Raw genomic sequence first — 72,089 nt, 5'->3', positions numbered from 1 at the left:
GAAGGTGGTCAATCTTCCGTTAAGAACATGCTCAAGGTTGAGCGTTTGAACTTTAATGGGGAGTGGATATCCTCATTGTTCAAGTGGATAATGCTCAAGGATGGGCATTTGTCTACATTGGGGGAGAATGTAGGGTTAAGGTTAATGAAGGGTATGGGACCTTCATTATCGTGTTGGTCACAACGAGTGAAGTTGTGAACAACGATGAGCAACTCTTCAGGGGGAGAGTTTTCAACAATGGGGCATTTGTTGAAGAGTGCCCAAAATTGAGGCACGGGTTGATTTGTGCTCAAAGATGGTTTGATGTGTGCCAATAGGGAGAAAATGAAAAGGAGTAAGTTAAACTTTCATTACCTAGAGGGAGTTTGCCCTCTTAGGGGGAGAATGAAGGGCTTAACTTATGTATTCATTACCTAGTGGCATGAAGAAGGTTTAGGCTATGGTATTAGCCTAACTTACATGTGGTATTGTAAGTGATAGTGTTGGTATTGTCAAACATCAAAAAGGGGGAGATTGTTGGTGCAACATCCATCAGGTCAAGGTTGACCTGGTTGACCAAGCTTGAGTCTTGGTTTGGGTTTCGATGTTTGACAATGCAAGGTTGATTGAAGAAGAGTCAAGTAGGTCAAGGATGACCGGATACTTGACTGGGAAGTCCTAGTGAGTGAAGCTAGGCAGGAGGAAAATCCTGGTGAGTGAAGCCAGGTGAGAGACCTAGTGAGTGAAGCTAGGCAATTGGGAAAGTCCTGGTGAGTGAAGCCAAGGTTGATTGAAGAAGAGTCAAGTAGGTCAAGGATGACCGGATACTTGACTGGGAAGTCCTAGTGAGTGAAGCTAGGCAGGAGGAAAATTCTGGTGAGTGAAGCCAGGTGAGAGACCTAGTGAGTGAAGCTAGGCAATTGGGAAAGTCCTGGTGAGTGAAGCCAGGTGAAAGACCTAGTGAGTGAAGCTAGGCAATTGGGAAAGTCCTGGTGAGTGAAGCCAGGCAAGAGAAATCCAAATGGGTCAAGGTTGACCAGACATTTGGTGAGAATCCAAGTAGGTCAAAGGGATTGACCGGATACTTGGCACGAGAAAGAAAAGTCCAAGTAGGTCAGAGGGACTGACCAGATACTTAGCAAGAAGAGAAAAATCCAAGTGGGTCAAAGGGATTGACCAGACACTTGGTGAGAGAGTCCTAGCCGGTCAAGGGTGACCGGATGCTAGGTCTTATGTACCAACAAGTCATGGTTGACTAGATGTTGGTTTAGGGGGCTTTAGACTTGGTTTTGGACAAAAACCAAGGTTTGGATTGATCCGTGGATTGATCCAGCAGGTTTGGATTGATCCGTGGATTGATCCAGCAGGTTTGGATTGATCCATGGATTGATCCAGCAGGTTTGGATTGATCCGTGGATCGATCCAGCAGATCTGGATCGATCAGTGGATCGATCCAGAAGATCCGGATCGATCCGCCGATCGATCCGGTGAGTCCCCGCGAACAGAACCCCTCTGGATCGATCCGTGGATCGATCCAGAGGTCCCAATCGATCAGTGGATCGATTGGGACGCTGCTGCTTCGCGCGATAAGCGCTGGATCGATCCATGGATCCCCAGAGGCGCTCTGGATCGATCCGTGGATCGATCCAAAGCCTCCCCGATCGATTGAGAGCAATCCAATCGATTGGGATTCGACCGTTGGCGTCATTTATAGCTGTTGGCGTGCGATTCCTTCAGCATCTCTTCACCGATTCAACTCAGATCTTCACCAGCTCCTCCACAGCTCTCTCCAAGCTCGAGATCACCAGTTCTTGAAGGATCTTGGAAGTTCTCCAAGTCAAGAGGCGGATCTATTGCCAGAGGAAGAAGTTAGGGTTAAGGTTTTTATTGCACATCTTGTAAGCTTTTGCTTATCTTGTATTTCCCTTTCTTCTTCTTGTATTGAGAGGGTTGTAGGGCTTCTCCGCCTTTGGTAGTTACCATAAAGGAGTGTTATTCATAGTGGAGGGTGTGTGTGTTGGTGTGGATCCTTGGATTAGTCACCTCTTGTGAGGTGGATACCAAGTAAACCAACCGTGTTAGCGTTGTGTGATTGTTTCTTTGTATTTCCGCTGCACATCTTTGAAGGAACAAGCACCGCCGAGCACCGAGCGAACGCGACGAGCTATTCACCCCCCCTCTAGCTACTTTTGGTCCTAACATTGTTAACAACCCCACAATGAAGATCTCATATGTTTCATTGTTGCCAAAGCTCCCCCTTGAGCTCTATTTCGCTTCACACTGCTCATCCTAGAGCATGCATCAACTTCACAATGAAACTCTCATTCATTGTATTCAATGCTCCCCCTTGAGCAGTAATCGTTTTCTCAATGCTCATCCAAGAGTATTTTTCACTTTACCAATGAAGGTCTGATCCCCTTCATTAACCCAATGCTCCCCCTTGAGCAACAATCTTCTTCTCAATGCTCATCCAAGAGCATTTTTCACTTTATCAATGAAGGTCCGATCCCCTTCATTAACCCAATGCTCCCCCTTGAGCGGTAATCTACTCCACAATGCTCATCCAAGAACATTTATTATCCCAACAACGAAGATATCAATCTTCCATTGCTCCCCAATACTCGACCCTGAGTATTATCCATCATGAAGGTTTAGCCCCCTTGAAAATCAAAACTTGAAGTTTTGAGGTTCCAAAATTTAGAATTAAAACTAAACCCCATCCTAAACTTCACCTTGATTTATCTTAACCAATCCATACTTATTTTCATCAAGAAAAACTTCCCCTAAATGTCTACAAATGTATTCCAAGGGGTTAGGAAAGGTTTTATAGACTAAGGTTGGTTTAAAATGTTGAAAACAACCTTTTTCAGTCAAAACCTGCACTTCAATCGATCAATGGATCGATTGAAGCAGTGTGGATTGATCGGTGGATCGATCCACTACGTTTCTGTTTGCGTAAAATGCCTTCTCAATCGATCGTCCGATCAATTGAGGCAGCTCAATCGATCAGGTGATCGATTGAATGCCTGATATGTCTGAAAGTTGACTTCAGCCAACTTCAAAAATTTTCCAAAAAATCTACAAAATTCCAAAAATCATGAAATTTCATGTAGATATTACTTAGGTTATATATTATCAAGGAAAAATATTTTTCTATGAAAATACTTCTTATTTTTAAGGATTGACATAATTTTGAAAACTTGTAAAAACTTTAGTGTTTTCTTCAAGTTTGTGTCTACCTATTCAATGATGTTCACTATCAAAAGATAGTCTTCACCAAAGTTTTCCAAAAGTATTTTTAAATCATTTTCAAAATCAATATCTAACCATATTCCTTGGGCTCAATGCACATGACTTGTACATTAGCTTTCCCAATAATTGAAAAACACATAACTATGTGTTTTGATTAACTTAAAATTCAACAAGATGCACTAAATCAACATCTTGAGTTTTGTTCACCATCCTAACATCTCATTTGTATCTAACGTGTATTAAAACATATACAAGTCAGCTTATAGTTCTTTGTGAGATGTATATTTGGTCTTGCCCTAAACTAAGGGATCATGCATATCTATCTGGGCATTATGAGATTTATGATCATCCACCTAGGTTGTCACTTGGTATACTCCCACTTGTCGGAATATTTACCATTTATAATAGATGTCATTTGTCCTTAATAGCAAGGGAATTAAAATAATGCATGATGTTACATAGTATATATCAAAATAAGCAATTTTCAAAAGAAAAACATGCTATAGCTACATGATGTATGTATGACATGACATGATATTTTTGTGTTTTTCATAATAAAAATGAATGCTAAATATAATGTCATGTCATATGATGGGCAAACAATCATGGAAAGTTAGCATAAATAAAATTTACCTAGATTACTTATCTAAGTATTCTTAACCCTAGCTAAATCAAAATTTAACCCTAGATTGCTCATGATTTCCCATGAAAATGCCAAAATCCAATTTTGACATTTCTTTTCCCTTTCTAAATTTGTGTCATTTTAAATTAAACAAATTCCTCAAAGTATGGCACATTTTACTCTTTTAAAGAGTAAATGAAATCAAATTAAGGCTTACATTCGCCTTTAACCTTCTAAGAAAAATGTCAAAATCCCAACTTGGCATTTCTTATCCTTTTCTAAATGTGTCAATTTAAATTAAGTTCAAATCCTCAAGGTTTGACACATTTTACTCTTCCACAGAGTAAACATCTTACATTATGACCTAGATTTTCCTTTAATTACCCTAAGAAAATACCAAACCCCCAATTTGGTATTTCTTATGTTTTTCCAATTGTGCCAATTTAATTCAAACATAATTCCTTAAGATTTGGCACATGTTACCCTTTCCAAGAGCGACAATTTAGATTAAGGTTTACATTTCCCTTAATTCCATAAGAAAATACCGAATTCCAAATTTGGCATTACTTTTGCTTCTCTCAAGTGTGTCAATTTAAATTATATTCAACTCCTCAAATTTTGACATATTTTACTCTTTCAAAGTGTAACACTAATAATCATTTTTCATTTTCAAAGGTTAGTGAAACCTTAAAAATGCTCTCAAGTGTCAACTTTACCAAGGTTGGGTTAACTACCTTTCCAATTAAAGTTGACACTCTCTAAACCCATCTAAGGTGTAGAGAATATGCTCCTAGAAATCCAAAACCTATTGATACTCCTTGGATGCTCTAGGTACTCATTAGGGATGACTTCCCTAGTCACCTTCCTAAGGACCTTTCTAGGCTTCTTAGAAGCCTTGGTCACTTCTACTAGGTTAACTCTAGGGATTGCTTCCCTTGTAACATTTTTTGTGACTTTATTAGGCCTTTTTGGAGCTTTAGTCACCTTTACTAGATCAACTTTAGGGATGGCTTCCCTTGTGACTTTCTTTGTGACTTTGTTAGACTTCTTAGAAGTCTTAGTCACATTAGTCTTGCCAAAAGAATCTTTAGGGATTCCTTCCCTAGTATCCTTGACTTGACCTTTACACCTAGGGTTGGTCTCATAGCTATATGGAACCCTATGAAAAGAAGTCACATCCTTCTTGATTTTAGATTTGTATCCCAAACCTTTATAGTCATTGGATGACTCTTATCTAGTTTTTCCTAGATTATGCTCATTTTGACCCCTAAGCATGTTTTCCATTCTTGCTAAGGTCCTTTCTAAACTATCAAATTTTGTCCTCAAGACTTGATTTCACTCCATAAATCCCTAGATTTTGGGTTTTCATTGAATCCTTAAGTATTTCTATTTTTAGGCATATATCTAAAGTCCTTAGAATTATTGCCTAAATTACTATCTACCTTCCTAAACTTAGGTATGGTAAATCTAGCATGAGGAGGAATATATTTATCCTTAAATCCATCATGTCTCCTAATTTCATGATAAATAGCATTAAGATGATAAGAATTATTTCTAGCATGTTTTTTTATCATGTGTCAAAGGAATAGATTCATTAAATAATACCTTGGTTTTTACCTTGGAAGTTCCCCCTAGACTTATGCTTCCTCCTTTGACTTTGGTTATTTTCTTCCCCTTTGGACATTGACTCCGATAATGTCCTTTTTGATTGCAGAGAAGCACACAATGTGCTCCTTGCTCTTCTTTGTTTTGGGGATTGTCTCTTTGGGCTTCTCCTTGCCCTTAAGTACTACTTGGCCCTTCTTCTTGGCCAACTTTGGACACTTGCTCTTATAGTGTCCATGTTCCCTACACTCAAAGCAAATGATATGATTTTTGTTATTTTCAATTGAAGTTTCTATACCTTTGCTTGTACGGATGATGCTTGATTCTCCATTTAATGTAGCTTGAATTGTGGAAGTTGCATCATCTTCTTCTTTTTCTCCTTTTGAGGATGTGGGTACTTCCACCTCTTCAACCCTTGAGGATATGGATGTTTTCACCTCTTCCTCTCTTGAAGATGTGGTTGATCTCTCCTCATCTTCCTTCTCCTCTTTCTTTTCTTCCTCGAATGTTGTCCTCGTGTCAACATCTGATTGGTCCTTCTCTTCTTGGACCAATGAGCCCTCCTCCTTAGGCTCATCTACTCCTTGGAATTGTGATGGATCTTCATGATAGGCGATGATCTTTTTCCAAAGATCACATGCACTTGTGTATTCACCTACACTCAAAAGGATATTAGAAGGTAATAAATTTAACAATATTTTTGTTACCTCCTTATCCGCCTCCGCTTGCTCCTTTTGTTCCTCGGTCCAATGTCGAGGTCGGAGGTGCTTCCCCTTTTTATCTTTTGGAGGCTCAAATGGATCTTCCAAAGCAACCCATTGATTCCAATCCATTTGGAACCAAGTTTCCAACCTCGTCCTCCAATAATTAAAGTCTTCTTTGTCATACAGAGGTGGAATTCGGATATCCCATCCGAGCGGTTCTTCAAGCTCCATCTTCTTCTTCCTCTAGCTTCTTGCTCTCTTGGCGGTTAGTCCGTAGAAGAGCGACTTCGCTCTGATACCAATTGTTGGGACCGATGTACCCGCTAGAGGGGGGTGAATAGTGTTTCATCGCGCTTGCGTCGGTTTGCTTCGTCTTGTTGTTGTTTGTTTCTTGTGATGATGTGCAACGGAAAATACAAGAAACGACACACACAACGCTAATACGTAGATTTACTTAGTATCTATCTCAAGAAGAGGTGACTAGTCCAAGGATCCACACACTCACACACCCTCCACTATGAAAACCCTCCTTTACGGTAACTACCGAAGGTGGAGAAGCCTTACAAGCTCACAATACAACAATAAGTAAGAAGAAAGCCAAATACAAATAACTCTTACAAGATTTTATACAATAAAACTCTAGCTTCTTCTTCTTTTTGTCGTAACTCGCCTCTTGACTTGGACATGCCTCCAAGAATCTTCAAGACTGGCGGGGAGAGCTGTGGAGAAGCTATGGAAATCACCCTTGCAAGCTCGTGTAGAAAATGAATGAAGTTCTACTGAAGAAATCGCACGCCAATGTCTTTATCTGCGCCAACGGTCGAATCCCAATCGATTGGGGAGGTTTTGGATCGATCGACCGATCGATCCAGAGCACCTCTGTGCTCTCTGGAAATCCCCTGAATCGATTGCCCAATCGATTCACTGTATTTCGTGTGATTTCCAGAGATATCGCACGAAAATCCAACCTCCCAATCGATCGGTCGATCGATTGAGAGGCTTTCTGTGTGATCGGCAAAGGCTCCTAATCGATCCATGGATCGATTGGGAGAACCCTTTGTCGCGGGTGCTCTCCCAATCGATCGATTGAGCATGAGCCAATCGATCGGTTGATCGATCCAGCTCCTGTGGACTTGCCTAATCAAGTCCAAAGCCCCCTAAAATCAACATCCGGTCAATCCATGACCTGTTGGTACATCATGCCTAGCATCCGGCCATACCCGACCAACCTCGAACTAGCCTTCTAGCTTCCTCCATTAGCCTTACATCCCTCAGATATCTCTCATCCTTCACGCCTTGCCTTCAGGGGGTCTTATCTTAGTTGTAGGATTATACTACCACATTCGATTAATTTCGAACTAGTCTTCTATAGTACTTTCTCGATTCTACACGATGACCTTATTATGTGTGTGATGTAAATATAGTATTGAATGTTCTTGTTAATATGATGTGATGATGTCAGTGTTAATGTTGGCAGGGTTTAGAATGTCAATTGTATTATGTAACCTCCTTCTTAAAATGTATTAATATATTCGAGAAAAATAATTATTTATAATATTATTTCTTTGGAAACTAGCCATGTATTGAATGTTGGCAGTGTCAATTGTATTTTATTTTTTTTTAAAAAAAAATCGTAGATGACCCATCTTGATCCTCAATTGCGGGTATAGGGGAAGACATACACATTGAATTTTGACCTGAAGAGCTTATATGGTAACAATTCATACTTTAACCACCGTACTATTCGTGCCTGTATGCGAAATCGTTGACGACAACATACAAGCTAAGTTGGCCGCACCCGGGAGCAAGGTCGCCCATCACTGGCGGCCACACGGAACTTGCTGTGGCGGACAATCGCACGGGGCCGATCGTTGCCGGTTCAAAAAATTATCATCTAAATTGCTACCATTTCACACATATATAACTTACAATACTTTTATATTTCTTTTTTACATTACTAATATATTTAATTAGATTTTTTATCTAAGGATCACAGTTAGAAAAAAAAATCCAATTAAATATATGGATAAAGTAAAAAAAAATCATAAGTTAGCTACGAAATTGAGATAATTTATATTATAATTTTTCCAAATGAATTCACTAGATGAAAGATATCCGAAAAAAATTAGAGGATCAAGACCAGAGAATCCGAGCTAGTTTATGGCCAAACAAGGTAACTATGTGCGGGACCGCCCATAACTCATAGCTATACAAGGCCTGAAAGCCACTCACGACTCACAGCCACACGCTAGAAGCGCTCGTTGCTCATGGCCACGCGAGGCGGCTATGCATATGGCCGCCCATGACGAGACTGCCTAGTGCATCCGCGAACTGCCTCTCAGTGGATAAAAAGGCGATAACGCTCGTCCCCAGCGTCCCCGTGGACTTTGCCCAAGGCGATCACGAGGGGGGTTAATCACAGTAGCCGAAGGAGTTAAGGGCACAGTGGGCTGAGGGACACGGGGATAAGGGATTTACGCTCTTGCTGCCGCCGCGATTCAAATTCACGTTCTCATTGGACAAACTTCTACGCCCCAACCACTTCGGATAATCTCGTGGGGCGCGAACTGTCTCTCAGGATCACAAGTGACATTGAGAGAGATTTGATTGTAGTATAAGGTAATTATGCACAGATGTCCTTCACAATCGGTTAATTTATAGCTAATTGATTAGGGGTTTGGAGAAATTTTTTTCTAAGGATGTATTTGTAAAAAATTAATTTCTATTATATTATAATAAATCTATCATCCTCTAACTAACTAATTAAACTCTTTTATCCGAAAGATTTGAGTACCAGAGAAAAAAAAGTCCCATCTGATTAGGGATGGCAACGGAGCGGGGCGGGGACGGGTTTGCCATTCCCATTTCCATCCCCGCCCCGTTCTCATTTTTTCTGGTTCGAGGATTCTCCGAACCCGAACCCACAGGTTCGAGGATTCCCTATTTCCGCTCCATTTCTAAATTTAATTTATATTATTATTATTATTATTTAATAATAATTATTAATAATAATATTAATATTAATATCAATATCAATTTCAATAATATTATTATAGGAAGAAAAAGAAAAAACTGGGTTCGATTTTCCGAACCTGTTGTTGGAGATGCCCTTTTGGAAAAAATATATATTATTTATAAGCTTTCTTGTAGAGTGTATATAATTGTGTATATATTTGTAAAATAAAAATGGAGGAGAAATACAAGAGAGGCTTACATTTCAACATAAGTACATAACCATTAATTCAATGGAATTGTGTTTTATGAGATGCGCAGCATTTGCAATCCTCTAATGTTTAACAGGCAACGGATCATGAAATTTCACAGAAACATTTTTAGCTACACTACATGAGATTCGGGGCAGGTTTGGGGATGGGGATAGTATTCTCATACCTGCCCTAAACTCACTCCATCTCTGAAAAATTGAAGATCCCCAACCCCATTTCGGGTTTTTCCCGCGGGGCCCCAAACCCACGAGGAAAATTGTCATCTCTACGTTTGATTTAATTTCGACACACAGATAATTTTTTTTAATAATAATCCATGGATAAATTTTTAAATTTATTTGTCTATTATTTTATAATAAATAAGCATAAATAGTTCATCATTTTTCACTAAATAAACATTGATTTTTTTTTAAAAAAAAATTGTTTTCATCTTTCCAATGAACAGGATCAATCGTATAATTTAATTTATCTAAATTGCAAATGCACGATGCCTGCATTCTGGATTTAAAGAAAGATGTCAAAGTTAGAATGAAGAACAATAACTACCTTCATTACAAGCTTGACCGAGATAAAAGACTGCTCGGTTAGAAAGATCGTTAAGTTAAGCCTGAATAAGCTCTATGTTTTATTCATTTTCAGAGTATGTTAGGTCACTTTTGAGAGACGGTTAAGAAGATGATTTCATTTTTTTACCACCAGTGATCGAGATAAAAGACAGGAGAATATATATATATAATATAGAGATAAGTAAAGTTCCACATGATAAGTTTCTGATTGGGTTAGAATAAAGTCAGGATGTGGTAGGTTCAAGACTCCCAACATGCCAACCTCTGGACTTCCTGAGTCATCGACTCGTTGAACTCTCGACTTCCCAACCTCCTGGCATGTGAAGAGGTACAACAGTTACTGAAGGGTCGACGGCAGTAACACCAACACTCTTTAAAGACATAGTGGTTACAATGATACCCTTTATAAGGTGCATGATCTTGACATTGTCTAGGTCGTTCTCTGGTATGTAAGATGAGGGCCAGGGGAGGGGACAAATCTATGAGGCATCATAATTCATTCTATATATAGTCTATGTTCTTTCATCTATTTTAGTGTATTAATTTTTTTGTCATTTCTTTTCTACTATTTTGGAGCTCCACAATGATTTAAACATCGGAAAGATCTCATCGATATTCTTGTTTGAAATCAATGAAGATATACGGCTAATGAGGTGGCCTACACACTGACTACAAGAATACCTTGAACTAAGAAACACCAAAGCTTGGGGCTAACCTGCCACTTCATAGAACGAAAAGAGAGAAGAAGACGTCAGTAGACGGGTCGGGAAGGGGTCCCCAGCGTAGTCACTTCGATATTCAAGTTAGTTTGAGGCTAAATCTAAGTCGTTGAAAATGGTAACAATGAACAGTTAAAAACGTTGCCTAAGTTACCTAAGCATGGAGAAAGGAATAGTATTTCTGTCCTTGACACATGTAAAGAGGTGTTTTATCATGAGTATCATCTTTAATTTAACCTATCTTACCACCATACTTAAACGATACCTGGCCATCTCCTCGTAGGGATGGTAGGGTTGTCTCAAGTATGAGTTGTATAGATACGTATCAGGGATTTTCGAACAAGCTCCCGCGGGACATTTAATGAGACAGTTAGTTGATGGGCCAAATGGCTTAACGAACCTTTAGTTGATATCTTTTAGTAGTGGACACATGTCGCTTAAGAGAAGACCTTGTGGGCCCGCAAATGAGGAATTTAGGCTTAGCTGGGCCTCCAGTGATGTCCCTTCAGCGGAATCAACCTTGTTAGAGTCTGATCGGACTTGTACTCTGCTATATCCAATCGACTTCTAAAAGCTGAGCCTTTGTGAGGTCTTCGTGGGGAGTTAGTGTTGGACCGTTGGGCCGGCTAGAAGGGGGGGGTTGAATAGCCATGAATTAAACACAACCCTTTCTCGAACAATTAAGCTAACACTTGAAAAATAGATTAAGCAGAAAATAAAGCATAAAAACGAGGCACCGGATTTGACTTGGTTACAACCGCGGAGGTTGTTAATCCAAGGAAGATGATTGCACTAAGAACTCCTTCAGGCGAAGAAGCCTCGTTTACAGCAGTGTAGGCACAAAAAGAAAGAAGCTAATCAAAGCAGTGGAAGCACACAAGTGTTGTTACAATTTCTGAACTGATGAAAAGCTTCTGGACCAAGGCTATATTTATAGCCTTGGTCGGGGCGCCTTGAAGGGTTCCGGGCGCCCTGGGGGGATAAAACTTTATCCCCCAACGTTTAGATCGCGTAAATCGCGATCTTGGTCAAAATCAGGGTCCGGGCGCCCGGAAGCATTCCGGGCGCCCCGGACAGCTCCGGGCGCCTGGATTGGTTCCGGGCGCTCAGAGCAAAAAGTCAACTATAGTTGACTTTTTGTCCGGGACCACTTCTCCGTTAAGTCCCCGTCTCGGTCCGGGTCTTCTGCTCCGGATCCGCTTGATTTGGGTGATCTCTGATATCCGAAATAGGGCTCACCCGAACTCATCTTCCGATCTTCTCGAGCGTGCTTCCCTCCGGCTTCTCGTCCCTCGGAATTGCCGCGTGTCCCTTCTCGTCCACCAGCGTACTCATCCGCAGACTTCGTCCCTCGATCGCACCCCGTGCCGACCTTCGCGTTAGCTGCGTCTCTTGCTCCCCGAGCAATCTTCCGCTCCGGCTTTCGTACCTCGGAACCATCGCGCGCACTTCCTTCTCGTCCGCCGGTGTACTCTTCCGCAGCGCCTCGTCCCTCGGACACACCGTGTGCCGTCCTTCTCGCTAGCTGCGTCTTCCGCTCGAGTACCTGTGCTCCTAAGCTCCTGCACACTTAGACACAAGGTTAGAAACAAACATGACCTAACTTAACTTGTTGATCACACCAAAACAACCTTGGGGTTCCAACAATCTCCCCCTTTTTGGTGTGATCAACCCAAGTTAAGTTAGGGCTAAAAATAGACATTAAATAGCATTAAGTAAATTAACTTAATTTTTAATTTAAGTGCAAAAAGATAGAGAGAAGATAAAACTCAAATTAAATCTATCTACCTCCCCCTAGACTTATACTTTCCCTTCTCCCCCTTTGATCACAAAAATATGGGGTTCCAAGAAAAACAATCTAAGGGTTAAATACTTAGAAAAAGTATAAAAAAAATTTCTAAGTTTTTAAGAAATTTAGAAAATTTTTCTAAGTAATTTAAGCTGAGATTTCTTGTTTAGAAAGATTCTTAACTTTAAAAAAATAATTTTTGAGAATATAAAAAATTCTAAGTAAATTTCTAATTTGAAATAAAATGTTTTGAATAACCTTTTTCAAGCATTAATTAATTCTTGTATTAATGCTTCATTAGTAAGTTAATTAAACATTTATTTTAATATTTTGATTTCCAGGTCGTGGCGAGGCACTAGGCCTTCTTGGTTATTGGAGCAACAACCACTTCCTTAGACAAAGCCTCATAAAGAAATTATTTGTTTAATTCTCTCACTTAAAGCACTAATTTTAATTTTAAAATTAATTTAAGCATGATTTAGGAACCCAATATAGGTTCCAACCTACTGGATTAACTAAAAGGTTTTTAGGGACATGTTTTCTTGAGATGTTCCTGATTTGTCCTGGGTGATATTTAAAGTACCAATTTAAATTATTAAATCTTCTAAAATTGGTTTTAGATGAACATGCATAGTTCTTTAAGTTATCTATTTGAATTTTCAAAATTTGATTTTCTAATTCCAATTTTTCATTTTTTCAATTTTAATTTATCTAATTCTTCTAAGGGACAAGACTTAGCTAGAATTACTTTTAAATTTTTATTTTCACTTTCTAATTTGCAGCAGTCTTTTGTTAACAGTTTAACGAACTTAAACATTTTATCGGGAGGAAGAGATCGTACCTGACTTACCTTGTCGATCTCGTTGTCCGTTTCTCCCCCTGAGCTGCTGCTTTCTTCCGACGTGTCTCCCCCTTCATCGATGCTCTCGATGCTCATTTCGGAAGAGCTTGAATCGCAGTCGTCATCTTGATGGCTCGCCATTAGTGCGAGTCCGGAGAATGCTTCGACTTCGGATTCGGACGACGTATCGTCCCACGTCGCTTTCAGGGCCTTTCGTTTCTGGATAGGCTTCTTTCCCTTCTCCTTGTCTTTGTTCTTCAGCTTGGGGCAGTTGTCCTTGACGTGCCCTTCTTCGTCGCAGTGGTAGCAGCGGATCATCCTTTTCTTCTTCCACTGCGGATGATTAGCAGATCTAGATTTACAAAGTTTCTTGAATCTTCTTACCATCATTACCATTTCCTCGTCGTCGAGAGAGGATTCCGACTCAGGTTCGTCTCTCGAAGCTTTGAGGGCGACGTTGTTCTTGGGCTCCTTCATTCCTGCACATCTTGACTCATGGACTTCAAATGTTGAAAAAAATTCTTCTAATGAAATTTTTTCTAAGTCCTTAGAAATGTAAAAAGCATCTACTAGTGATGCCCATTTTGAATTTCTCGGAAATGAATTTAACGCGTACCTGAGCGAATCTCGGTTACTTACCTCTTCTCCGAGATTCGTGAGTCCGGTGATTATTTCTTTAATTCTGGAGTGCAGATGTGCGACTGTCTCGTCTTCCCCAAGTCGCAGGTTTGTGAGCTGATTCCGAAGCAGATCTCTTCTGGCGAGCTTGGCTTCGGACGTCCCTTCGTGCAGCTCGAGGAACTTTTCCCAAAGTTCCTTTGCCGAGTTGTATTTACCGATCCTGTTGACTTCTTGAGGCGGAAGTACGCTTAGCAGATGGTACTCTGCTTTGCCGTTCGCCACGAAGTCAGCCTGCTCCTTTTTTGTCCATTTATCTATTTCCTTGTCCTCTGGAGCTTCAAAGCCAAATTTCATCGTTAAAAATAGTTCAATATCGGTTGTAAGAAATACCTGCATCAGTTTTTTCCATGTGGTGAAATCCACTTCGTATTTCGGCGGGTGGATGCTTGGTCCGGCCATTTCGTTGCTTCGTTCGGCGGTTAGTCCTCCTGAAGCACCTCGGCTCTGATACCACTTGTTGGACCGTTGGGCCGGCTAGAAGGGGGGGTTGAATAGCCCTGAATTAAACACAACCCTTTCTCGAATAATTAAGCTAACACTTGAAAAATAGATTAAGCAGAAAATAAATCATAAAAACGAGGCGCCGGATTTGACTTGGTTACAACCGGGGAGGTTGTTAATCCAAGGAAGATGATTGCACTAAGAACTCCTTCAGGCGGAAAAGCCTCGTTTACAGCAGTGTAGGCACAAAAAGAAAGAAGCTAATCAAAGCAGTGGAAGCACACAAGTGTTGTTACAATTTCTGAACTGATGAAAAGCTTCTGGACCAAAACTATATTTATAGCCTTGGTCGGGGCGCCTTGAAGGGTTCCGGGCGCCCTGGGGGGGATAAAACTTTATCCCCCAACGTTTAGATCGCGTAAATCGTGACCTTGGTCAAAATCAGGGTCCGGGCGCCCCGGAGCAAAAAGTCAACTACAGTTGACTTTTTGTCCGGGACCACTTCTCCGTTAAGTCCCCGTCTCGGTCCGGGTCTTCTGCTCCGGATCCGCTTGATTTGGGTGATCTCTGATATCCGAAATAGGGCTCACCCGAGCTCATCTTCCGATCTTCTCGAGCGTGCTTCCCTCCGGCTTCTCGTCTCTTGGAATTGCCGCGTGTCCCTTCTCGTCCACTAGCATACTCATCCGCAGACTTCGTCCCTCGATCGCACCCCGTGCCGACCTTCGCGTTAGCTGCGTCTCTTGCTCCCCGAGCAATCTTCCGCTCCGGCTTTCGTACCTCGGAACCATCACGCGCACTTCCTTCTCGTCCGTCGGTGTACTCTTCCGCAGCGCCTCGTCCCTCGGACACACCGTGTGCCGTGCTTCTCGCTAGCTGCGTCTTCCGCTCGAGTACCTGTGCTCCTAAGCTCCTGCACACTTAGACACAAGGTTAGAAACAAACAGGACCTAACTTAACTTGTTGATCACACCAAAACAACCTTGGGGTTCCAACAGTTAGGACTTCTAGCGGACCTAAAGCAGTGCAAGATAAATTTGTTAGAGCAACGGGGTCAACAAGAGGGGGTGAATTACCTGTACAAAACAAAGCTAAACCCTTCTCGATCTTTTAACTCGGATTAGTAGCACACTTATAAAAAGAAAATTGAACAATTAATAAAATAAAAGAGACTAAAAAATTACTTGGTTACAACCTAGGTGGTTGCTAATCCAAGATAAAAGAAAACAGTAAAAAGATTTCCTTCGTGTAGGTGGAGAAACCTGTTACACTCGTTGAATGCTCAAAAATGTGGTGGGAAATGAATACAAGCGTTGTTATTAATTTCCTAGGTCCAGAGGTCTTTTTATAGCCCATGAAAAATGTTATTCGCAGTTTGCAAGGAGCTAGCCTTCAAAGAGGTCCAAGGCGCCTTCCATCAGATAGAGTTTATCCACCGAGGATAAGACTTTATTCTCGGCTAACGGCTAGTGAAGGCGCCTTCCATAGGCTGGAAGGCGCCTTTGCATTGTTCATCGAAGCGCCTTCCAAGACATGGAAGGTGATGTGCATAGATTATATACACTTATTTAGCATAATTTGACACACATTTACATATTTTACGCATGCTTTAGCTATGCACTTTCATACTCTTTGTCTTACTTTTAGCATAATTACTCTTCTTTGTTCGAAGATATGCTCTTGTATATTTTCTGTTTACAGGAGTCAAATCTGGAGAGGAAATGATGTTCATGGTCGATCCAGTCAACAAGTGAAGGAAGACAACACTGGCCATATGAGCCACACGACCATGCCAAAGAAGCAAGGAGGAAAATGACTTTGTCCATGTGGTGCAGACAACCCGTGTAGCTTCACTAGAGGAGAAGCATGGCATGGTCGTGTGGATCCACACGGTCGTGTCACCCAGCAGCGTATCTAGAACATGGTCGTGTAGATCTACACGGCTGTCCAACACTTCCACAGAGAAAGCAAGTCTAGGTCGTGTGTGCCACATGACCGTGCAAGATTTCTAGAAGCCAAGATTGGCTAGGTCATATGAGCCACACGGTCGTGTAAGCCATCTAGAGACAAAGCAGGGCACGACCATGTGAAGGCCACACGACCGTGTGACCCTCGCCGAGAGCAGAATGGGTGAGGTCGTGTGAAGGCCACACGATCATGGCACAGGTCGTGTGGTGCCCGTACCTTGCTCTATATAAGGGGGTCTCTTCCTCTTTCAAAAGGGAGGAGGCTCTCCCTTTGGGGAGATCCAATTTGGGGATGTTCTTCACCTTCTCTGGCCTTGATCCGACAAACCAAGACCATCTCCATGTCGACTACAGAAGCTAAGGATTAGTTCCGAAGATCACTCATCATCTCTAGATAAGCATTTCTTTTCTCTCTTCTCGATTGGGGTTGAAATGTTTATAATCTCCTTGTTTTCGGATATCTATCTTTGTACTATGGAGTAGATTCATTGTTCTAGGATTAAGGGAGTATTTGTGGTGTGATTTGATGTAAGATCTCATGGATATGTCAATTTCCTATCTAGATGATGTTGGTATATTTTGTATCTATTTGATCTTATGTGGATTCTTGTGTTTAGACCTAATTATCATGTTTTATTGAATGTTTGTGATGCTTGTGGATCTCGTAGAGGGATACCCTAGATTGTGTTATCGAGGGGCGTTAGTGACAGCCTGCCCTGCTAACGGATGTCTAGGGGTCATCTTGAAAGGTGAAGCTAGTCTCTACAAGGAGGTGAGATAGTTGAATGCGTTTAGTTCCTACACTTTTATGTGGATTGAGTGGTGATGTGTTTCTGTATTGTATGATCGAGGGACATTGGTGATAGGCTGTCCTGCTAACGGACTTCATAGGGATCATAATTATCTGATCGCTAAAGGTGTAGATCAAAGTTCCTTGTCGGTTGTCTTCTGCAAGAGAAAATCGGCAACTTCCTACAAATGTATGTCAATTGAGGATATGAATTAGAGAACCATGCTACATCAATGAATATCAAAATGAAACAAAATTCCTAGAATACTCACAAAACTAAATACTACATTTACTTTCCTATTTCTATTTTCTAGTTGCTTACTTAGTACATTCGCTACCTTGTTAATTGTTTAGCTAATTCTATGTGAGACGTCTCTTGTACTTATAACCAGTCCTTGTGAGATCGATAATCTTTTATTACCAATGACAAAACCATGCACTTGCGGTTGAGTAACAAGTTTTTAGCGCTATTGCGGGGGACTGCGTCTATAACATTAGAAATAATCATTTGAGTTAGACTAAACTTTTCTTTTCTTTTCTATTACATAGTTGTAACTAGTCTTAGAAATTCTATTTTCGCAATCTTACCTTGCATTTCTTATTACTTTTTCTATATTTTTCCTTATTGCAATTCAAATTGTGCATTTTATATTTTCAGTATTTCAGTGAGAAAATTTTGTGAAAAAAATACTTGTGATCTTGTCCTTTGTATGCGAAGATCTAACTTTGCAGGTGATTTGTTACCTTTTGATCCGGAAATTGATAGAACCTTTCATAGAAGAAAAACCACGCAAACACATCTAGAAGAACAAGAACACTTAAATATGGCAAACAAACCACTGAAAGATTATGCAGCACCGTATGCAAGAGGACTTCGTTCTAGCATCACAAGGTCATCTGTTGAAGCCAATAATTTTGAAATCAAGCCTGCGATAATCACTATGGTATAAAAAAATCAGTTTGGAGGCGGACTACACGAAGATCCTAATCAACATCTTGAAGTTTTCTATGAAATCTGTGGTACAATGAAAATGAATGGTTTTCCAGCAAAAGCAGTGTGATTATTATTATTTGGATTTTCTTTGAGAGACGAAGCCAAACAGTGGTTAAATTCTTTGCTTGCAAATAGTATATCCACTTGGGAACAATGTGAGTAACAATTTCTGGACAAATTCTATCCTCCAGGCAAAACTACTCATATAAGAAATTTGATAGCAAGCTTCAGACAGTCATACTCTAAATCATTATTTAAAGCATGTGATAGATACAACAATATGCTCAGACAATGTCCACATCATGGACTGGAAAAATAGCTAGTTCTATATACATTTTATAATGGCATCAACTATCATACAAAAGTGTCTCTAGATTCTGCAACTGAAGGGACACTTATAAACAAAAGCCTAGATGAAGCTGAGAACATTATTGAAAGTGTAGCACAAAATCATCATTAATGGGCAATAGAATGAAGTAGAGGTTATTCATATACAAACTCAATTAAAGCATCAGGAAAATTCGATGTAGATGCAATTACTTTGATGTCTGCAAAACTGGATGCTCTTACTAAAAAACTAAAAAATATGGGAACAAATTCTAGCACGGTCAATGTCATAGTGTGTATTTGTGAAATATGTGGAAGCACAGATCATGCTCAAGATTCATGCCCATTGGGAGTCATCTCTGCACAAATTAATCAACTTGAGCAATGTGATGCTATCATGAGTTACAATCAGAGACAGAACAATCCATACTCCAACATAAACAACCCTGGTTGGAAGAATCATCTAGGGGTGTAAATGAGTCAAGCCACTCGTGAGCTATTCGAAGCTCGATTCGATAAAAGCTCGTTTGAGCTCGTTTAATGAGGCTCGTTAGGATAAACAAACCAAGCTCAAGCTTCATAATATTCGGCTTGTTAGCTCGTGAACATGTTTGTTAAGCTCATGAATAAACTTTTAAATAAAAATAATAATAGTTTTAATATTGAATTTATAGATTTTACACTCTACTTATGAAAAACATAGACAAATATATTAAATTTATTTATTAGAATAAAATTATAAATTTTAACAAAAATATTATAATTTTTTAAAAATATATAATTTAGTTTTTAATGAATATTTAAATTTATATTTATTAAGCTCGTTTAGGCTCGATAAAAGCTCGAATAAGCTCGCGAGCTATTAATATATTCGTTAAATAAAGCTCGAGTTCGACTCGATTATAAACGAGTCAAACTCAAACATCCAAGAGTTCGGCTCGGCTCGGCTCGATTACACCCCTAGAATCATCCAAACTTCTCTTATCGTAATAATCAAGAACAAAGACCCTTCTCGGGGGCTAGACCAAGCTATCAGCTTGGGCAATAAAACTTTCAACAACAACAACCTTCTCAAGGCTATCAATTTTCTAAATTAGAGAAAATGCTTGAAGAAGTCATTTCTGGTCAAAACGAATTGAAGCAAGAAATCAAGCTATTAAATCAGAGAATGGATAATTCAGAGAAACACTAGAAAATGCAAGATAGCCAAATTGCCCAGATAGCTTCTTCATCTTTAAGAGCATCAGGTCAATTTCCTAGAAAACTTGATGTCAATCTAATGGAACACTGCAACAGAATTGAGCTTAGGAGCTGATGGACCTTGGGAGATCCTCAAAAGACTGTTCCAAAAGAGATGAAAATTCAAAAAGAGTTCTTTCCTCCAACACCTGAACCAGTTCAAATTCAAGATGATGAGGAGAATACCAAGAAAATTGAAGAGACTCTTCCACTTTACCCTCAAAGCCAAGCAATCTTTTTTCCTCAAAGATTAGTCATGTTGAAAAAGGATGAAGAATTTGAAGAGAGTTCTAGTGGACTTAGAGCGGTGCTGGATGAATTAACTATTCGATAGATCTTAGCCACTCGGGTACTAGGAGGATCTGACCCGTGTAACATCCGATCGGCTCTGAGGAGTTGTGTCCTCCTGAAATATCCGATTCAAAACATCCAATTGGCCAATGCTATACAAGGAAACCTCTCGTGTGCTCATTAGAACATTGGGGAATGCTTGGTCACATGCATTGGGGTTTCGTGATCTTTGCTAATGTCTGATTAGCTTTATCCAATCGAACTTCAGGACATCATGTCGATCGGCCTTCGGGAGTTAGCTTGAGACCAAAATGTTTAAGTTGACCCTTCCAGACTTTGACACTCTTGTCAACTAGCTCATTTGAATTTGATACCCACTCGAGGGTCTTACGTTATTCGTCATATCAACCTATAACTCTCGATAGGGCATATGATAACATATTATTTTCTCTAGGAATCGATCCATAACGACGAAAATACTCATCCAAAACTTATTCGAAGGAGTTGACTCGGTGAAACAAGTTTAGTGGGAATTGACTCTGAAATTGGATTCTTTGATCCACTTTTTATAGACCAGAGGATGGTTCATAATGCAATTACGGTCTAATCGTGACCGCAATTGATTGCTATCTCTCTCTAAGTTCATCTTTCCATCCAAGTTATAGTTTGGGTCAAGGTAAGTGACCGAAGGCCATCGCTTTACGCGGCGCTCTACAATCTGACCACCTACCCACCACCGATAGCTTCCGACCATTAATCCTAATTCATACTATAACTTAGATAGAAAAGTAAACCTGAAAAGATCACAACTAATTTAGATAGAAAAGTAAACCTGAAAAGATCACAACTAATTATAGTTAAATTGTGACCATAAATAGATAGTTATTGTATCTTGGATCATCTCAAAAATAGTGAATAGGAAACAAAATAAATTCACAGATGGTATAATTAATGACTTTTTATATAATAATGGTAATTAATCACGCAATACTTTAATCATTTATTTAATTACGATGAGTACAAACTAAGTCCCCATCAATCAGAAGAAGAATGAGCGTTTAGTCCTTGAAGAAACCTTGCCACAGCAGCCTTGCTCGGCTCCACCACGTCACTCTTCAAGGCCTCGGCCACGGCTGCGTCAGGCACCCCGGCCAGCTTGGCCGCCACGGCCGCCGTCGCGTCCATCCGCAGCAACGGCCATCCCAGCGACGCCAGTTGCTCGATCTTCTTAACCTGCTTCTCCATCAGTTCCCGTGTGTTCGCCTTCATGGCCGCAAGGGCCGCCTCAAACGCCTCCTCTGTTCGCCCATCTTCCCCGGTGAAGTAGGCCCGAAACTCCGACACCCCGATGGCCTTCCCCAGCCCGGGATGCTGATTCTTGGAACCTTCTTCGGTCGCGAAGTAACGATCCAGCTCCTCCACCATGCCCCTCTCCACCATCCCATCGATTCTCCGATCAAGGCTCTCTGTTAGCACCTCTGCATCCACATGCATCCAAATGAAGCAGCCGTCGTACCGCAGCTCATCCAATCGATGCTCGAGCGACGCGTAGTGTTCGGGATCGCACAGACCCGTGAGCAACGCGAAGACGAACGAGTTCGACCCTCCGACGACGATGGGGATGCTGCCGCGGGCGGCGATGTCGCTGATTGTCTGGCTCGCCAAGGCTTGAAAGTCAGAGGCAGACATCTCGCCGGCGGCGGGATCGAACGCGTCGAACAAATGGTGCGGCACGCCGCGACTCTCCTCCCTGGAGATTTTGTTCGTGACGATGTCGAGGCCGCGGTAGACTTGAATCTTGTCGGAATTTATGACTTCGCCGGAAAATGCGGCGGACAATTCTATAGACAGATTGGACTTGCCCGTGCCGGTGGCGCCCATGATTACGACTATTTTTTCCTTTTCTTCACCGTGCGTTTCATCCTCGTCGCCATGGCTCGACATTTTCTTCTTCTTCTTTCTCTCTTCACTTTTTAATTTTAATTTTATTTCTTGTCTTTATATATTAATTCATTGTAACATAAGATTTCTATTTTTTAAAAAAACAAAACTGCGAGTAAAACAATTTTGCGTTAGTAGACTGCTATATATGATATCCACAACAGTTTTCCACCAATTTTTTTTCCAATTTTAGTAAGCAGTTTGTGCTCAGATAAATTAAAAAAAAAATGACATCTACTACTTTGTAAGTGAACTTGTAATATAATTTTTTCAATTTTATTTTGGGTGTTTAGAAGCTAACTCTAATGGTCAATTGATTGTTTTGAAGATGATATTAAGACTAATGTTTCTAAAAAATAATTACTTAGATTTACTAATGCAATTAATACTTTGATAATAATAATAACATCCCAATCTTATCCCACTAAATACTTTATATATGACATCTGATTATTCAGTAGACTAATAATTTTAAGATACAAAAATTTACCATGATCCGGTGATGAGAGCTCACCCCTCACAGGGTCGTTGCCACGGTAAAAATTAAAGCCTAGGCAGTCAATACCCCTGTATCACTGACCGGTCGAACAACCCAGTTGTCTGACTGGGGAAGGATAGTCGGGCCAATATCAACCCGATGTTACCACAGCTCGGTCGCATACCGAGCTTCCGACGCTCAGAAAACCATGTGTCGGAGAGGCACACACCAAGCAACCAGCACACGCCGAGCGACCAGCTCGCTTGGCCAACCGATGACACGGGAGTGCAACCGAGCGGTCACACTCAGATGTATCTCGATACAACAACGAAGCTCGGACAGTAGAATGTTGGCCAACCGACCACCCCATTTGGCCTAAGGGCCAGACACCCAGACGGCTGAGGGTTGGCCGAGCGACCATCCCACTCAGCCCACTAACAGACAAAAGGAGGATCAGCCGATGTCTTTGTAGGAACTCGTGCCACCGACAAACGGCATGGTTGGCGGCATGGTCGAGCAGAGGATCATATGACGGAAGCTTCCACTGTCATGTCAGAGATATGCTCGGGTCATTGAGGTATGGTGTCAGAGACGCTTTCCTGACATGTCTTTTCAGGGAAAACTCTGAGAAGCGTGAATGCCTCGAAAAGTGTGCACGCGTGCTCCCAGTAGCCCTATATAAGGAGCACCAAGCTTCAACGAAGGTATGCTAAGATTACTGTAGCTACTATTACTCTACTCCTTTCAATTCGCTTCTTTCTCTGCTTCCACATCGTCGGTGACTGACTTGAGTGTCGGAGGGCCATCGCCGGGGAACCCCTCCCTGGCTCGGCACTGACGTTGTTGTGGTTATAGGTCTCTCCGACTTGGAGTCCGCCAACCGTCAACAGGAGCGCCACGCCCCCCAGCGTCCATCAACTCGACTCTCGGACAGGATCAAATTTGACGTTGTCTGTGGGAACGCACCTGCATCCGAGCCGAGAAGATGGAAGAAACTGGACGACTTCACACCGTGACGCTCACTCAAATGGAATTCGATATGCTCGTGTAAGCGCGAGCTGCCAAAATAGTCGAGCAGCAATAGCAGAAGGTGTTGGCTGATCGGTTGGCTCAACAGGCCACGTCAGCATCAAGAGGCCAAGCGACGCAGGAGGACTGGTCGGCGCAACTCTCCATCTGGTGACAAAATAGAGGACCAATCGGCATGCAAGGAGAAACACCCCTCGCATCGATACCATTCCACCAGACTCTATTCCAGACGCCCTCAGAAATCGCGTAGGCGAATCAGGAGCGGGGATCTTTTTTGGACGAAGCGCCTGTTCAGGATGCCCGGAAAGGAAAACGCCGCGAGGTGACGCGTCCCCCGAGCGGATTAATTGTCAGTTCTTTGAAGGAATATTGCAGGACCCGTTGCCAAGGCATTATGCTCCGCTGAAAATCAGAGAGTACAACGGATCGACCGATCCAGATGATCATTTGGGCAAGTTCGACAACGCAGCTATACTTCACCAATATATAGATGGGGTGAAATGCCGAGTCTTCCTCACCACACTCTCCGGCTCGGCGCAGTGCTGGTTCAGAAGGCTGCCGGATGGATCAATACGGAGCTTCAAGGATTTCCGAATGGTCTTCCTATACCACTTCGCGAGCAGTAGGTGCTACCAAAAAATGAGCGTTAGTTTATTTTCTTTGAAGCAAGGACCGAGAGAAGCTCTCCGGGCGTACATCCAGCGATTTAACCAGGTAGCTATGGATATCCGTTCGGTCTCATCTGAGACTATGATGAATGCCTTCACCTAGGGGCTCGTCGAGGGAGACTTCTTCCGATCACTCATCAAGAAGCCACCCCGCTACTACGACCACATGCTTAAAAAGGCCAATGAGTATATAAATGTGGAGGAGGCGCAGGCGGCAAGAAGGAAGGAGGTACCAGTCGAACCCGCGATGCCGACCGAACGACGACTGCCGAGCGGCCACCAATTGCTGAAAGGGCCAAGAGCCGAAGGCCGACCTCACCAAGAAACGAGGATGCATGCCGTGCAGCACGTGGCTTCCGACCGGCCAAAGACATCGAAAGGCAAGATATGGACACCCATGTTTTGCTCCTTCCACCAGTCGGCGTCGCACAACACACGCGATTGCCGCGGTCTGACGCCAATCACTAGACCAGTCCCAAAGGGCTATCGTCGCCGATCTCCCTCTCCCAACCGACGACATGAGCATCAATCTGCCGGATGGCGGGAGGATGCAAGAAGATCACCCAGGCGACAACACCATCATCAGCATAGGGAAAGTGTCGATCATCCCATAGCCTCTCGCGAGCAGAACAGGTCGTCCACTCGAGAGGAGAAAAATAGAAGCAATACTGTTCGGGAGAAATAAACATCATCGTCGATGGGCCGACCAGCGGTGACTCCAACCGGGCCTGGAAGTCATACGCCCGCTGACTGGAGATACATGCAATAGGCTGCAGCCGAGAAAAGGCAAGTGGGCCTGAGATCATCTTCGGACCCCGGGACCTCGAGGGTGTGGAAGTCCCTCACGATGACGCCCTCATCATTCGAGCGGTAATCGCTAACTATACTATCCACCGAGTTTTTGTTGAAACAGGGAGCTCGATGAATGTAATCTTCAAGAAGGCTTTCGATTAGCTCCAGATCGACCTAGGCGAGCTATTGCCAATGACGACCCCACTATATGGGTTCACTGGCAACGAAGTACAACCGATCGGCCAAACTAAGTTGGCCATATCACTCGAAGAGGAGCCACTCAGGAGGACCAAAACCACCAACTTCATTGTGGTAGACGCCCCCTCAGCCTACAATGTTATCTTGGGCCGACCGCCCCTCAATGAGTTCAGAGCAACAGTTTCAACCTACTGCCAGAAGAACAAGTTCCCGGTAGACGACCGGGTGAGAGAAGTCAGAGGTGACCAGCTAGCCGCTCGACGCTACTATGTTGAGATGGTTAAGACAGAGGCCAAATCCACTCGGAAGGCTCCCATGCTAGAGGTAAGCGCCATTACTGAAAAACCACCTATTCTAGTTTATGAGGAGTGAGAGGAAGTGCAAATTCATCCTCGCCGAGCGGAAGCAACAACTTTCATAACGTCCGACCTGGAAGCTGAACAGAAGGCGGAGCTGATCGCTTGTCTCCAACAAAACCACGACGTGTTCGCGTGGTCAACGCATGAGCTCCCCGAGATTTCCCCGAGCATCATGCAACACGAACTTCACGTCCAACCGGACGCTCGGCCGGTAAAACAAAGGAAGAGAGAGTTCAGCGCCGAACAAAATCTGATCATCCGGACAAAAATAGAGAAGCTGTTGGAGGCCGGCCACGTATGGGAAGTTCAATTCCCAAGCCAGCTCGCAAATGTAGTGCTAGTCTCGAAGCCGGGCAACAAGTGACGAATCTGCATCGACTTCCGAGACCTCAACAAGGCATGCCCTAAGGACTTCTACCCGCTGCCTCGGATTGATCAGATGGTAGACTCCACTGCCGAGTGTGAGCTGATATGCATGCTGGACGCATATCAAGGGTACCACCAAGTGCCGCTCGCCCGGGAAGATCAGGAAAAGGTTAGCTTCATTACGGTCGACGGAACATACTGTTACAAAGTCATGCCATTTGGATTGAAGAACGCCGGGGCTACTTATCAAAGGTTGATGAATAAGGTGTTTCGACGACAGATTGGTCGTAACATGGAGGTATACGTCGACGACATATTAATCAAAACCCTCCGAGCAATTGACTTATGCGCAGATATAAAGGAGACCAGCCAGACACTCAGGACGTATGGAATAAAACTGAATCCTAACAAGTGTATTTCGGCGCAAAGAGCGGGCGATTCCTGGGATACATCGTCACCGAGCGGGCATCGAAGCAAATCCTAGCAAAGTAAAATCACTACAAGACATGTCACCGCCAAGAAATTTAAAGGAAGCCTAACGTCTCACCGGTCGGATAATCGCATTGTCTCGGGTTATCTCCAAATCATCCGATTGGAGTTTACCATTCTTCAAGATATTACGCCGAGCCACTAAGTTTCAATGGGACTAGGAGTGCGACCGAGCATTCGAAGAGCTTAAGGAATACCTTAACTCATTGTCTGTACTAGCTAAGCCAATTGTCGACGAGCCACTCCGAATTTATCTATCCTCGACCGAGCACGCGGTCGACTCGGCGCTAGTTAGGCAAAACGGCGAGGAACAGCCAGTGTATTTCCTGAGTCATATATTGAAAGATGTTGAGTCTCGCTACACCGGTCTCGAGAAGTTGGCTTATGCATTGGTATTGGTCGCTCGGAGGCTTCACTCATATTTTCTCGCTCACTCCATCATCGTAATGACCAATAGCCCCTTGGGTAGAGTCCTCCTCAATCCAGAGGCGTCCGGTCGGCTTATCAAATGGACGACGGAACTCAGCGAGTTTGACATCCAATATCAACCCCGGACGGCCATCAAAGCGCAATCCTTGGCAGATTTTGTTACCGAGGTATAAAATCCTGAGCCGGAAGCCGTTTGGAGGATATATGTGGATGGTTCATCCACTCGGCAGGGCAGCGGGATCGGCATATTGCTCATCTCACCCCAAGAGGAGTGGATGCAGTTGTCCGTTCGGCTGGACTACAAAGCCACCAATAATGAAGCCGAGTACGAGGCGCTCATAGCCGGCTTGCAAGCCACCCGGCATGTCAGAGCCATCAAGGCCCTCATCCACTCGGACTCTCAATTGGCCGCTCAGCAGCTGGCCGGGGCATTCTAGATAAGTAACACACGACTCAAGATCTACGCTGAAACCTTCGAAAAATTAAAGACCAACTTTCGGGAAGTCGTCATATAAAAGATCCCCCAGTCGGATAACCAGGCAGCCAACGAGCTGGCTAAGTTAGCTAGCTCGTTATCGCCAATCATCATAGCGCAGCCGATCAAGCAAGTATCCCTAGTGGCTCATATTAATCGGATGGAGGGGCTTACCTTCCCAAACGATTGGAGGTCAGCATTAACGGAGTTTTTGCCGTCGGGAGCTACACCGTCCGATCAGGAGGAGGCTCGCTTATTAAGAAAAAGGGATGGTCGGTTCACCCTGATCGGGGATCAGCTCTACAAGAAAGCCTTCTCTATGCTTCTACTTAAATGCGTCGGGTCGGAAGACGCCGACTACATACTACAGGAGGTACATCAAGGATCCTGCGAAGGACACCCGGGTGGCCGCTCACTAGCAAGGAAGATCCTGTTGGTTGGATACTTCTGGCCAACCCTCCAGGAGGATGCCATTCTGACGGTGGTCACTTGTCTGTCCTACCAGAAGTATCATAGCTTCTCACACTGGCCGACCGAGGAGATGAAGGCATCCACGGTCTCTTGCCCATTCGACTAGTGGGGCATGGACATTGTTGGGTCATTCCCCATGGCGACAGGATAACGCAAGTTCCTGCTCATCGCAGTAGATTACTTCTCCAAATGGGTCGAAGCTGAGTCGCTGGCGAGAATAACTGAACAAATGGTCATGAAGTTCATCTGGCAGCATATCATCTGTTAGTTCGGCATCCCACGTCGGCTCGCCTCAAATAACGGGAGGTAGTTTGCAGGTCAGGGACTCAAAGAATGGTGCGGAGGATATGGCATTCAGCAAACCTTCACCTCAGTGGTCTACCCTCAGAGCAACGGGCAAGCAGAGGTCGCCAATCGGGAAATCTTCCGAATCTTGCATGCTCGGCTCGATCATATAGGAGGTAGTTGGGTCGATGAGCTCCCGAGTGTGCTGTGGGACTCCTAAGGAAGGGATCGGGGCAACTCCTTTCTACCTGGTGTATGGCGGCGAAGCAGTCATCCTCGCCAAAGTCGAAGTTGAGTCTGATCGGCTACAACACTACTATGAGGATAACGCCGAGATGATGTTGCTGGAGCTGGACTTAGTGGATGAATCGCGTGCTAAAGCCGCCGTCCGATTGATGGCCTACCGCCAGAGGATGAAACAGAACTACAATCGGAGGGTGATCCCGAGGTCGTTCCAGGTCAGCGATCTAGTATGGAAGAAAGTAAAGCCGGTCGGAGACGTCACCAAGCTGGAGGCCCCCTGGGACGGACCCTTCAAGGTCGTAGAGAAACTCCAGTCATACGCCTACTACTTGGAGGATGAGGACGGACGACGACTGGAGAGGCCGTAGAGCGCGAACCATCTCTAGCCTTACAGAGCCGAATGAGAAGGTGCACCGATGTAATAATCAATGTATCTTTATATCCCTGTACTCCTTGTATGCAGGGCAAAAATAAAGGATTCAAATTCCGAACTCTGTGTCGAACGACACAACAAATCGTCGAGCGACAACGTTAAAGTCCTGTCTCCATCGACAGTCGAGCGGCGACCTTAAACCCATGACTTCGTCAAATCATCGAGCGATGATGTTAAACCCCTGTCTCCATCAACGGTCGAGCGGCGACCTTAAACCCAAGTCTTCGTCAGATCGTCGAGCGACGACGTTAAACCCCTATCTCCACCGACGGTCGAGAGGCGACCTTAAACCCACGACTTCGTTAAATCGTCGAGCCGCGACGTTAAACCCCTGTCTCCACCGACAGTCGAGCGGCGACCTTAAACCCACGACTTCATCAAACCGTCGAGCGGCGACGTTAAACCCCTGTCTCCACCGACGGTCGAGTGACGACCTTAAACCCACGACTTCGTCAAATCTTCGAGTGGCGACGTTAAACCCCTGTCTCCACCGACGGTCGAGCGGTTACCTTAAACTCACAATTTTGTCAAATCGTCGAGCGACGACATTAAACTCCTGTCTCCACCGATAGTCGAGCGGCGACCTTAAACCCACAACTTCGTCAAATCGTCGAACGACGACGTTAAACCCCTGTCTCCACCGACAATCGAGCGGCGACCTTAAACCCACGACTTCATCAAATCGTCGACCGGCGACATTAAACCCCTATCTCCATCGACGGTCGAGCAACGACCTTAAATCCGAGAGGGCATAAATCGTAGATAGACGATGATTATAGCCAAACGGGAGGACCAGGGTCAAGCATGCAAACAAACAAGAAACATTTTTAAGAGAAAACCCGCCGAGCAGGCAGATAATTTCATTAATCAGAAGGAAGAATCATCAATCGGCAAACATACAATAAGACTTCAAAAATTTCTACAAGACGGACGCTCGACCTCACTCTATGTAACCAAAAACATCATCAGGCATCAAGTCGTTCAATTTGCTGTGACTGATGATGCTATCCGTCGTTTCAGAGGGAAGGTGGTTGTCCGCCTTGAGCTGCTGAAGCATCCTGTCGATGGCCAGCTCGAAGACGCGGATGATCCGCTGGACAACCTTGTCGGTGAACTGGTCCGAGCGGAGGTAAGCTTGCTTCAGCGCTTCGAGTCTAGTCGACTCAGATTCCTGGTAGGTCACTAGAGTCGAGCGGGAGGCCTCCAGGGCGTCCTCGACATCCTTGAGCTGTCCCTTCAGAGAAGCTTCTCCGGCCGCGCGGCAGTCCCGCTAAGTGATCAGGTAGTCCTCGCCCTCTTTGAGCTTCTGGGAGAGCCGCCGAGCCTCCTGGTTATTTAGCTCCAGATCGGCGATGGCTCGTTTCTTCCTTATCGTGGCCAGCTTGATCTTCTTATAATAAGTCTTCACCTGCGCCTCGAGCTGGCCCAGCTAGACTTCCTGATCGACAGACTTCTTCTACTCGGCCTCAAGGAGCTTCTGGGCCTTCTCCAGATTGGCCTGTAACTCGGTGATCGATGGCCCCTGGGAAGAAGAGGCGCCGCCCGAGATCCTGAGCTTCTTTAGCTCGTCCTCCACAAAAGCAAGTCGCTGGCACATGACCACGCTCTCCACCAAGTACTGCAGATAAACAAGCAAATGTTAAACGCCGACCGGAGGTAAATTATGAATTGATAAAATGTGTACTCCGGTGGACATCTGCAAGTGGCTATTGTCGAGCGCCCCTGGTGACATCATCGTCACTCGGGCCCTTGCTTCCTCCCAAATACCGGCAAGTGGCTCGCGGATCAGAATCTTATGCTCGGGGATATTCGGACGGGTGCACTGCTTGAGGTAGTCCTCTGTTGGAAGGTTGAGGACCGCTGTCACAGATCACCGGCCGCTCGGGTCCGACGAGAAGGAGACCACCAGACCGGAAGGAGCGGTAGCAGACGTAGGATCGATCTTGGACCACAATGGTCTCCATTGGGTCGGCGACAGAGATGCGACCGGCTGGGCAGCAAGGGTCTCTGGTGGCAGCTCGGCCAGAGACGGGGTCCAGTCGGATGAAGTAACCTCCGTCGTGCAGGGAGGGTCACGGGAGAAGAGGTGCCGACCCTCTCAGCAAGCCCCACTGCCGAGGTGGAAGAGCGGGGTGGATTGTCCATGTGGCGTCTCTTGCGCCTAATAAGTGGCACTTCATCACCGGAAGACTCGGAGCCTCCAGTTTGAGCAGTGGAATGTGCCTCAAGGGTTGGGAGCGGGTCCCCAGCTACTTCAATACTAGTCGTCTGGTCGGTGGTGCCTTCGCCCATAGCGGGCGTCTCCCAATAGGCGTGCCCTCATGAGAGCCGACCAGCGCTAAGCCGAGGCTCGCCAACTCCTTCGCAGCGACTGCCTCGACCTCGACGTCTTTCAGCTTGCTCTAGCTGGCCAGCCATGCTCGCATCATGATGTGGGATGCAAAAGGCAAAAAAGGAAATCAATGAGACTCAAAGGAGAGAGCCCAAGAAGTTTCTTAACTAAGTCGCGCGGGAGTTGAGATTGGATCGGATTCAGACCGAAGATGTACATGACACCTTCCAACAGCAGCTTGTGGATGTCATATTTCTGGTCGGCCAGCATGGTTGCTGCGTGAAGATAGTCCGACTGACTCTTGTACTTCTTCAGATCAGGCTGAGGGGGCAAGCCGACTTGCCAGCGTGTTCGGAAGTAGGGCCGCTCGGGAAGACACAAAAAGAAAAAAAACTCCTTCCAATGCTTGTTGGAAGTAGGCATCTTGTCAAAGAAGACCAGCCCGACCCGCGATTGAACGAGGAAAGCCCCCAGCTCGGACTACTTAGGATAGTAAAAATAATGGAAGGCGTGCGGGGTCAGGGGAATATCGTGCAGCTGAAACAAGACTACGACGTCGCACAGCAAGCGGAAAGAGTTTGGCACGACTTGTGGAAGGGGGACACAGAAATAGTTACAAACTTCAATGATGAATGGGTGGATCGGGAATCTGAGACCGACCACAAATTGGTCTCGGAAAAGACAGATAGTGTCGTTTGACGGGTTATTTGGTCGATCAGACGGGGAGGCTAAGACTATATCATGATCAAAGGGGATATCAAAGGCATTCCTAAGATTCTCAGCGCTGCCCGCATCAAATCTGGTCTCCATGGCACTGTACCAAAGACCAGGAGCGGGGTCAGACGACCGAGAAGAGCTAGCCATCGTCGGAAAACCAGAAAACAAGACTTCGACAGAAATGGAGATGCACAGAAAGCACAACAAGCACGAAAAAGAGGCGAGGAGCCAAAAGAACTATAAAGGATCGAAGAGAGCTTACGAAAGGAGCAGAATAGATCGCCACAGAAGAAGAAGGAAATCGTCGGAGCACTGATCGCACATAAATCGCCGGACATGAGCAAAACGCGAAGGTGAGGAGGAAGGGGGCTTTGCGGGGTTATAAGCCTTCGGCTTGGATAAGCAGAGTCGTTTGATCTAGGGCGTAAAACCCAAGGCGCAGATCCGACCGTGGAATTCAAACCGCTAGACATCGCGTCAGAGCCTATCGCTTCGGGCAGGAGGCGACTGTGGCATCGACACGTGGCAATCTCACACTGGCTTGCATTTAAGCGACGCGTGCTCAGCTTTAACAGGGTGATCTACACGAATTCCGAAGAGATTCTGGTGACGTCAGCATTGACCGCGCACGTCCAAGGACACTAAAGGAGAAAGCCCAAGTGCAAATACTGGGAACGCCGATCGACTGCAAGGATCGGTCTTAGGGCCGACCGACACTCTTTGATGAACCTATCTAAGTTTTACCAATACGATGGTCGATCGACCAACCGATATCCATGCTTCTTTTTGTCCAGTCAATCGGACTGGTCGCCTCCTTCGACTAGACTTGAAGGGAAGGCATGTGATTCGGTGATGAGAGGCCACCCCTCACAAAGTCGTTGCCACGGTGGAAGTCAAAGCCTAGGCAGTTAACACCCCTGTATCGTTGACCGGTCGAACAACCCAGTTGCCCGACCGGGGGGAAGGATAGCCTGGCCGATATCAACCCGATGTTACCACAGCTCAGTCGCATACCGAGCTTCCGATGCTCAGAAAACCATGTGCCGGCGAGGCACACGTCGAGCGGCCAGCTCGCTCTGCCAACTGGCGACACGGGAGCGCAACCAAGTGGTCACACTCAGATGTATCTCGACACAACAGCGGAGCTCGGACAGTGGAATGTTGGCCAAGCGGGCACCCCATTCGGCCCAAAGGCCAGACACTCGGACGGTTGAGGGATGGCCGAGCGGTCATCCCACTAGGCCCACTGACAGACAAAAGGAGGATCAGCCGATATCTTTGTGGGAATTCGTGCCACCGACAGACGGCATGGTTGGCGGCATGGCCGGGCAGAGGATCGTACAATGGAAACTTCCACTATCATGTCAGAGATATGATCAGGTCATTGAGGTATGGTGTCAGAGACGCTTTCCTAACATGTCTTTTCAAGGAAAACTTTGAAAAATGTGCATGCCTCAAAAAGTGTGCACACGCGCTCCCGGTAGCCCTATATAAGGAGCACCAAGCTTCAACGGAGGTATGCTAAGATTACTGTAGCTACTGTTACTCTGCTCCTTTCGATTCGCTTCTTTCTCTGCTTCCACATCGTCGGTGACTAACTTGAGCGTCGGAGGACCATCCTCGGGGAACCCCTCCTTGGCTCGGCACTGACATTGTTGTGGTTACAGGTCTCTCCGACTCGGAGTCCACCAACAGTCAATAAGAACGCCACGTCTCCCAGCGTCCATCGCTTCGACTCTCAAATAGGAGCATGCCAAATACATAGAAGACGTCTCTAAATTTAATAAAAAAAATATTAATTCTAGATAAAAATAAATTAAATAAATATTTAAATAGTCTAAAAATCTTAACAATATACCTCCAAAAGACTTTAAACTTTTTTTTTTTTTTTTTTTTTTTTTTTTTACCAACACTGATCCTTTAAACTTTTTTCTTTTTAACCTAACATTAAACCATTACAAATTACACCTGATAATAAATATAAATTTAAATGAATTTTAATTTGATATATTAAAGATCACACAATTCAACCGAATCAAAAATTATGATTTCTTAAAACTGGGATCCCTACATTAATGAATCATTCTACACCCTTGGTCTTCCTCGTCCTACGCAATTAACACTTGTGATTGGAAAATAGATTGTAAAGAAGAATCATAAATATTAACCGAGCTCTAAAAGAATGGGGAAGAAAATGCATAGATGTTAATGAAAGTATTTCTACAAACAAATTAGAAGAAAAATCTTATTATATATCACAAAGATCCAAAGGATTTACAATATTTGATCAAAACAAAAAAGTCATGGTAACAAACAATCCTCTCCAACATCAAAAATGGCCTATTTCCTTACACCAAACCTCTGAAGCATAAACACACGAATTTCTTTACACTTAGAATACAACATCTCCCTTTAAAAGCAATAATTTATCATCGAACTGGAAGGATTAAGCATAACCTCTTCAATCATAATTTATCTTTAATATGATCTATTAATGTAGAGCTGGCAGCTAATCCTGAATAAAAGTATCGATTAGCTTATCAGCTAAGAAAGAAGCATAATCCTCTACTGCTCATTACAACACATTAGAAGGCTATATGGTGAACACCTTGAGAGAAAGATGACATACCGAACGAGAGTAGCCATAAGGTTAGCCAAGCTTCAGCTAATGATATCCTGATCTATAGCTCACCCATATGTGCGTCAGTTCCTTATCTTTTCTCACTTGATCTCTTTATGATTGTAGATTTAGAACAAACCCAGCCTAGACTCTTAGAAGGCATCATTTCTGTTATGAAATTCTATCTATCGTATCGGACTCAAAAAAATGTGCTACCGCAGAGTAGAGCTGTTGTTCTTCGAAAGGCTTCGAGACGTAATCATCCATACCCTTGCTCAGGCAATGTTCGTGTGTTGCCTGAATTACATCTGCTGTCATAGCCAAGATAGGTACATGCCAGCGGGAATTGCCATATATCTCCGGTGATACATCTCCAGACTCTATTAACTTGTTTACCGTGTTCTCCATCTCTCGAACTTTTTGAGTGGCTTCAAAGCTGTAAAAATTTATAGGATCATTCGAAATAGAAAACAACTAGGCACTTAGAGAGCATGTAATTTGCTGAAATTAAAACAAAATGCAAGACAGTTGGTAGTAGAGTGTAGTGAAGTCTTCATTTGAGCTTATAGAGATATGAGTATCCAAAAATGCTCAGTAAAACTCTAATTGGCAGATGTAGGATTATGTGTCGAGGGCATATTATATATATACATATTGTTTAAGATACACAAAATACTAAAAGTGATTAATAATTCTAACAATGAAGAACATTGTAAAAGGACGACTATTCTGCAATAGAACGGAAGAGAACAAAATATAGATCAAAGGTGACACCATACTGCATGCAAAGTAAAATGTCCAAAGAAAAGGATATCCATCAATTAACATTAAGGAAAGACTATGAAAAGTACCCGTCCATCTCCGGCATCTGGACATCCATAAAGCAAGCATCGAAATTGTGTGGAGGTTGTAGCCTTCTAATAGCTTCCTTTCCACTGTCAGCACATGTAACTATTGCGCCAAACTTTTTTAGGGTACCAGCAGCAACTTTTTGGTTCACTAGGTTGTCATCGACAACTAAGATGTTTTTTCCTCTGAGAATACTCTGAAGCGTCATTGGTTTCGCCTTGGTGGGCTGCCGCTTCTGACTCATGCCTAGTGCTTTCTGCAGACAAGCAACAATCATACTCAAGCGCAGTGGTTTCAGCATGCTATCAACATATCCTGCCAACTTCAGGTCATAAACCTCAGTAGGGTTTAGGGAAGTCGCTATCAGAAACATCTTTGGTTGAAGTTCTTTGTGCATCACTACACCATTTCTCAAGGATTCTGAAAGAAACCGAGGAAATGAAATGCCTGACCGCTCACCCCAAGCATCCTTGTCAACAAGAAACATGTCTATATGACTCCTCCCGCTGCATAAGATAAAATACATGTGTTACAAGCACTGAAACAAGTACTTTCAATCTTAAGATATAACAAATTGCCGACCAAAAGTACTGAACGATTGCAATTGAAAATTGCAGCGCATATCTGGCACATCTCCCTATTAATTGAAAAATAAATAAATAATGGAAGATCATGATTTGTTCTCCAAGATCCAGATTCTAGAAGAACAGAATTCCAGTAATAAATCATCAGAGAGAGAGAGAGAGAGAGAGATCAAAAGGATCAGATGGTAATGGCGAAAAAGGGAATGAGTTTACACTTTACAGTAGTGGCTCCAGTTAATCTCTTTAGGAATTTCTCGTTAGTTGACGAGTTGGTTGTAAACACATTGTAAGAACATAAAGGGAAATTAATTGTCAAACTTGCACCGTGCATTCATTGATATTTTCAAGAAATATACCTGGTACTGCAACAGTCCACTATGGTCTGAACAGCATTTTGTTGTTTAGTTACAACATCAACAAGTATTCCTAATCTTTGCAGATGATACTTGATAATTCTAGCACGGATACATCTCCCGTCAGCAACCAAAGCTCTCAGACCTTGAAAACTTGACAGAATAGAATCAGTATAATGCCTCTTTATGTCTCCTGAACTTTTGCTTGCTTCCTTGAATACAGCAGTGAAAGAAAATGTACTACCAATCCCAGATTGACTGACAAAGCCAATTTCTCCTTCCATAAGATCTACCAAGCATTTGCTAATGCTCAGGCCTATTCCTGTCCCGCCATATGTCCGTGAAGTAGAACTGTCAGCTTGCATAAATGGTGTGAAAATACGGCTTTGAGCATCTTGTGGTATTCCCACACCAGTGTCTTCAACAGTGACTATCAAGTTAATAGCATTATCACCTTCAGTTGAAGATTTCAACAATGTAAAATTGTCCCAGATTTTTTGTTTATCTACTACCTGACACCCACTCAGTGTTTCACATTGGTCATCTTCCATATTCCTTACTTCTTCAATATGATAAACTGAGACAAATATATGCCCCTTCTCTGTGAACTGAAATACATATATATAAGTTATAATGTTAATGATAGATGATACAACTTCCACAGGATATTTGTCAAACTCCTGAAGTAGTAACTGGTAGAGAAAGTACAGATGGTGCAACTTCCAGAATATATAATAAATATAATAACAGATGGTTGAACTCTAGCTGATATGGACAACATTATAGTTTCATGATTATTAATTTGATTTTTTTTCTTGTCAATATGAACATATCAAAAAGTGTGTGAAGTGTCATCAGATTATCAAGAGAAAAACAATGCAGCTCTATAGTTAAAACTGACATTAGTATTAATTTTTGTCACTATCTTCAGTAAAATAAAAAGGCATTGAAACGAGCAGCCAGTGGTTATTGTTCTCAGAATTTCAATAAGTAAGCGTGACAAAGGGTTCGACAAAGGAGACACAAACATTAACAAAAAAATCCTTACATATTTTACTTGATTTACAAAATTCCAAAAATCTAGTAATAGGCAAACCTCACATAGTCACACTTTCATGTTTGACCCACGTACCAAATTGCAATGGACAAAAATTGATCCACTTATTTTGTGCAAATAAGCTCACAAAAAGGGAACAACATGAGAAATAAATGCTTAATAGTTGGCTGTATGTGTAAAACTCATAGACTTGCTCTGTTAAATGAATTAATTGGCAGATCAACAACAATAAGAACTTAAACTGGTTAACTGCCAGAAAAGTTCAATTTCTACTTTTACTTTCATTTCTGTTGATATAAATCATCTGTTAACAAATAAGGAAAATTGACCTTTAGAAAAGTTTGAGGTTGCATGGGAGTCAAACATTGACATAAAGAGAGATACATAATAGCTTTGCAATTAACATGAACATGAATACTTCTATATCAAACACAAATTTGAGCATTGATACCATACTGATAACAGGAGGCCAGGAAGACCCAGAAATTTATTTTTCTGTACTAGGCAATATTACTCAGTAAATCCAATTGAAGACTATCGTATATACTAGTCTGATGGTTTAGTTAAACAAGTATAAGAGAAGGATTTATAATCCATTTTCTTGATTGTCACAACCTCTTCAAATACATATACTTAAAATTGACCTCTTCAAATACCTTCACTGAGTTTCCAACGAGATTTGTAATAATCTGCCTGAACCGCCCTGGGTCTCCAATCAATATTTCTGGAACTTGTTCCGATACATACACTGCCATCTAATCAACACAAAGACAATAAGAAACAGGGGAAATTTTCAGAATTGGTAGAAGGTGTGAGTTAATTCAGGATTTACCTCTATGCCTTTAGCTTGTGATTGGTCAGAAAATAGAGATAACACATTGTCAAGGATGTCACGAGGATCAAAGGGGACAGCCTCTAGCTCAAGCCTGCCAGATTCTATCTTAGCAAGATCAAGAACCTCATTTATAAGAGCAATTAGAGCCTTTCCACTTAATTGAGCAGTCTTTGCAAAATCTTGCTGTGTCTCATCAAGTTCAGTGTCCATCAGCATCTGCAACATACCTAAATTGAGGGAAATAAATCTTATTGACATTCTCTTCTATATGCATTTCAGATACTGAAAACCAACTGTAGATATCTTATGAATTAAAGTGACAATCTTAAGGTTTTATGAACTGTCACAAACCTAAAACACCATTCATGGGTGTCCTGATTTCATGTGAAACTGTTGCCAGAAACTACAATAAGAAATAATGACATGTTAACCAGAGAGTGAAGGTAACAGAATAAAATTGAAATAAGAACATCTAATTTCCAGTTATTAAGCAAAATAGAAGGGAAGAAACCAGTATCAGTGGGCCACATTTGGCTCATATGCCATATATTGTTAAGTTACAAAGAATAAAATACCTGGGATTTGGCTACATCAGCAGCTTCTGCTTGAACTTTTAGCTCGCTCATTATACGATAATCATCTTCCACCTCCTCAATACGGTTTAGAGCTGCATGAAATATATGCCCCACTAGGAGAACAATTACTGCTACCCCTACTGACATTGTTATTGCTGACCAAGGCAACTGAGGCTTGTGCTTAAATCTACAACAGAGAACTTTTCCAAATTAGGCAAAAACAGTTTTTCTTTGGAAAAATTGGTAATATGCATATTTTCTTCATTAGAATGGCTACCTGCAATGCATTTCATGTTTACGGATTGGATCCCCAAAATCAACACCACTAATATACATTTCACCAGCACCAGCAGCATCAGGGCCATACATCCTAATAGGCGCAGAAACATTAGTTGTGTCATACAAATTAACAACTATCGTTTGCTTGCTGGCAAGCTGATGAAGAAGTTTGTCCACCAGAGAAGGGACGTCAAATGATGCCCCAAGATATCTATCCAAGAAAAGAAATAAAACAGTCAAAAACTAGATTAGGAGCTGGAAAATACTAAATTTGGTTACATACCCTACAGTAGCTCTAATGCGTTCCTCTGGTGTTGCATTGGGAGGCAGGCTAGTGTTATACACTGCAAATGTTAGCACCACACCTAGATGATTGGACTTTAACAGATTAAAAGGAGAAGTTAAGACCCCCTTCCCATTAGCCCTTGCTCGCAGTATGTTTTCACGATCTTGCTGTGACAAATTAGAACAAAAAGATTTAGTCGATGTTGCAACACCACATGATTAATGCTGTGGAATCATAAAGGAACTTCTCATATATTTAATAATAAGACTTGTTTTTTATTCCTCCTATTTACACCTCAACAGCAAATTTTGTAAATTTTTAATTAGGACAAGACATAATTTATCAACTCAAACAGCCAACGTGGAAAAAAGCTCAAAGCAGCCAAGCATGTAATACTGAAATGTGCATATTGTTAAAGCCCAAGAGAAAATCCAATCCTACCCAAAATGCCAAGGCACTTTCCTTACATCATTTTACAAAGTGGGGATAGTTCTGATACCATATCAAAGCCTAGGGGGCACCTAACCACCATTATAAATGTAGTACATGCTCCTCAGGCCTAACATCATTTTTTAAGTGCATTTGACTCTAGTAACATGTTAAAACCTAAGAGAGAGAATCCAATCCAACCTAAAATGCCAATGCACTTAGGTAGAGATCCCTTGGAATTTAAATATATTTAAGGATTCTCATTTAAGGATATGGGACTAAAGATGGAATTTTCCCCTCTGTGACACTTCTACTCCTAACACATGCAAAAGCTCAAGTTTAGTTAGTTTAATAGAATCGAAACACACAAAACACAAAAGAATGGTTGAGGTTCTCATCTATGCCAGATATTGATAGATGGTTTTAGGCTCTGAGTCGGTAGATTCAACATTGTACTTGTATCCACAAGTCAATAAAGGTAGTATCCACATTTAACTACTTGTACAAGTTTTGCAAGTGTTAAACACATTATATACTAATTATATGCATGCATGGCTAGCTATAGCTATCCAACATTGATTTATTTGAGCAAGCAAAGGTCGAGAGTAGATCAATAAACCATAATACTCTCATGGAAAGCATGCAGATATATTGTCGTGTATTGCTCAAGGAGAGCCTAGATGTACTCATCTGATCCGAGCAAATGTACATAAAACAATTGATCTATGAATATGTTCAAAAAACAAATTCTCATAATTGAAATGGAAGTCTTAGATCTGAAGTCAGAAGAAACAGAATATTTAATATATGAAAAAAATACATGCTCTTAGGAAGTCACCTTGCCGGACATCATATCAATTGAAACAATGTGAGATACTGTTTCTTGTGAGAAAATAACAGGTGCATATTCATCTTGAACAGGCGAGGGATCCAGCTTCTCAGGGTTGAAGTCATCTTTAACCAGGGACTGGTCCTCTGTCTCCATCTTTTTTATCTTCCATCCATACTTCTTCTCAAACTGCTCCCTCTCTTCATGTAATACTCTTAAAGCATAGGCAACACCACTCATCAGTGGCCTCTCAAATGCTGTTCTTGCTGTGTACTCAGCAAATATTTGCTGCAACAAAGATATTAATTGTGTTATGTCTTGGATGTTTGATTTGCTACAAGATTCACAAAACATTACACAACTCTTTAATGGAACTATGTAAGAGAATGTGAATCTTTGCATCATATATATGCTACATCATGTGGCAAAAGGCGAAATCGCATATATATATGCTACATCATGCATCTTAAGAAAAGGGTCAATAGAATAATATTCATAAAAGCTAATTATGGTTCCAAATTCATAGAAGATATCTAGAGAAACAATAATCGGCAAATCTTCTATTTTTCTAAGAAGCTAGGTCAGTTGACTCCAAAACAAAAACAGACAAAATAATCGCACAAGGGAATGCAACATATAAACTCACTTGTTTATTTCATCTTATGACAGCAACCAAAATCATAAAGATGGAATATGCAACACATTGAAGTACCTGATCAATTGTAGAAGGTTGCTTTCCATGGTGGAAAGTTGAGACTAGAATGGCTAAAGCATGCACATGATTCATGCTCACATTAAACTGATCCTGCAGCATCCTAGCTCTTTCATCACACATGTTAACAAGAGTCTCTTTCCTCCTCTCAGTAATTGTTGCATTCATGCTCACAAATATCCACAAGGCGACAGACAGCCCAAATATGATGCCTAGAAACAATAACTTTTTACTCCATTTGCCACTGCCCTTAGAATGTTGTCTGTAATGTTGTTGCTGCCGAAACTGTTTATGTGAAGACTTTGTGAATCTTCCAAAAGCAAATCCAATAGAAAAGAAACCTACGGCTACTATAAGCATAGGAAGCATGTCAAACAACATTTCTGAAAATACTCTATGATGGTCCTGCGAAGAATTTACCAATTCCCTTTCATATGGCAGAGTTTCTGAGTCCTATACAAATGGCATACAGATATTGGTTAGTAATATTTTTAGTCAGCACATTTAACTAACACATCTGATGTTCCTCTATACATAGACTAATGGTAGGAAAACATTCATTTAACCAACATCAAATAGGAAGTAGATAACAACTTGTTTCATATTTTTGTATCTTTGATGCAAAAGAAAAAATCAAATTCAACTTCAGCATACATATATTACTCTCTCACGTTTAAAGAAAAATTTTATCATGTCAAGAAAGAAAGGCTTGGTTGTTGTTGTCGTCATCATCTTCATCATCAAGAAAGAAAGGCATCTAGGCAAAATCCACAATGCCTATTCTTTGACAGATAGCATGTAAATACTGCCCATTCTTGAGCATCTTTTTTTTATCGCCGGGAAAAATTCACCAGTGATTATGACGATTTCAGTTTCATGCAGTTGACTTGCAACCCGTAATCCAAACTGAGAATGGGTTTTTTGGTTGGCTCACTGGGATCACGGCCCTTTGTCCCAGAAATAGCAGTATGTGTGCCTCACAGATCATAAGGAACATGATGACTTCACATCAACTTCACCTTCCATTAGCTTATCATTGACAATCTATTCAGGTTCCAAATTCAATGATTGCAACTCAACATGAGGGTTGCACTTGCTGCCAGACAAAACCTAAAAAATCACAAGAGTTGTATCCACCTTCTTGATACACTCCTCTCTTTTAAAGGCGCCACAGCTGGTCAAGCCCGGTTCTTCTTGTTTTCTCAACTTTTTTCCTTTCATATCATCCCTCTTTAATAGTGAACAAAAAGAGTGTAGGCCCTTGACATGATGGAAAACTAACACAATCAACATGTGCAAGGGCAGAGGAAGATAATTCCTAGACGCAATGGATGTCCAAGGAAGGAAAGGAGTGGCTTGATTTTCTCTAGTCATCTTCATCAAATCATGTTATGGTGCTAGCCCCATATATTTAGGTCAACTTGATTTTTTGCACTAATATAATTATGATTTCTAGAAGGATAAAGGCAGTGCAGAGTGCCAAAGGAAAAGTACTTATAATGGTAGGACCCAGAAAAAACAAATAGAACATTTATGATTAGTCATGCTTTTATATGTTGGACTTAGTAGGGGGGAATTTTGATACTAAGACAAAGCAGATATTGTGAAGATCAATGTGTGGATGGCTGGTGGCTAGAGGAGGGGGAGGGGAGTGAATATCATATAACCTGCAAATTAAAATATCTCTTTAACAATGATATAAAATTAAAGCAAAGAAGATTACTGAAAGCTCATACAAACCTCTAAAACCCTTTAAACAATGTTTTCCTTAGTCACTTATATGTTGGAATATAAATATCAAATTCATGGACAATTGCTGAAAGAGAACGCCCTAGATGCTTGTATAAAATGGCCTCCAATGGATAGCCAACAATTAGTTTTCAAATAGTATCAGTCCCGACTGAAATAAGCTAGTCATTGCAAGGCAACAATCAGCAGTTCAGTCGATTTAACTAATCCTTCGATCAACGAAAATCCTATTCACTCAACTGTAGCCCAAGTTCAATTGACTCATGCAAACAAAGAGAATTCTATTTCCAAACAAAGATTTACAATTGATTGAGCAATCAACTCAACAATCCAATCGGCTAAGCTAGCCTTTAGTTGACTCAATCTGTTCAGAGATCCTAACTTCACTCCTTTACACCTTCGTAAGTTTGATCAAGTTTGACAGCAACAAACCAAAAACCTACCAAAGACACTTTACAAGTCAATTAGATAGCTCCTACCTAGTTTACCCTGATCATGTCCTATGGTGTTAAAAGTGTGGATCGCATACAACATTTTTACACTCAGCTCATTATCTTCTAGGTCTCCGACTTACACGTCATCTAGGATCCAGGATGATGTTGTCCAAACCTCTATGCTTCAAGTCTTCGCATACCCAAAGCATCCATGCTCTAGGTCTTCAACCTCCACATCAATTGCAAAAAAACTCCATGCTCCAAGTCTTTACATTACCAAAGCCTCCATACTTCAAATCTACATCTAGCACACCATCCATGACATTGTTGCCCAAAGCTCCAAATTTTAAGTCTTCACATGCCAAAACCTCCATAGCCCCCGAGGCTATGGTGCAGCGGAAGGGTGCCAAGTTGTCACCTAGGCACCCGCGGTTTGATCCTTAGCTACGACATATTTGTAGGGATTTTCCTCCAAATGGGGCATGCAACCACGAGATGTTGGACTTCTGGGCCGCTCGCCGTAAGCATTTCCCGATTTACCCTGGCGAGCAATGGGAAACTTCCATGGGACTGGCTGGTGGAAACTTCCGTGGGGCTGGCCGGTCACCCAGGTTTGGTGTTAGCTGGTTCATCATTTTTTTTTTTTTCAACCGACACAACTCAACTCTTTCAAGTCACAAGCTCTGTTAACTCCAAGTGCACCCAATAAAGTCCCTGCAAACTTGATGCACATATATTAGTATTGGCAACTCTAACTAAAACCATTTACCAAGTGCATCAAAGCATCCTCAAGGAAATGTAGTTGAGCAACCACTTATGAAAATTGTTGCACCAACAATGTCCAACCCACTTATAAGTATTGTTGCACCAAAAGATATATCATCATCCTTCAAAATTATGGACCTAGTGGTAGTAATTGGCCACACCAAGCATAATGTAGATACTTCCTCTACTTGAATGTAAGAGTATAGAAACAAGAAATACCATCCTCATTTTGCAAATTTCCTAAAAAATCTTATAACAATAGCCAAAAAGCAAGCATGTAAAAGTCAATATTCCTTCAAGTGAAGTAACGAGCAAATTTTACGAACCTTTAAAAATATTGCATCCATGTTTGCTGAAGAACGCATTATTTTTTCAGGTATATTATCTGGAAGAGATGATTTTGCAGCACCATCACAGCCAATTTGCATCAAACACCTTCCTTCAAAGAATATGTCACTCCCTATAAGGTTTTCCTGACCTTGGTTATGATCCACCTCTGCATTTATTTCTGCTAAAGTATGTAGGAGGCTACTGCTGAGCTTCACATCATCTATAGATTTGTTCATGCACTTGAAGAATCTTTCCTATAACACGAAATAATAGTCTAAGATAAGATGTAACTGCAGCTGACAAGGAAATGCCTTCCTTAGCAGGACAACTACAAAACTATACCTGAGAACATACTATATTTTTCTTAAACAAGTAAGATGGATGAATAACAATGATCTGAAATATGGTTGAGCCACAAATTAAATTGTTTCATTTCTTTCAGAAACCTTTCTCTTAACTACTTAAATATGACTTATCAAACAACCTTTGTATCATTCTCAAGAACAATGTTTTTTTTTCTAACCAAGGAAAACATAATTTATACATGTATAATGAATCAATTTATTAAAAAAATTCTTATGCTTTAAGAAGCTATACGCTAAATTATTATTGTTATAAGTTTTTGTAAGCATACATCATTAGACATTTTTATTAGATTGAAAGAACTAAGGACACAACCATAAGCTCCAAGAAGTACCAAATCTGTGTTTGATTAACAGTAGAAAAATATGTAATTTGTTTGCAGATTTTGCATCTCATGTGGATTTTAACTCACTATGCAAAACCAAAGAGCAGGTTCTGTGCACCATGTAGAAACTGATAAATATGGTGTTAGAGAAACATGCACCCATGGAATGTAGGCTATACTTGGATCCACTTATCATCCTAACAACTATGCAATCTAATAGAACAGACACTTTAAACAATGTTAATAATGCAGTAGATTGTGGAATATTACACCAAATTTGAAAGACTGATCAGTATAAAATTGTGTTAGGAAATTGCCAAATGATCAGTTTTATTGAAGGTGCGCTCCTTTTGATAACAACAAATGGAGAAAAGAAGCGCCAGAATAGTAAATTAATCATTTCTATGCCCATAACACCAATAGCTAAATTTTAAAATAGGTTTTTATGCATCTTGCTGGGTTACACAGCGCCATCAAGCATATTCTTATATTTCCAAGAATATATCTAATTAACATGTAGATTACCATGAAAATTCTGGAGCTAACTATGATTGGCAACTGGAGATATCAGAAGTAAAAGCATAAATGTGTTGTGTTTCCTGATGAAGTATCTCAGGATCCTTCTAAAGGCATGTCAGAATAAAATTCATGGCATGGCTCTAGTTCACCCTAGTCGATGAAAAAAAAATTTAGTGACTCATAACCTTAATGTATTCCCAAATCACAATTCTCCAAACACGATCATAACCTATAATAAAAATAGAACTAAAACCAAATCTTGAGTTTCAAGTTGAATAAAAAAAACTATTAAATTTATCAAGAGAATGCCAGCTTTGGATATATTATTGACTGAAAATCACAGGAGTGTAAATTTAGTTTTAAGCTTTAGAAGATTACCTCAACCATTAAACTTTAGCATAGGGGTGGTACTTAATATAAAGGATGGAAATGTATCTAACCCACAAAATCAAGCAATTGAAAGATTTCGTCCAATCCAGGATAATACATGATATCATAATGAAACCTGTACTGGACCAGTTGGTCCAACTGGGAAACCAGGAATCGGCAACACTTCCAGTCCATTCATGATCAAAAAGCAGAAAAAACAATTGACCTTGATTGACCCAATTAACATGGTCAGGCTTGATTGAATGGGTTCAAAAGTAAAAAAAAATCCTTATCATCTATCAAAATTAGTAATCAAATGAAAAAATATATTGGCCTTTCAAATTGATCACAACCTAATACAATCCATTTACATTTCATCCTTTTCTCATCATTACACGCAACCAACCATTCTCTTTTGGACTTTCACTCTCAATTCCCCACTATTGCCATCCTTCTATTCCAATACTAACATTTTAGTTTTCAGTTCTCAAATTGATAGTTAATTAGAATCTGATGTATAAATGTTATTTTACGGGACGGAGCTAGGATCTTAATTCAGCGTAGGCAATAATATAATTAATAAAGCAAAAGGACGGTCCAGTATACTAAGGTCCCGTCAATATAGGATCCCAAGGGTCTATTGTACATGGTCTTACCCTACTTTGCAAGAGGTTATTTTTGATACTTGAATCCATAACCTCTAGGTCACACAACCTCTAGGTCACACAAACACAATTTTACTGTTGCATCAAGGATCTCATTCAATATAATTAATATAGTCAAAAAATATAAAAACTTATAATCATAGAGCATCATAACATAATTACTTTACCATTCTTCTTTTTGAATTAAGCTAAATTCTGAAATTTATTTGCATAAACTTTTTTAACTTGAGACAAAAGAGATTCTGCATTGTTATTCTTATTAATTAAAACAAGTCTTCGGTTCATGTGCAGAGTAGTTGAAGATGAATATGCTTCTTGTAAACTCTAGAAAACGCAAGTATATAAAAAAATGCACACTGTATTTCTTCTTGTCAACGACTTGAAAACATGAGGTACAGGGTTGGCCCTGAGACATGTCACTAGGGATGTAAATGAACCAAACGGTTCGTGAGTTATTTGGAGCTCGATTCGATAAAAAGCTCGTTCGAGTTCGTTCGTTTATCTTATCGAGCCGAGCTCGAGCTCGATTTCGAGCTCGATAGTTTTATTGAGCCGAGCTCGAGCCTAAGGATATTCGGCTTGTGAGCTCGCGAACATGTTCATTTGTAGGCTCACGAGCAAAAAAACGAGCCTTAAATCGAGCCAAAAAATGAGCTCTAAAACGAGCCAAAAAACGAGTTCTAAAACAAACCTTAAAATGAGCAAAAAAAAAATGAGCCCGAAAACGAGCCCAAGCTCGCTTAACGAATAGGCTCATTAACTATGATAATCGAGCTAATAACGAGCCGAACTCGAACTGTTCGCGAGCTTGATAATTCCAAAACGAGCCAAGCTCGAGCCTTGTAATAAAAGTTCGATTCGAGCTTGAGCCGAGCTCGAGCCCGAATATAACTTAAACAAGCTGAGCTCAAGCCTAAAACTGTTCGACTCGATTCAGCTCATTTACATCCCTACATGTCACCAGGGGCCACGGCCAAAGGCCCTCGATTTTTAGGGGGCCCCAAATTTGACATGCATATATAATATATATTATATATAATTAGATTGTTTTAATAAAAACCTAAAAAAAAATTATTAGATTATTTTAATAAAGGTCCATATATATATATATATATATAAAGGTCAAAAAAATATATTTTTTCTATTAAAATTTAAGAAAGAAAATCTAAAAAAAAATAGAAAGAAAAAAGAAGGAACGTATACGATCATTTTTTCTCTTTCCAAGATTTTATTGTTTGTACAACTCTTTCTTCATTAATTTATTTATAGAAGTCATAAGACTCTAAAGAGTAAAGTATGAATCCTGAACGCTAATTTCTTCCTTTCTTCTCCTTTGAATCTCTTCTAATTAAATCAGAAAAGTGTATTCTCTAATAGAAATTTTAGTTTCATCAATATCATCATTCATCAATATATAAACTTACAACATAAGATACCTACTTATCTATATTTTTTCTTATTGTCAATATTTAATATTGATTTTTAATATTGTATTGGAGCCAATGTTTTTGATTTTTCTTATAGATTTGAAGAATTAAAATAAATCATCCCAATTTTAATCATCATAGAATAGATTATATCGATTGCTTCAAGCATAAATCAGGCTTTATCGTTCTTCAACTATTATCTTCACTGCTTGTGTTTATTTCATTGTTAGCTTTGTTGCCGGTTTTGTGTGTTTTATTTTTACCCTTGAAATTTGTAGTACAAACATGTTTTCAAAGAAATATCAATCTTGGAGTCGAAAAAGAAATAAAAGAAAAAGAGTGGAATAGATTATTAAAACTCACAAAGGTGTTCTTTGTAAGTTTTTTAAAGCTAACTCTTCAATTGAAGATTCAATTGATGAATTACAAGAAGAAAGTCAAAAAGAACTAAATGAGCATACAACAAATGATCAGCAATCGAGTAATCAAGAAGAACTAAATGATAATGTAATCAATGTGCAGAAAGAATTGAGAGAAAATGATGATCATAATCATGCAATGAATGAGCAGGAAGAATTGAGAGAAGATGATGATATGACTTGAATATAAATGGCTTGACAATTTTATGTATCGAAATGAGGTGTTAGAAAAATTTGAATTTGAAAACCTTATTGATGATTTTGCTTCGCAAAATGCTAGAAGATATAGATTTTTTTAATAATTATTTCATACTTTTTTTTGTATTTGTAGGTATTACACTTTTTGGAGAAACTTAAGAAACAAATTTTGTACGGTGTTGTACTTTTTGAAGAATCTTGAGAAACATATTTTGTATAGAGTTTATCATATTTTAAATGAAAATATATTAATTTTCAAAATTTTCTATTAAACTATATTCAAATTGTAAGTTGGTATAATTTTTTTTTTCCTATAGAGGTCCCTTTTCTCTTTTCGCCCAAGGGCCCCAAAAAGTCAAGGCCGGCCCTGATGAGGTAGCTTCATGGTATTTCTTCTAATCAACACTTCATGATATCAAAGCTGGTAAATTATGCAAACTTTCCTTACGATTTACAGATATAGCTGATACAGAAACTGAACAGATACAATGGTAAAACAGTTACAAGCAGAAAAGAGGATAGAAACAGATAAAACCCACACACACAAAATGACGTTGCTACCAAACCAGTTAACTAAATTGGCATCAAACAACCTGTCTCAAATTTGCAGCTGTTTGACAATAAAAAATCGCAACTTGTATCAAAATAATCTGAATGACTTGATTAAATAAAAATAAAAGCAGTTGGCAAAAGAAAGTTATTACAAAGATTTTTTAGTTCAAAGCTCTTCGTCTTAAAAACAATAGCTAGCAAAATAATAATTCACCAGATTGGCTGTCTCCAACTCATTTTCTATTCCATTTCTCTAATTCTATGTGGACTGTACTGTTAATAAATGAGAATATCTGGCTCATCATTTTTTTTTCTCCGCCCCGTGTGGGCAGCTGCCCACACTAGGCCTGGGTAAGCTCCACCCATGACTGACCTAGGCCAATCAGACTAGTTATTATGGCAATAACTAGTCTGATTGGCCTAGGTCACAAGGTTGATGTCTGGGTCAACATGTTGTTCGATTGTTGACTCACAGGTTCAACCAGTAAACAGTGACTCAGTCTTCTCCAGGCCGATGTTCAATCCAAATCTAATAACAATGCATAAGATACTTGACTCTGAGCTAATCTTTCTGTCAACATCAGAGTTCATCAAAGTAGTTCCTAGGATTCAAATAATCTGTTAAATATAAATAAAACTTTCTGCAGCAATAGAAGTTTGAAGGGTGACATATGCCATTCAGCCTTCTTATGAATCAACCAAAATCATTTCTATCCAATTAAACAATTATATAAACATTCTATAATTTGAACATGTTAGAAAGGAGTCAACTTCTCTATTGAATTTTCTCATGACACAATAAAAAGCCAAGGAATGCACTCTGCCAAAGTTACAGTCATGGCTTGAAAGTAGCCTCTTTGTTGTGGTGAGAAATTTGTGCATTTTAACTTCCTCCAGACACAATGAACCTCATCTGACTTAGTCCTTTAACATCTAAAATCCGGTTCAACTCAAATAGCATCGCCATCAATTTTTGTGTACAACATTAGCGGAATTTTCATATTTAGCAAATGTTGGACAATCAACAACGTATTCATTTAGACTTAGTTGATGCATAATTTATGGTCAGAAAATATTTGTATGATTGCTTGAAGAACCCTTTAAGGAAAATAAATCACTTACATTAAGGTGATCTGAGTCAATGAAAACGGAACTCTTAGTGATGTAGGATTAATTAACTTATTATGTAGAGTACTAGATTTTGTAACCAAACAAAATTTGTCCATACTTTTGTTTAATTGTATTCAAGAAACTCTTTGGGGCCTTTTATGGACACTTCGAAATGGAGAATTGAACACAACAGCATATTATACTCACAAGCGTAGTTTTTCGAAAACGTTATGATGCTTCTGGCCTTTTGCATATAAAAGGAGCATTTTAATGCAAAGAAGCTACCAAGGTAATGGGGTCATGCCTCAAATGTATCTATGATTCATCTAACAACTCGTTTGCATCCAGTATGACTTTTTATGGATTCACAATACTAAAATTCATCTAGTTTTCTAAGAAACAGATTCATCTAATTAGTCTAAGTTAGGAAAAGAAAACAACAAAAAGTAAGTTTAAGAATTTTGGTCAAACAGGAACCCAAATCAAGGTTCCATTTCTAATATTCTGGTATTCAAATACAACAACAGGTTGTAACTATAAAAACAATGTGCATATACACATCAATATACAGATTGTAAAATCTTAGCTACTCCAAGCAACATAGAGTTTCTCAAATCCAGAAAAACTCGCTTAACGGCTACCCAGTTAGCAGAGTTGCAATAGTAAGGTGGGGTTTACCTGCTCCAGTGATGATATTAGCAAAGCCAAGGAACGCAGATGATATTTGCTGATATTGAATCGATCAAATAGGATCTGCTTTCTCGGATACCGCAAATCCCTACCTCCCAACTTCTCCAAAATCCCCCAGCTCCCAGATCCCCAAAACAACCACATCGAGCAACTGACGCAACAGAGAAGAGTTAGAACCAGCAAAACGTTCCTCGACCTTCGGCGACCCATGCATTGCTTATCATCAGCAAAGGAGACCCATCGCTTGGCCATCCTTCCCCGAACTCTCCTTCCAAGCTTCAGACACGCAAGAGGATGGTGGAAGATGTGATCTGACTCTCCTACAATCCTCAGCTACTCACTATTTTCAACTCTCTTGTCTTCACTGCACCCGCCCCAGGAACCATCAAAACCGCAGCTTTAGAAGAAGCCACTCGAGGAGAAGCCCAGAGGCACAGGGATTTCACCAGACGAGGGGACAGGAAAAGGATGGTTCCCCTGCCTCCCTTCTTTCACATCAGCCATGATTTCTCCTTCTTTGCTTCTTTCCACTCCCTATCCCTGCATAGTCCCTATACCCCATCAAGGTCGCACCTTTTTGATCCCCCACTACAGAAAAAAGTCCATTAATAGGAAAAATCCTGGAGAAACAAACTCTCTTTCTTCCTCAATCTGGCCGGAAATCATTGATCCAGCCTCCCCATCCGGTGATGTAAAAGGTAAAAACCCAAAAGGAAAAGGCAAAAGAAACAAAATATATCTTCAACGATGAAAGAAAAATCAGAGAAAGCAAAGAAAAGAGAGGGCTTTCTTTCACTCCACTACTCTCCCTGCCTGTCTCTCTCTCTCTCTCTCTCTCTCTCTCTCTCTCCCCCTGTTTTTGTTGTTTTCTTCTTCTCGCTCCTCGCCCTCTACATATAGGTTGGTATGAACTACGAAGCGTTGGTTAATGGCTGTGGACTGCATCATTATCTCATCATCTGGTGGGCGCTGAGAAATGACCGCTATTAATGCAACTATAAATAAATAAATAATTTTTTTTTAAAAATGCCACCACGTCCGTGAAATTCTAATAATTTTAATTCAACAAGAAAAAAGGAATCACAGAAAGTCGATGTTCCATGTCATCGCTGGCAGTTGTTAAACTATTAATAATTGGGAGTGTTAAAAATATATACATTTTTAAATTAAACATGTATATTCTCTAAAGGGCAATTGGATTATAATCTTCACAATTATTATATAGCAATTTAAGTTAAAACAGTATATAATTATTGTAAAGTAAAACTATCGACATGGGATTATATTTATCTATCTATATTCATAGAACCGATTTCAAGGAGGGTTAATACAGTGGATCTATAATTTTGTAGTGGTTAGATTAAAAATAAGTTATAATGTTTTAAAATGTATATTTTTTATATTTTAAAAATTTGTAACTCCATTAGTAATTTTGTTAAAAAAAAAATTATATCATTTGACACCTTTTTCAAAAAAAAAAATTATAACTCACATAATAATCACAATAAAAACTCTAAAGTAGTGCATGTGTTAATGGGATCATTCGTATAATCTTAATATAATATATAAATATATATAAATTAGTGTCTCTCAAAAAATTAATTTAATTTTTTATATTAAATATTAAACTAATAAAGTATTCTACTTGATCATCACTAAAAGTCGAGAAAAATATATTTTCTAACGTTACAAGTTCAAAATATTTATAGAAGCTTATCCAATCACGGTGTTGTCAATCCTAAAGAAAATAATTATAATATATATTTTTATATAAAAAATAACTAAAATAAATTAGATATGTATAACAACTGAAAAGATTCGGGGAGTCTGGAATCACGGGGTGCTAGTGATTCCAGGCGTCTCTAGTTGTCTCAGTCGCGAAAATATGGCATGAAAACTGTAAGTACCACATGGTAGTTTTCATGCAGTCAACCGAGTTAAATTAGGTCATGTTTGTATTTAATGTCTTATGTCTAAATGTGTAGAAACTTTGGAGCACAAGAAATCGAGCGGAAGACGCAGTGGACAAGAAGGATGGTACGGGAAGCAAGTCGACGAGCTTGATACATCTGAGGGACGAGAAGCAGCGGAAGAGTACACCAGTAGAAGAGAATGACGTGTGCGATATTCGAGGGATAAGAAGCTGGGAGGAAGTCTGATCGAGGAGAAGGTCGAAGTTAAGTTCGGATAAGCTCAACTCCGGTTAACCAAAGCATCACCTACTCAAACAAGATCAGCTTGGAGGCTAATCTACTTCATGGGAGGCACCTCTAAGAGGCTTGGAGGAACCCTCACGCCTTCGTCTAAAAGGCTGATCTACTTCATGGAAGGCACCTCTAATGGCTTGGGAGGTATTTCACATGAATAGTGCGAAGGCGCCTTTGAGATCATTGAAGGCGTCTTCAACCGAGCATATCCATTAGCAGTGATCATTGAGTTAAGGATAAAGGTTTATCCTCTTGGAGACGCCCTAGATCCTCTTGGAAGCACCTCTAAGCAACGGATAGGTTTTTCCAAGGGCTACAAAAAAAATCTCCGGAACTAGAAATTTTACAATAACTGAACTATAAGTCTTGTAATTACTTCCTAGTCATTCTTGTGAGCTATCAACATCTGTAAGAGGCTACTCCGCCTTTAACAAAGGAGTTTTTATAGTGGAGCACTTTCAAAGCCTTAGATTAATAACCACCTAGGTTGTAACTAAGTAATTCCTCGCCTCTTCTTTATTTTAGTTGTTTAGTTTATTTTTATTTAAATTAATTATGCTTTCTAATTAAAGCCCCAAGAATAAAAAAGGGGTTATTTTATTTCTGCAGACAATTCACCCCCTCCTGCAGACCGCACTGGGACCAACAATTGGTATCAGAGCGAGAACGCTTCAGAAAAACTAACCGCTGACTGAAGCAAACAAGATGATGACCGATCTACCCGCAGAAGTTCGAGGGGGAGTTCGCCCTATGGAAAAGAGTGAATGGAGACATTTTTTTAAAACTAACTTTGAGGTTTTATTAATAATCAAATACGGTTTTATAGCTCCAAAAGATCAAAATGGCGAAGAAAAAGAAGAGTACCTTTGGACAAAGAAGGAGCAAACGGACTTTGTGACAAATGGACGAGTTGAATTTCACCTACTAAGCATGCAACCACCTCAAGAAATCAGTAAGATCAGCACCTACAAATTAGCAAAGGAACTTTGGGAGAAGTTCCTGAAGCTACATGAAGGAACATCCGAAGCAAAGCTTGTGAGACGGGACTTGCTTCGGAACCAACTAACAAACCTCTGGTTAAAAGAAACAGAGTCAGTAGCGCAACTGCACACCAAATTGAAGGAGTCGATAACTGGACTAACAAATCTCAGAGAAAAGATAACAAATCAAGATTCACTAAAGTACGCTTTGAATGTTTTCCCTAAAGTACAAGAATAGACGTCCATAGTTGACTCTGACTACATTTTTAAGGATCTAGAGGAAAATTCATTAGAAAGTTTATTTTCGACTTTAGAACTTCACGAATCTAGATGTGTAGAATTAACGAAGGAGCCAAGTCACATAATTATCCCGAAGGTAAGAACGGATGATCCAAACTTCAAAGATGAGAAAGACAAGGGCCCTGGAGCATCAATCGACGAAGATGAGGCAGCCTTAATGGTAAGAAATTTTAGTAAATTTCTTTAAACTATAATAAATTTAATAAGTCGCAAGCGAAGAAGCACCATCGAAACAAAAGAAAAGTTCAATGCTGCAACTGTCAAGAAGAATGACACATCAAAAACGACTATCCTAAATTAAAGAAGAATGAGAAAGACAATAGCAAAAGACCAACAAGATTAAAGAACAAGACCTTGAAGGTGATATGAGACAAATCATTGTCATTAGAATTGGAATTATAAGAGTATACTGAATTAGCCTTGATGACAGACCACTAGAGGAATGATGAAAGTTCTTCAGAAATGAGTATCGACGAAGGGGGAGGATCTTCAGAAAAAAAAAATAGCAATGAAGACGAAGCATTGGACTACGAGGTAAGTGAGGTACGAGCCTTACTTCCTGAAGAATCTTTTAAATTTGTTAAAATACATTCCAAAAATATACTAAAATTAGAAAAATGGAAATGCTAAGTTAAAATTAAACTTAGTAAATTCATGTCCTTTAATAATGTATGATAAGTTAAAAATGGAAAATGAAAACTAAAGACACAAATAGAGAACCTGAAAAATGACTATGCATGCTCAAATGTTTTTCAAAAATCAAGGTTTAGAAATTATGACAGAATTAACTGGTATATTAGAAATCATAAGGGACAAATAAGCAAGATCCCTAAGAATTATATACCACTAAAATTTCTAGTGAATCCAGTGGATAGGAATCTATATTAGATTTCAAAATCCATTCTAGATTAAATTTCTAATTTTTTGTTAGGATAGAAATTATTTGACATAGAAATTTTTTTAATAATCTTCTATTTGAATTTACTGTTAAAAATTTCTAAACTAATAGAACAATAGTGTTTTTATTAAGGGAAATTTTATTCAGATTTTTTTGATAAATAATAAATTTTTAGGAATTATTTTCTAAAAAATTAATGTTTAATATTAAAAATTTAAGAAAATAAAAGCTTGAAAACTTTAATTTTTTCTGCCATTAAACAATCTATTTTATATATCCAGGAAAATTAGCAGAATGTTAGAGTTGAAAATATATGTTTAAAAATTTATTTTCAAAAATTAGGTAATTCTACTATAATAAATTATTTCTGTTAGATTAAATAATATCTTTCTATAAAAAATGTTCTACTGATCTAGCTTATTTTGTTTAAGTTTGACAAAAATTATTAGAATTTTTTAAAATCGAAAAGTAATTTTTAAATTATTTGTGTCAAAACAGAAGATTAATTAATAAAAAAGAATATTTTTAAAAATTATTTTTGAAAAATATTACCCTACTGGTACTTCTTATTATGCACCCCCTCAAAAAATTTTCAATTTTTTCTAATAGTTTATTTTATTTTTTTCCTATTTTTTTACGTGATTAAAAGGGAAGAACTAGGTATATAAGTTAAGGGGGAGAACAAAAGATTAATCAGCAAAAAAAGAATATTTTTAAAAATTATTTCTGAAAAATATTTATCTACTGGTACTTCTTGTTATGTACCCCCATGAAAAATTTTCAATTTTTTCTAATATTTTATTTTATTTCTATTTTTTTATGTGATTAAAGGGTGAGAACTATGTATATAAGTTAAGGGGGAGATGTGATAATTGAAAATTTATTCCTATACTTATTTGCGTCATTGAAATTTTCTTCACTTATTTATTGCATTTTGTTTTAATCTTTGCTGCATATAAAAAATGAGAAGATTGTAAGTACTTCGTTGAAGTTTTGATGTGGTCAACAGAGTTAAGTTAAGTCTTGTTTGTGTTTGATGTCTTGTGTCTAAGTGTGTAGGAACTTAAGAGTACAAGAAGTCAAGCGGAAGACGCAGCAGACGAGAAGGATGGTGCAGAAAGTGAGTTGACAAGCTCGGTACATCCGAGGGACAAGAAGTTGCGGAAGAGTACACTGGTGGATGAGAAGGACGTGCGCGACATTCAAGGAATGAGAAGTCAAGAGGAAGTATGCTCGAGAAAAAGGTCGAAATTAGGTTTGGGTAAGTTCAACTCCGGTTAACCAAAGAATCATTTACGTGAACAAGATCAGCTCGGAGGTTGATCTGCTTCATGGAAGGCGCCTCCCAGGGGCTTGGAGGCGCCCTCGTGTCTTCGTCTAGAAGGTTGATCTACTTCATAGAAGGCACCTCCAATGGCTTAAAAGGCGTCTAGAATGAATAGTGCGATGGTGCCTTCTAGGTCATTGAAAGCGCCTTCAACTGAGCATATTCGTTAGCAGCGACCATTGAATTGAGGATAAAAGTTTATTCTCTTGGAGATGCCTCTAAACAATGGATAGATTTTTTCAGGGGTTATAAAAATATCCATGGAGCTATGAATTTTACAATAACTGAACTACAAGTCTTGTAATCACTTCCTAGTCTTTCTTGTGAGTTAGCAACCTCTGTAAGAGGTTACTCCGCCTTCAACAAAGGAGTTTTTGTAGTGGAGCACTTTCAAAGCTTTGGATTAACAACCACATAGGTTGTAACCAAGTAATTTTACACCTCTTCTTTATTTTAGTTGTTCAGTTTATTTTTATTTAAATTGATTGTGCTTACTAATCAAAGTACAAAGAACGAGAAAAGGGATTTCTACAGACAATTCCCCCCCCCCCCCCCCTCTTGTCAGTTGCACTTGGACCAACATAAACGAGTTGAGAGCATATCATTTACCGATATGTATATGATCCTGTCTGAAAATGGTGGAGATGGCGCGTTGGGTAAGTGGTTCTGCTATTGACTAGGAGATGACTTTGCAAGGGAGAAATGATGATGTCTGGCACTCCTTTCGACTCCTCTCTGCACACACTCGAAAGAGCAAATAGAATGTTAGGGCGAGAACCAAGGATGGGGTCTCTGGTATAGGTCCTCCAACACTCAAGTCAGTACGATGGCCGAGTGAAAAGTGGAGAGGATGAACAGTAGATGCGAGTGCGTAATGTAAGTATGCTCAGGATGTATTACGTACCTCGCCAAAGGAGAAAACCCTTTTTTATATCACCTCTCATAACCTCCACAATAATGAGGAGACCAGGAATATTCAATGTCAGAAGATGTCAAATATTGGAAGGTGTACAGTCTAGAATATGTACATTTATCATCTGAGGAATCTTCTATTACATGTATATGAACAGTCTCGTGTAACCTCTGCAGTAATGATAAAAGCTGCATAGTCACCCTCATAAAAAGGTTCTGTTACAGGTATGTGCAGATTTCAGAATAATCCCTAATAAATAGTTATTATTTTAATAATTTGTTATGATTTCCTGATAATGTTGTCTTCAGGAGGTAGTCGTAAGTACCCCAAGTTGGTTTTGATGTGGTCAACCAAGTCAAGTTAGGTCTTGTTGTGTTTGATGTCTTGTGTCTAAGTGTGTGGGAGCTTAGGAACATAGAAAATCGAGTAGAAGACGTGGCTAGCAAGAAGGATGGCATGAGAAGTGAGTCAATGGGCTCAGTGCATCCGAGAGACGAAGTGTTGCAGAATAGTATACCGGTAGACAAGATGGGCATGCATGACATTCGAGGGATGAGAAGCTGGGAGGAAGCCTACTCAAGGAGAATGTCAGAGTTGAGTTCAGGTGAATGGCTAAATGATTACCTAAGCAAGTGTAAGGAAGAGTTAACCTTTTAAAAGTTGACTAGACAGACTGGAGGCACCTCCAAGCGACTTGGAGGCGCCTCCAAGCGACTTAGAGGCACCTTGGATGAAGTTGAAGGCACCCTCACACATGTTCAAAGGAGGTGCCCTGAAGCAGCTTGGAAGTGCTCTCAAGGAAGTTGAAGGTGTCCTCAAACACAGAAAGCTATTAGTTAGCCGTTGGCTAACCATTGAGTTGTGGATAAAGTTTTATCCACTTGGAAGCACCCTGGAGTGCTTTGGAGATGCCTCCATCCAATGATAACTTTTTTTAGGAGGTATAAAAAGTCTACTGGAGTTAGAAATTAATCAACAACTACTGTATTCAATTCCTAGTTAATTTCTGAGCTATCAAAGAGTGTAAGAGGTGTTAATATTAGTCCTAGTACCAATTATGAGATAATTATAAAGGACTTCATTTGTATCATATTTCATTATTAATAAAAGACAAATGTGGTTATTATATTTATTCAATTCAGTGTCGAATGAATAAGTATAATAATGTCCTAGAGTAGGAGGTTCTAATCTACAACATATCAATTGGTTGAATTGATAGTGAGATATTGTAGATATACATAGAACACTACTCTTAACTATTCCTAATCAAGCATTAATATGCAAGGACAATATTAATGCGTTAAGACTAGCATGTAGGTCAACGGATGACTTAATCTCACAAGTCATAGATATGAGATATCAGGTTGACACTGTTAGTACCCCAAGGTAGTTTTTGATGTGATTAAACAAGTTAGGTTAGGTCCTATTGTGTTTAACCTTGTGTCTAAGTGTGAAGGAACTTAGGAGCATAGGACGTCGAGCAAAAGATGCAGCTAGCAAGAAGGACGGCACGGGAGAGAGTCGATGGGCTCGGTACATTTGAGGAACAAGGTACTGCGAAAGAGTACACGGACGGACGAGAAGGAAGTGTGTACTTTTTCCGAGGGGCGAGAAGTCGGAGCGGAAGATTGTGTTGGGACCAAAATGTAGCTAGAGGGGGGTGAATAGCTCGTCGCGTGCTCGTGGTCGGTGTTGCTTGTTTCTTCAACGATGTGCAGCGGAAATGAACAAGAAACAAACTCACACAACGCTAACAAGTAGATTTACTTGGTATCCACCTCTAAAGGAGGTGACTAGTCCAAGGATCCACACACTCACACACCCTCCACTATGAATAACACTCCTTTATGGTAACTACCAAAGGCGGAGAAGCCCTACAATCTCTCAATACAAGAAGAAAGCAAAGGGAACAACAAATACAAGAAATCTTACAGGTTTTACAGCTAAAAACCCTAACCCTAGCTTTTCCTTCTTCTTGTGTTCTCACCTCTTAACTTGGATGTCTCTCCAAGATCCTTCAAGAACTGGCGATCTGAACCTCAAGAGATGCTGTGGAGTTGCTGGTGAAGATCGGGGATGAATTGTGTAAGCTCTCGAAGGAATCGAACGCCTGCAGCTATAAACGACACCAACGGTCGAATCCCGATCGATTAGATTGCTCCCAATCGATTGAGGAGGCTTTGGATCGATCAGTTGATCGATCCAGAGCGCCTCTGTGCTCTGGAAAAATGCATGGATCGATCGGTTGATCAATCCAGGTCTTATCGCGCGAAGTCGCGCCTCCCAATCGATCCACTGATCGATTTGGAGCTCTGGATCGATCAGCTGATCGATCCAGAGGTGTTCTGTTCGCGCGATGCTTCTCCCCAATCGATCCACTGATCGATTGGGAGGAGCATTATCGTGAGGACTCACCCAATCGATTGGCTGATCGATTGGGCATGGTCCAATCGATCGGCTGATCGATCCAGATCTTGGTTTTCGCCCAAACCATATCCAAAGCCCCCTAAATCAACATCCAGTCAACCATGACTTGTTGGTACATAAAACCTAGCATCTAGTCACCCTTGACCAGCTAGGATTCTCTCACCAAGTGTCTGGTCAATCCCTTTGACCTACTTGGACTTTTCTCCTCTTGCCAAGTGTCCGGTCAATCTCTTTGACCTACTTGAACTTTCACCAGATGTCTGGTCAACCTCGACCCATCTGGATTTCCCTTGCCTGACTTCACTCACCAGGACTTTCACCTAGCTTCACTCATTAGGACATTCAAACTGCCTGACTTCACTCACAAGGACTTTCAAACTGCCTGGCTTCACTCACCAGGACTTTCACCTCTGCCTAGCTTCACTCACTAGGACTTTCCAGTCAGGTATCCGGTCAACCTTGACCTACTTGACTTTCCTTCTCATCTCAACTGGTCAACCTCAACCAAGCGGGAATTGTATCAACAATCTCCCCAAATGAACAACTGCACCTGCATTGTCCATATCATCTAAACCCAATATATTGTCAAATATCGAAACCCAAACCAAGACTCAAGCTTGGTCAACCAAGTCAACCTTGACCTAAAAGATATTATACCAACAATCTCCCCCTTTTTGATGTTTGACAATACCACATGTTAAGTTAGGAAATTAGGCTAATCCCATAGCCTCAACTCTCTTCATGCCAATATCTGAATGATGGTTCCCTTCATTCTTCTCCTTTTCTAGAGGGCAAACTCCCCCGTTAGGTACTGAAGGCCTAACTTAACCATGTATTCTCCCCCTATTGGCACACATCATACAAATTCACTTCCCATCTTTGGGCACTCATCAAAAACAACCTCTCCCCCTGAAGAGTTGCTTATCGTTGTTCACAACTTCACTCGTTGTGATCAACACGATAATGAAGATCTCATACCCTTCATTATCATTAACCACTTGAATATCCCAAATGAAGGTCTCATACCCTTCATTTGTAACGAATGCTCATTCATGAGCAACAACACTCAAACAATGAGGATATCCACTCCCCATTAATTTCAGATGCTCAACCTTGAGCATTTTCACGACAGAAGGTTAACCAACTTCCTGTTGATACAGTCTGACCTGGCTGTTATTTTGATGTTGACACTGATTTAAGTTTGTATCAGATATTAATTAAACTCAGATTGATTTCTGATCAAGGTTGATCAGGTGGGAGGGAAAAGTCCAAGTATGGAAACTTGGCACACGAAGTCGGAGAGGGCTCGGAAGCTCGTTCTCCGGACTAGGTCAGAGAGGGCTCGGTAGCTCGTTCTCTGGACCACACGAAGTCGGAGAGGGCTCGGTAGTTCGTTCTCCGGACTAGGTCAGAGAGGGCTCGGTAGCTTGTTCTCTGGACCACACGAAGTCGGAGAGAGCTCGGTAGCTCGTTCTCAGGACTAGGTCAGAGAGGGCCCAGCTCGCTCTCAGACCGGACGAAGTCTGAGAGGGCCAGGTAGCTGCTTTGACCGGACGTGGAAGTCGGAGAGGGCTTGGCTGGTTCTCCGGACTAGGTCGAGAGGGCTCGATAGCTCATTCTCTAGACCAGAAGGCTTTAGGTTTAGGGTGGGAAGCTCTAAACCTACAGTATCGATCACCGCTGACCGATCCAAAGGATACTATGCTTATCTGACGGTCACCGATCGATCAAGAATCGATCAAGAACTCTCGTGAACTCACTGAGATGCCGATCGGACCGATCAGAGGCAACGGAATTCGGAGATAGGATAGGGGATCGATCGCTGAACCGATCCACCTATAACTTGATCGGTCCACGACCGATCGAACTTTCGGACCGATCATGGCTGTTGTAATGTCTATGGATCGGTCTGACCGATCCACGATAATGTCTCTGCTGTTTCTCTGCAACTTCGATTCGTCTAATTTAACCTTTTTAATTTGCAGGTTGCGGTATCATGCCAATGCTTAAATTCAAATTAAACTCAAGGAGAATAAGATAAAGTGTTCTTTCTACTGTTTCACTGCAAATGGTGCAATTGGAGCATCAACGTTCATTGGCGATGCGATCAGTTGGCAGTCAGCTTGACTCCTGCTTATTGGTTCGAGCTCAGAGACACCTGCGAAGAACATGGGTTCTATTGGTGTGAGTTCAGAGAACCATATGAGAAGGAAGAGTGATTGGCGACGCCTTAGCTTGCAGCAGTGATTCGGTGCAGGTTGACAGCGATTCGGTACAGGCTGAACACAGTGGAAAAGCAGAGGCATAAGAAGAAGGTTGAAGAGATAAAACGGTCGGTCGATCAAGCAAGTGCTAATGTTTTTGGAGCTCTTGTCTGAGAAGATGTTTTTCCTTCTTGCGCTCTGCTTTTACTGTCGTCTTCGTGTGGCTATGAGCATCTTCTTCATTATTTCTAGACACTAATCATTGTAAGTCTTGTGCTTCATTTACATATCTCCGGAGACTTTGTGGAGAGGTTACTCCACCGAGAAGGAGGAAATCTTTAGCCGGAATCTATCCGGGGTGTAATCTACCGAAAGATCAAGGAATCGTCCACCTTACGGACACGCCGAGGAGTAGGGGAAAGTTATCCCCGAACCTTGTACATACTGGTGTTAGTGGTGCTTGTCTTTCTTTTTTCTTGTATTATATTTTCGTTTGCATATTTCCGCTGCACTAACGATTTGTAGGAAGAAATTCTTTAAGCTTTTAGAGAATGCTATTCACACCCCCCCTCTCTAGCTATCCGAAGATCCTAACAAGTGGTATCAGAGCAAGGTTCTCTTCATCCGGATTAACACCCTAAAGAGCAAGAAGATGGCTATGAAGGAAGGGTTTAGCACCAATCGTCCACCCTACTTCGACGGAGCGGACTTTCAATATTGGAAGAACCGCATGGAATATTATCTCAAGACCGACATCTCAATGTGATTCTCCGTCAAGGAAGGGTTTACACCTCCGAAGGACGAAGAAGGTAAGGAACTAGACTCATCAAGGTGGTCCGCCGAGCAAACTCGCAAAGGACAAGCCGATGCCAAGGCAGTGGTCACTCTACAATGTGGGATAGCCAAGGACCAACTCGTCAAGGTAGGTCCATTCATGAGCACAAAAGACTTGTGGAACAAGCTCATCGAGCTCCAAGAAGAAACTCGAGACTCTCGGATCGCCAAGAGAGATTTATTCTTAAATCAATTACAAAACCTCACCATGAAGGAGAACGAGACGGTAAGTGAACTACATGGAAGGTTCAAAGAAATTCTCAATGGTCTTCATTCCGTAGATGAACGCGTAGAGAATCGTGATCTTATAAGGTATGTTCTTAAAGCCTTTCCGAGGAATGTCTTGTGGTCATCTATGGTAGATGCCTACAAGGTCTCCAAGGACCTTTCAATTGTTAAATTAGATGAATTTTTTTGTGAAATGGAACTCCATGAATTTGCTAACAAGGGTCAAAAAGAGAAAGGTATTGCCATAGTTGCAGGAGAAAAGAGCAATGATGGAAGAAGGAAGAAAGAAAAGAAGAAGGAAAAAGAGATTCCTTCATCCTCATCCGAGTCCGATGATGAAGGTGGATCATCATCAAGCGAGATGGCCAACTTTGTAAGGAGAATCATGAGAAGGAGCCGGAGATACAAAGGGAAAGGTAAATCTATCGATCAAAATGTTGATAAAACTAATGTCACTTGTTTCGATTGTAGCAAGAAAGGACACTATCGGAGCGAGTGTCCAAAACTCAAGAAGAAGGAGGAAAGGGTCAAGAAGAAGAAAGCTCTCAAAGCTACTTGGGATGAATCCTCCTCAAGCTCATCGGAGGAAGAGAAGAAGGAGAAAAAGCACACGTCAATTAGCGTTCATTGTAAGGGAGGAACCGGATTCCGGGAGTGATGGTGACACGAGTGATACCTCAGCCGCGACTTCATCATCTTCGGATGATGAAGAGGTAACTTCTCCTCATTTATAAAAATGTTATAAAACCATTGCACATTTATCTACTTTACTTAAGAAATCAAAAACTCAAATTAAATCATTAAAAGATGAAGTAGAGCACTTGAGGGCCCTTAAGGAAGATGAGGTTGATGACCTATATCAAGAGGCCCTTGAGGATGAAAACAAAGCCTTAAAGGGTGAAGTTGAGAAACTCAAGAAAATGCTTGAAAAATTCTCAACTAGCTCTAAGACCTTAGATATGATTCTAAATGCCCAAAGGGCGGTCTACAACAAGGTTGGGTTAAGATATCAACCTAAGGAGTCTAGTTTCATTTCGCTAGTGTCTAGAACCCAATTTCATAGATCACATACTTCTAGGGTTCATGAGACTAGGAAGGTTGTGACCAAGGCATGGGTTCCTAGGTCTTTCATTGTAGATGCATTAGGTCCCAAGATTTGGGTACCTAAAACGTCTATCTTTCGTGTCTTGTAGGCATTGGTCAAGGGGGAGCATCTATCAACTTGGTTTGTTGATAGTGGATGCTCCAAGCACATGACCGGGGAAAAGTCACTCTTTACTATCCTTCAAAACAAAAATAGAGGTAATGTGTCGTTTGGTAATAATGGTAGTCTTAAGGTTATAGGAGTTGGAGACATTCATATATCCAAATGTCTCCAAATCAAGAATGCCCTTCTAGTCAAGGGGATGACCTTTAATCTCCTAAGTGTCAGCCAATTGTGTGATACGGGTTACACAATTGAGTTTCATTCAAGTCAATGTCTGGTCAAACACATTGACACACTTGACACGGTACTAGTAGGCACAAGGGTAGATAACATTTATCAAGTATCTTTTAAAAGTGCTACTAATGCCTCTGCTAAGTGTTTCATGTCAAAAGAAGAAGAATCATGGCTTTGGCATAGGAGGTTGGCCCATGTGAACATGAAGAATATTCGAAAGCTAGCCAACAAAGGATTAGTGCGAGGCCTACCAAGCATCAAGTACCAAAAGACAAAATTATGTGATGCATGTCAAAAGGGTAAGCAAACAAAAGCGTCTCATAAAGGTAAAAGCGCTGTAAGTACATCTACTGCTTTAGATTTATTGCATATGGATTTATTTGATTGCAGTAATATCATTTCATTGAATGGAAGTAGATACTGCTTAGTGATCATTGATGATTTTACTAGATATACATGGACTTTCTTTTTGAAAAATAAGGATCAAACCATAGATATTTTTGTTTCTTTTTGTAGAAGAACTGAAAATGAAAAATCAACAACAATTAAAATAATTAGAAGTGATCATGGTGGAGAATTTCAAAACCATAGATTTTTAGAATTTTGTCAAGAAAAATGATATAGGCATGAGTTCTCTACTCCAAGGACCCCACAGCAAAATGGGGTTGTGGAGAGAAAGAACCGAGTCTTGCAAGAGGCTGCACGAAGCATGCTCAATGAGTACTCACTACCAAGCTACTTATGGGCTGAAGCTGTAAATACAGCTTGCTATGTGCAAAACCGAGTCTTGATACATAGGTTTTTAGGAAAGACTCCCCATGAACTTTGGTTTGGGAAACCCCCTACAATTAAACATCTTAGGGTGTTTGGTTGTAAGGTGTTTATCTTGAACACCAAGGATCATCTTGGAAAGTTCACGGCTAAGGCTGATAAAGGGATACTTGTCGGGTACTCCCTCATCAACAAAGCCTATCGAGTCTACAACAATAGGACTAAATTGATTGAAGAGTCCTCAGATGTAGCATTTGAAGAAATCCCTAAATCAAATGATCAATCGAGGGATGTAGGAGAAATTCAATTTGAACTTAGAAGTCTAAGTTTGAATGATCAAAACATAGAAAGAGTCGAAGTTGCTCCGATGATGATGAGCAAAGGCAACAAAGGGCTCAGGCTGATCTCTTGTCTGATACTGAGTCCTTGCCTGTGCCTAGTGAAACCACTCATGAGACACCGCCAACACCAAGGCAATCTAGGATAGCGTCTAGTCATCCCTAAGACCAGATTGTTGGAGACATCCAACAAGGGGTTAGGACTAGATCATTCTTTAGAAATGAGTCTAATGAGGTCGCCTTGATTTCAGAAATCGAACCAAAATTAGTTGGTGAGGCATTGCATGATCCTGACTGGATCATAGCTATGCAAGATGAGTTAGGTCAATTTGAAAGGAGCCAAGTGTGGGACTTAGTTCCTAGACCTAAGAAGACCACCATTATTGGAACCAAATGGGTCTTCAAAAATAAGTTAAACCAAAAGGGAGAAGTCGTAAGAAACAAGGCAAGACTTGTAGCCAAGGGCTATAGTCAAGTCGAATGCCTCGATTATGATGAGACTTATGCTCCCGTGGCCCGATTAGAGTCCATTCGTTTAATGCTAGCTTTTGCTGCACATAGAGGCTTCAAGCTCTATCAAATGGACGTTAAATCGACCTTCTTAAACGGTTTCATTAAAGAAGAGGTCTTTGTTGAACAACCACCGGGGTTTGTGAATACCGAAGCTCCAAACCACGTGTACAAGCTCAAGAAAGTTCTTTATGGGCTTAAACAAGCACCTCAAGCTTGGTATGAAAGGTTGTCAACTTACTTACTAGAAAAGGGTTTTGTAAGAGGTCAAATAGATCCAACACTATTTCTGCGTAGAGATGGTGAAAACATATTTGTAGCCCAGGTGTATGTCGATGACATAATTTGTGGCTCAAATAACAAGGGCTATTTGAATGAATTTATCACTCACATGGAAAGTGAGTTTGAGATGAGTCTGGTGGGAGAATTGACATTCTTCCTTGGACTTGAAATCAAACAAACTCGAGATGACATTTATGTCCATCAGACAAAATACACTCAAGAGATGCTCAAGAAATTCAAAATGAGTGACTCTAAGGAAGTATCCACTCCAATGGCGACAAACACTCACCTTGACAATGATGAGAATGGAAAACCAGTTGATCTAACGCAATATAGAAGCATGATCGGTAGTCTTCTATATCTCACAGCTAGTCGACCGGACATACTTTTTGCTGTGGGCATGTGCGCTAGATATCAAATCTGTGCCAAGGAATCTCATTTAATTGCAGTTAAGAGAATCCTGAGATACCTTAAGGGCACAATTAGAGTAGGTCTCTGGTACCCTCGTACTAAGTCTTTTGATTTGATAGGTTATACCGACTCCGATTATGCTGGGTGCAAATTGGATCGGAAAAGCACTAGTGGGGGTTGCCAATTTTTAGGTTCATCATTGGTTAGTTGGTCAAGTCGGAAGCAACATTGCGTTGCTCTCTCCACGACCGAGGCTGAATACATTGCCATGGGAGAAAGTGTATCACAATTGTTGTGGATGATCCACACCCTAGAAGATTATGGGCTTTCGTATAAGGGAGTGCAAGTGTTGTGTGACAACATCAGCACAATAAACCTAACGAAAAATCCAGTCCATCATTCAAGGACCAAACACATTGAAGTGCGCCATCACTTCATTAGAGATCATGTAGATAGGGGAGACATTGCGCTCACATATGTTGAGTCAAAATCAAACCTAGCCGATATTTTCACCAAACCCCTTCCGGAAAATGAATTTAGTCATTTAAGGAGAGAATTGGGAATGCGTTTGGCTCAATAGGCCATTAGGACTTCATCATGATCAATAAGGACAATTAAAACGACAAGAGAAATTGGGAAATTAATTTGGACAACTTGGGGACATCTCACACAAACTATAAGGTTTAACAAATTATTTTTGTTTGCTAGAAATGGGGTGAGATGCTAGGATCAGCCAAATTATTCAAAATGTATCATGCATCCCTTGAATAATTAGGTTGAAGAGACATAAATCGAGTATGGGGAAGACCATTACATAATTCATGTGTATTTGTTTCCTAGATCTTACTCATATATTCCAACCAAGGAAACTTGGTTGGACCTTTACCTAGAAATTATCTAACTTTGGTTGATGTGTTAATTGATATTTTTGATCGATACCTTTCATGATTTTGATTGAAAATAGGACAAGTTGTTGAGGTAATGATAGCAATTTGGATATGACAAACTTGAAACTGATCATAGCAAGGATGTGTTTTGAACCAGGTAGCATGAAACCTTGGTTCACTATAGATCATAGTTTCAAAAGTTTTTCTGGTTTTGAAACCTTAAGGTTCAAAACGTCTTAACTCTATGCGTTTGGAGTTGGTCTGAGTTTTTAAATGTTTGGAACTTTCCGGTTCTGAACAATTTCAGACCGTAAGAGCTTATCTTTCGGAAATATTTATGTTTGTAGATTCTTCAGGTTCTAGGTTCTGAATTTGGAAGTTTCTGAACTTCTTGAGTTCTGAATCTTCAGAATTTTTCGATAGAAAATTTCTACGAATTTCAGTTACTGAAATTCCTGGAGAATCTTCAATTTGTCAGACACTGGTCGGTCTACAGCTCGATCAGGAGAGTCTGGATCGGTCTGTCGACCGATCCAGAACTCTCTGTTTGTTTACTGATCGGTCCAGGGACCGATCAGGTCATGCTGGTACGCAAGGAGGCTTCCTGATCGGTCCAGGGACCGATCAGGAGGTTCCCTGATCGATCCACCGACCGATCAGGGTATTCCCTAACCGATCAGGAGGTTCCCTGATCGGTCAGGATCTCTCCTGATCGGACAACCGTCCGATCATATCAACACCTGGATCGATCACCCATCTATCTTAACTCTTCCCGATCCCTTCCCTTCCCATTGCACGCCGAAGCCCTAGCCGACACCTCCCCTACGCCTCAACTCTTCTCTCCGTTCTCCGAAAGATACATAAATGGCACCAAGGTAACTCCATTTTCCCCGAGCTCTACTCATTTTGGCACTTCATTTTCATTTCTCACCGTATCTTTGTAATTTGACTTGGTTCTCGGTTGTTGATGGCCTCCGTGCTCACCTGTTTGCCCCGTCCGTATCACATTTTTAACCTTTAGGAAGAAACAAGTTTGTGAGGGAACTTCTAAGTCGTCAACTGAGAAATCTAAATCTAAGGCTCCCTCCCGACCTCAACCATCCGTTTCTGGAAGATTTCCAAACCATCACTTTGAACAAGCATTTCAACAAAGAACCTTCAAACTGCTTCCTTTTAGGTCTGTGGATCGAAAATTCATGGATGAATTTTGTCCATCTGTGTCAGAAATACTTACCTATTACAAACTTGATTCTCTAGTCTATTTAGAACGGGACATCAATTACGACTTAGTATATGAGTTTTATAATAATCTTCATCAAACTAATGATGTTAATTATAAAACTAGAGTTGCTAAGCAGACTATTGATTTCAATTTCTCGACCTTCTTTGATTATCTAGCTTGCCGGAGGTGTTCAGGAAATGTCTTTTCCATTTATCCTGATTTACCAGACCCCTTACCTTCTCCCTTTGATGTCTCATCTGACTCCATTTATGAGTATTTCTTCGGACATCCTAGACCGGGTGGACAAGATTAGTTAGATGTTGATTTTCCTACCTTTGTAGCCCTGAGACTATCTGCCCCAGATTACATTCTCTTTAAGATTGTCACAAATTGTCTTCTGCCAATCACATCTAAACCCTTGTTAGAGATCCGACCATATCACTGCTTGATGCTTTATGGATTGCGTCGGCGTCTTGATTTTGACATCATGTCGAACATTTATTCGTCTATCATCTCCTATAGTGAGCCTAACAGCTTCACCGTTTATATGCCTTATGGGCATATAATTACGGATTGGCTCGAGACCCTACAGATTGATGTCTCCAAGGGAAGGATAGTCAAGATGGTGAGGCAGGACTGTAGACTTGGAAAACGTGTATTTTCCAAGTCTGGCATCATAGGACAGTATGGGGAGGTTCGTTGGAAGGACGGGAGAGCACTGGGTGAGTTACCACGGGCACCTCCACGACAGGTTGATGTTGCTCCTCCTCCTGCTGCTGCTGAGTATGGAGAGGCAGATCCTGATCTGCGCTGGCAGATCGCTGAGCTGGAGAGCCGCATCGATCAGCACGATGAGCTGCTGGCTGCTGAGCTCCATGGGCTGCGCGTTCGGATTGACCAGCGTTACGATGATCTACGCAGTCAGCATTTGGCGACGCAGCAGGTGCTTCTGGGATGGATGGCCAGCTACCCACCTCTGCAGTATTTCTCGTGCTATCCACCCTCGAGCAGCGGCGTGCCGCCTCAGGGACTCATTCCTCCAGCTGATGATGATGATGCTCCTCATATTGAGGATGTTGATTGATACACCTTATTTTATGTTGGTCATTTTGATTGCCTATGTTTCAGATACTGTTTGATAGATACATGTGTCTGACCTGGATATTAGCTGTTTTCATATATTTATGCTACTCGTTTTTCTATTACTTGCTTCTCTTTATGTTTCGGTTCTTATTGGCTATTTATATGCTTTTCATATGTCATATCTTGATTGCCTCTTATTTACTATCCGATAATACACTTAGAGGGAATTCTATGTGGATTAAGAAAGAGACAGTATGGGTTAAGGGGGAGTCCTTTAAGTCTTATTACCTAATTCGCACCTTTTCGGTGTTTGACAAAGGGGGAGAAGATGACTAAGTTTAGAGATGAATGAAGTTTTGATTTTAGGGGAGAGGATAACCTTGAGGATTATTGACTTCCTTACATAGTGTTGTATCCGTCTTAGGGGGAGGATCTTGATTCCCCTAAAATTATGGAAATATGAGCATTTCTGATCTAAACTTAAATCATGTTGTCAAACAACAAAAAGGGGGAGATTGTTGATACAGTCTGACCTGACTATTGTTTTGATGTTGACACTGATTTAAGTTTGTATCAGATATTAATTAAACACATATTGATTTCTGATCAAAGTTGATCAAGTGGGAGGGAAAAGTCCAAGTATGAAAACTTGGCACACGAAGTCGGAGAGGGCTCGGAAGCTCGTTCTCCGGACTAGGTCAGAGAGGGCTCGAGCTGCTCTCCGGACCACACGGCCGGAGAGGGCTCGGTGAGCTCGTTCTCGGACTAGGTCGAGAGGGCAGCTCGCTCCCGGACCGAGAGGGCTCGTAGCTCGTTCTCCGGACCAGGTCGAGAGGGCTCGGTAGCTCGCTCGCCCGCGAGTCGGAGAGGGCTCGGTAGCTCGTTCTCTAGACCAGGAAGGCTTTAGGGTTTAGGGCTGGGAAGCTCTAAACCTACACAGGCATTGGATCGGTCTGTTGACCGATCCAGTGATACTATGATTATCTGATCGATCACCAGACCGATCAGTAACTGATCAGTAACTCTATGTGAACTCACCGAGAATTACTGATCGGTCTGTAGACCGATCAGGAGGCAACGGAATTTGGGAGATAGGATAGGGGGATCGGTCTGTGGACCGATCCACCTATAACCTGATCGGTCCACAGACCGATCAGAGCCTTCCTGGACCGATCAACCTATGGCCTGATCGGTCAAAAAGGATGTGGATCGGTCTGCTGACCGATCCACGATAATGTCTGTAGTTTCTGCTGTTTCTCTGCAACTTCTGATTCGTCTTATTTAACTATCTGCTATGAGCTTTTTAATTTGCAAGTTGCAGGTATCATGCCAATGCTTAAATTCAAATTAAACTCCATCAGGAGAATAAGACAAAGTGTTCTTTCTACTGTGTTTCGCTGCAAATGGTGCAATTGGAGCATCAACGTTTACTGGCTGCGATCTGGCTGCGATCACTCCTGCTTATTGGTTCGAGCTCAGAGACACCTGCGAAGAACATGGGTTCTATTGGTGTGAGTTCAGAGAACCAGATGAGAAGGAAGAGTGATTGGCGACGCCTTAGCTTGCAGCAGTGATTCGGTGCAGGTTGACAGTGATTCGGTACAGGCTGAACACAGTGGAAAAGTAGAGGCATAAGAAGAAGGCTGAAGAGATAAAACGGTCGGTCGATCAAGCAAGTGCTAATGTTTTTGGAGCTCTTGTTTGAGAAGCTGTTTTTCCTTCTTGCGCTCTGCTTTTACTGTCGTCTTCGTGTGGCCGTGAGCATCT

The 72,089-nt window shown here is 41.0% G+C and overlaps 3 protein-coding genes across 5 annotated transcripts; 1 reads left to right on the top strand and 2 right to left on the bottom strand.

The window, feature by feature from the left end:
- Nucleotides 1-21,066: 21,066 nt before the first annotated feature.
- On the bottom strand, nucleotides 21,067-21,975 carry LOC121999674 (adenylate isopentenyltransferase-like). Its single transcript, XM_042554322.1, has one exon. The coding sequence runs from the start codon at nucleotides 21,973-21,975 to the stop codon at nucleotides 21,067-21,069; it is 909 nt and encodes a 302-aa protein (XP_042410256.1).
- Nucleotides 21,976-28,199: 6,224 nt separating this feature from the next.
- On the top strand, nucleotides 28,200-28,622 carry LOC121999673. Its single transcript, XM_042554321.1, has one exon. It carries the CDS (start codon nucleotides 28,200-28,202, stop codon nucleotides 28,620-28,622), a length of 423 nt encoding a protein of 140 aa, XP_042410255.1.
- A 5,345-nt stretch (nucleotides 28,623-33,967) lies between these two features.
- Nucleotides 33,968-51,990, bottom strand: LOC122002262 (probable histidine kinase 5). Of its 3 annotated transcripts, XR_006117625.1 has the most exons (14): nucleotides 51,048-51,990; nucleotides 44,419-44,676; nucleotides 41,145-41,597; nucleotides 40,442-40,720; nucleotides 39,172-39,341; nucleotides 38,887-39,099; nucleotides 38,610-38,796; nucleotides 38,386-38,437; nucleotides 38,032-38,261; nucleotides 37,856-37,954; nucleotides 36,146-36,750; nucleotides 35,208-35,711; nucleotides 34,366-34,792; nucleotides 33,968-34,251 (listed from the first exon to the last, which is right to left on the bottom strand). XR_006117625.1 is itself a non-coding variant. In XM_042557380.1 (13 exons), exons 1-13 carry the CDS (start codon nucleotides 51,309-51,311, stop codon nucleotides 34,528-34,530), a joined length of 3,579 nt encoding a protein of 1,192 aa, XP_042413314.1. In that variant the 5' UTR covers nucleotides 51,312-51,990; the 3' UTR covers nucleotides 33,968-34,527. The 3 variants fall into 3 exon arrangements, 2 of the variants coding, with proteins under 2 accessions (XP_042413314.1, XP_042413315.1); XM_042557380.1 differs by having other exon boundaries at nucleotides 33,968-34,792; XM_042557381.1 differs by having other exon boundaries at nucleotides 33,968-34,792; nucleotides 41,145-41,429.
- Nucleotides 51,991-72,089: the final 20,099 nt, after the last annotated feature.

This window comes from Zingiber officinale, chromosome 7A (assembly GCF_018446385.1).
Source record: "Zingiber officinale cultivar Zhangliang chromosome 7A, Zo_v1.1, whole genome shotgun sequence".
Taxonomy (NCBI): Eukaryota; Viridiplantae; Streptophyta; class Magnoliopsida; order Zingiberales; family Zingiberaceae; genus Zingiber; species Zingiber officinale.
The sequence above is the reverse complement of the archived record's forward strand: the minus strand, read 5'-3'. Positions and strand labels throughout refer to the sequence as shown.

Excerpts from the sequence above, each read along its gene's own strand:
- LOC121999673 (XM_042554321.1), top strand. The coding sequence starts at position 28,200 with ATGAGCTCCCGAGTGTGCTGTGGGACTCCTAAGGAAGGGATCGGGGCA.
- LOC121999674 (XM_042554322.1), bottom strand. The coding sequence starts at position 21,975 with ATGTCGAGCCATGGCGACGAGGATGAAACGCACGGTGAAGAAAAGGAA.
- LOC122002262 (XM_042557380.1), bottom strand. The coding sequence starts at position 51,311 with ATGGCCAAGCGATGGGTCTCCTTTGCTGATGATAAGCAATGCATGGGT. Across the intron at positions 44,677-51,047 it reads TAATATCATCACTGGAGCAG|GAAAGATTCTTCAAGTGCAT; the intron begins GTAAACCCCACC and ends TTCGTGTTATAG. Across the intron at positions 35,712-36,145 it reads GTGGACTGTTGCAGTACCAG|CGGGAGGAGTCATATAGACA; the intron begins GTATATTTCTTG and ends TATCTTATGCAG.